Here is a 72089-nt window from a genome sequence, read left to right on the forward strand (position 1 = left end):
CTCCCTCCTGATCTAAGCTACAACGACTAAATGGTCACTTCAGACCCACGAAAAACTACACAAAATGACCCCAAGCAACGCACTGACCCTTAGTCCATATGGTAAACCGGTAATGCGGCCTGGGAATGGACGACAGATGGCAGGCTATACTCGTGGAGGCATGCGGCCGGGTGTGCATGGGACGGGAGCGGCGGCCGAGCTCTCAGCCTGGAGCGACCCGCGAGCCGATTGCTACAAATGGGTACCCCGTAACCCCCCCCACCCCCCGGACCGGTGGGGGTGATCCTGGTCCACCACTGGGAGTACTACCAGCTATGGCAGAAACAAACATGGAACAAATCAGGGGTCAGGGAGACCCACCCAAGATGGCGGCGACCACGCGGTTTGCGAGCAGACATGGGGTACAACAAGCCCCTGTGTCCAGCCTGGAACTAATATTCACAAACTTCTGGCTTAAGCTTGAGCACAGATTGAGACAGGGGGCCCTGCTAATGCCCACCTCCAGACACCCGCCAAGCCGCCCACCGCCCGACCCGCAGCGTCAAACGGCACCCCAGGGGAGGCCCAAACCAGCGAGAAAACAACGAAGAGACAAACAAACAGCTTACCCACACAGGGTGGCGAAACTGCGAATACAAACAAGACGCAGCATGGGCAAACCTCAGGCTCCCTCTACTTTAACCCCTTAAGGACACATGACATGTGTGACATGTCATGATTCCCTTTTATTACAGAAGTTTGGTCCTTAAGGGGTTAAGGGCAACTCTACCCCAGACTACTGACTCACCCAAGCGACATCCATCACGTCCACTGACCCACTGCATTGAACTGCGACAGCATGGGCAACTGTGGCAGGGACCAGCACAGCCCCAACGAGGCATCGGCTGAAGAACCTAAAGAGCACTGCATACCTGGGTCCATGACCGAAAGGCTGGCCGCAGCATGCTACAGATGCCTCATGTGGTTCCTATCTACAAATGCTATAGTTTTTATTGTTTTTCCTGTGGTTTTTCATTTGATGTTTCCCTTATACTTTTATGAACCTGCTACAACCAACGATATGAATCTAGCCTCCTAACATAGCAAACCCTGCAGTGTTAAGCATTACCTGTATTCACTTGTTTCATGCATCTTCATGTTCACTCTGATGTTTAAGTTCTCATAAATTACAGATTTAATGCAAGGCTAATAGATGTTGCTGCCTCTGAGAATAATCACCCTTAAGCATGACAAGGTTGGCAATATCAGAAATGTGCTGTCAATCGCATGCCATGTCAAACCCAATGTTCCTAATCAACTTGCCAATGCTGTTGTGGCATCGCAAGACAAATGTTATCCGTATTTACATGCACAAGAAAAATAAAGAATTAAAAAAAAAAAAAAAGCCGAACAAACAGGAGAATGGGACAGAAAGCTTTTTAATCCAGGGATAGGGAATCTGCCACATCATCCATGCCAATTATGCTGAATAACCTATTCGACCGGACTAATAGGTGGGGAAAATGAGCCAATCACCGGTTGGCAAAATTTATACATAATATTCACATGTCAATTCTGATTGGAATTTGGTTGTCTGAATAGAATGGTATTGTATTATTCAATTTCAGCCCACAATTAGTAAATATTTTTTAACAATTCAGATAATATTGAGCCTACAATTGTATATTTTAAGACTTCAGTCTCGCTGATCCCTGATTTATTTATTGTTTATTTATTTATTTGATTTTTTTTCCTTCCTTTTATTTAGTGGCTATCCCCTAACCACCATACTTTTTTTTTCGTCATCACACAAAACACTGAACACCAAATCATTAAGAAACAAAATCTATTCGCCCGTTGTCAATGTAAATTTTCATTATATGTTCACATGGCGCTCTGGAGTTATGGAATTTGGATGACCCACCAATCTTGCAAAATTTGGATAATTTGCATTTGTTTAAAATCAAATGCACAAGTAGTATTTAATCAAGAGTATTGTATGCATAACATGTATAACAATTAATATGTAATACTGGGTTGAAGCTATAACTAGGTTTCAGAAATCCAGTTTGTAGATAGACATGTCATTCAGCTTCCTGTAGGTTATCTCAGCCAACAAAAGACCATGTTAAAAATACGAGCAAAGCACTTATTTATTCACTCTAAGTCCATTTTCAAAACCTTTCAATTTCTTTTCCACAACCATGAAAGTTTCCTCTCTCAGGAAAAAATTCTGAGCCACAATCTCCTCTTTAGGCAAGTGATTAAATCTTGCGTATCTGTGTGATATCTTTCAGAGAAATAACACAAAGGAGGGAATTGCCGCAGGGAAAATCCTTTCTAAAGTCAGATCTAAAGAACATATTCCCAGAATTAAATATTAAAGAAGTTAAATATATCCTTCTGCTCCAGCACTGAGGGTTGATAACACTTTCAGCAGGATTAAAGTTAACATTATGTTGAGCAGATGTCAACGTTCTGTGGTTGCAATAGGATGTAGTGTGTACATGAGTGAGTGCATGCATTTGTGTGTGTGTACTCATGAAACCACTTAAGAAATTGTGATGGAGAGAACATGATGTTTTAAAAAACAAACGTTTTTATTTTATTTTTTTATTTTTTTTTAACCTCTACACTACGTGACATGCGCTTAAGGACACATGACATGTGTGACATGTCATGATTCCCTTTTATTCCAGAAGTTTGGTCCTTAAGGGGTTAAAGATCCTACAGAAAATGTCCACCATAATCAGATTATTTTTTTTTATTGATTTTGTTTAAGTATTCTTTAATGTGCTAATTCAAATTTTCATATCAGCATACATATAATCAACATGTTTTAAGGATAAAATTATGTTATTTAAAAAAAGATTTTGCATGTTAATCATTTTTGTATACATGGTGTTGAATTTGATGATACTACTACTACTACTACTAACAGTAATAATAATAATAATAATAATAATAATAATAATAATAATAATAATAATGACAAATGTCAGATGTAATGTTCCTGAACAATTTTTTGCAGTGTGGCAGGGTGCATTATCCTGCTGAAAGAGGCCACTACCATCAAGGAACACCATTGCCATGTACGGGTGTACGTGGTCTGCAGTAATCTCTAGGTAGGAGGTACATGTCAAGGTAACATCCACATGAATGCCAGGACCCAAGGTTTCCCAGAAGAACATTGCCCAGAACACTGCCTCCGTTGGCCTGCCTACTTTCTACAGTGCATCATGCTGCCATCTCTTCCCCAGGTCCCCTGGCCATCTTTTGCACACACACCCGGCCATCCACCTGATCTAAAAGAAAATATTATTCCTCAGACTAGGGAACTATCTTCCATTGGCCCATGGTCCAGTTCTGATGCTCATGACCCAATTGAAGGTGCTTAGAGCAGTGGAGAGGGGTCATCATGGGCACTCAGACCGTTCTGCGGCAATCACATATGTGACAAACTGCAATGCACTGTGTGCTCTGACACCTTTCTATCATGTCCAGCATTACTTTTTCAGCAATTTGAGCTACAATAGTTGTTCTGTGTGATTAGACTAGACTGTCTAGCCTTCACTTCTCACGTGCATCAATGAGACTTGGGCACCCATGACCCTGATGCAGTTTCACTAGTTGTTCTTCCATGCAGAGCTGCCATCAGGGTGTGATAACTGGGACAATTGTTTTGGGCCCAGCTGTCCTCTAGGTCAGAAACTGCTCAGGGAGACAAAGTCTCCATCTGATCTTGTAATTCAGCGCCTCCACCAGCAAAAACAAAGTCTTTGACAGGGCACTGTGGGCCCCCGAGCCACTGAGAATAGGGGGCCCAACACACGTGATCTTCAGCTTCTGTTAACTCCTCTCTCCAACTCTTGCAAGTCCCTGGGTCAGAGCATGTTACAGCAACACTCTACAAGATATGAGAGCTGGGCTCAGGAGAGAAGGAGCAAGGAGGAGCTGGAAGCTGAAGATAACTTGCTGGGTCCCTGCAGTTTGCAGCTTGCACATTGCCACTGGACCACACGTGACTCAAATGTCCCCACTCCCTGGCCACAGATAAGAAGCAGGGAAGGAAAAATAAAATGTCATTTTTTTTAATTAAAAAAAAAAAAAGCTTTTTACCCACAGAATGCAGCCCCTAGGCTACCCTATCCCACATATTTATACACACATATTTATACACACCTCACAAACATACACTTCACCCACTACACACACGCTGCATCCACTACACAAAAACAAACACTGCATCCACTAGATGCATACACTGCATCCCATCCATTATAGATATACTGCATTCACTACACACACTCTGCATCCACTATACACACATACTCTAAATCTACTATAAACACATTGCATTTACTAAACATACACTCTCTGCACCCACTATGCACAGACTGCATTCACTAAACATACACTCTCTGCATCTACTATACACACACTGCATTTACTAAACATACACTCTCTGCATCCAATATACACACACTGCATTCAATATACATACACTCTCTGCATCCACTAGACACACACTGCATTCAATAAACATACACTCTCTGCATCCACTATACACACACTGCATTCACCAAACATACACTCTCTGCGTCCACTATAGATGCACTCTACATTAACTATAAACACACTGCATCCACTACACATGCTCTTAGCATCCACTCTGCACACACTACATCCACTCTACACACACACTGCATCCTTGTTGGCAGGCTCAACGGGGAGCCCTGCAAACCAAACCATCAGGCTGTGCAACTTGCCCCAACATTTCTGATGGCAGCCCCCGCTTTCTTGCACCACATTTGGTAGTTACTAACCACTGCACACTGGGTGCACCTCACAAGACCTAATGTTTTGGGAATGCTCTGACCCAGTTGTCTAGACATCACTATTTGGCCCTTTTTCAAGTCATTCAAGAACTGACTGTTCACTTGTTGCCTTATATATCCCAAAACTTGTGATGCATGGCTTGGACTCATACTAGTTAATCTTTTGCAGTCTCCAGTTTCATGGTGCTCATCTACTGGTCAACTATTTGTGAGATCCCAGCATATATTGCTTACTTTCCTACAAAAACAGTTACTTTCCTACAAATTTAAATGGTAAAATTTCAGACATTGTATGGATTTTTTTTCTTAGAAATACAATTCAGTACCCAACAACATTCTATTTTTTTTTTTTTTTTTACAACTTTAAATCCAAAGAAAATATATTGGAACAATGCTGCAACCTTTCACAAACCCTTTTCTTAGTGTGGAAAAAGAAGTGTACAGCTTCACTTGTAGCATTTAGCTTTCCTCCTGACATATCGACATGATAACAACAAAATCTCTATAGCAAACTTGCTGACGCATTTCACCTTCTTCCAAGCTACCTCAAGGCATTCATGAGGAACTTTCCATGAGACTCAGACTTTGCCGGGGAGATGAGGCAGCACATTTTGTTATGAAGTGCTATGTACAAGCTTTCAAATCATATTGGTTTCTATCACCCAGAACTCTAAGCATGTTCTTTTACTTGTTGAGCACTGATTTTAATAAATGTTGCTTTATTTAATTCTGCTTTATATTTTTTTTTCCTCTAAAAAAATGCACATATAAATGATGATGTCTATAATAGTGCTAATTCCATGTCAGTCAAGAGGTCTTTAAATAATATACATATTTGCATCACCAGGACTAGAGTGCAATAATTCATTTTGTTTTTATTGTAAGCATTGAAGTTGTTATATTATAATTCTGGCATTAGTTTGGAGGACTGTCAGAAATAAATTGGATGCTTTTACAGATTATGTAAAATAGAGCACTTTGGTCGATATATTCTTGGAGATATGAGCAGAATTGTTTTTTATTCTGATGGCATCAACTGTTTTGCTTCCTCTGGTCCTGGTGCCCCAATTGAGATTGATAACATACGGTATTAGACCAGGGCCCAGGGGATCAGTAGATTTTAGGGAAAGTCTGTTTTTTCATCTGCCATAAAATGTAAACTTCTCTATGAATTAATCTTCAGGCAAAACAATGACCACAAGAAAACATCAAAAGCAACAAAGATATTATTAAATTACCATAAGGTAATAATTGTCATCCTAATGTGGTCATGGCCCACGGGAGTCATACATGTGTTATAAAGTTCTAGTACCACTTGTTAAGACTTTTGTGAACCATGACCAGACCACACAGAAGATAATTAATTTACTGGCAAGCATACATTTAGCTTTTCATATGAATGTGGTCATGGTCCATGGATAAGACCCTCACGCCACATATTATGGCTCATATGAACCATGGCAAGACAGATTTATTGGTAAGTATACATTTTGTTTCAACATTTGATTTGAATATGACTACCAATTAGAGAAGACTTAAAACATTGATGATGTAATATGATTCAATGTGGAAGAGCCATTTTAAAGTGTTTTCTAAATTCATAAACAATATCTAAAACCACATTATCTTCATTGATCTAAAAATTATGGATTGGTTGAATTTGTATCTTACTAAACTGGCTCATATATGGGTTTACTCATTTATCTATCTATAACTGGATGGTTTATTTATTTACATGTCTCTGTGAATTTTGTCATTATTGCAAACCTTCCCCTCACCCCCCCCCCTCCACCCCACCCAAAGGTGGCATGTCCTGTTAGGGTCCAGTGGAAGACAGGTATATGATGCTGTCCCTCAAGGTCATTGTCATATTCTTCTGGGGTACCCTCCTCAGCTCCTGGCACTTCATCTGCCAGTAGCCATGTCGGTGCTGTACAAGAGTCCAACACTGAGGTCTATACAGGATTCAAAGATACTTCAAGAGCCTCCATAGATCACGTCTCACCATAAGCAAGATGATGCCTAAATCCCACATCCATCACTCGTGCAGTTACTGGGACTGAACAAAGTTTGATAGGGGAGCTCTACCTTTTGTGAATTCTAGTCCACCTCAGGCTTTACCATTAGAAACAGTAGTCCCTACTTTACCTATTGCATGGTGTTGGAATTTCAATAAAATTCCAACTCAGTCAGCATAAGAGATTTGTAAAGATTATATCTTTTACGAAATACTCAGAAGTGACAGAGCTGCTTTACCTTTGCTGTGGTAAAAAGCACAAATTATTTAAGAAATTCAAGGAAGCAGATAATATTGACAGATTTTTTTTTTAGAGTAATTTATTCTAGATAGCTGATTTAGAAAATTTTAAAATTTTTACTAATTTGGATATTTTTACCTTGAATTTTAAATCAACTTTGAATTTTCACATTTGTGCATAACCCTGATAATGTTGAATGAGACTCTTGGATAATACATTACAAGAGATATAAAATGTGTTTGAAATGGAGAATGTGTGTGTGTGTGTGTGTGTGTGTGTGTGTGTGTGTGTGTGTGTGTGTGTGTGTGTGTGTGTGTGTGTGTGTGTGTGTGTGTGTGTGTGTGTGTGTGTGTGTGTGTGTGTGTGTGTGTGTGTGTGTGTGTGTGTATATATATTTTTTTTTTTCGTTTTTTTTTTTTATTTAATTTTTTTAAACCATCAAAAAATATATAAGCCTAGTACATTATGCAAACCAATATTGGCAGGAAAATATAGTATAACTAATCTAATAATGTACATTGAATATTAACTCATACTTGTTGCTCAAACATGCAGGGTTAATTAATGAGCAAACGTGTTAACATTCTGAGCTGCTCCACTGGAATTTTTCGGGATGGATAAAATCTATTTTGTGTCTTAAAGTCTTTCATGTTCACAGTATTTAAAAGCATCCTCTTTCTTTCCCGTAGAAAAGTGCTTGATTTTTGCTGAATGTGAAGATCATTCATTGGAAAGGGATCAATGCTGCTTTTAGACATCAGGAATTAGCCATCCTCTGGTTGACTGGAGGTTAGTTATAATCACATGACCTCTTTCGCCAGCTTTGTGGGTGGCAGAGCTGTGTTATACTGATGAGAGAGAAAAAAAAGGAGGCAAGTTGAAAGAAATGAATGAAGTTCTATTAACCTTTTGAAGAGCCAATAATATACTGTTGGTATACTTAAACCATGTATATGATTAGCAGAATACATTGGATAAAACAAGCAGACAAAAAGACCAGCAAACTATGACCAAGAATGTTTTCTTTTCCCTTCAGCTGGGTTTAAAATAAAATAATAAAGGAAAAAAACATGAAAAACACAAAATAATACACTTTAAATTTCTCAATAATTAAATAAAGGACTCCATTAAAAAAAAAAAAAAATACTTGTCAAATTTAAAATTTAACTATTTTACCGAATTTGGTAAATATGTAGACAGCAGGTCTATTTTTAAAATGTTTTAATTTTTACAGAAAATAGAACTTTAAAAAAAATAAAAAACTTTTCTGGAAAACGTGGGGGGGGGGGTGGGGGGTGGGGGTGGGGGGAAATATATGGAAATCGGATTAAAAACCTTAGAGGGGTTTCAGATCTTCTTGGGAGAATTCTTTGAATGTTTAACTAGAGTTAAAAGTGACGCAGCCTCTCATAAAATCAAACACAAAGGCCTATTCTGGGTGGCTCTGCATAGACGTTGATTCCGTTTTGACAATGTTGTTTAGCTATCATTTGCCATTTTAAATGAATTGGAGCAATCCCCCTTTTTACAACATTTGTTTTCTATTATGGAGAGGTGCAGCACTTTAGGGCAGACATGTGAAAGTGGCTGTTTGGTTCTCTTTTTCATCCACCTGACCCTGCCATTGTCCCATGTCACCCTGGGAATGTCACGCCTCACTACTTCACTTTGAGATGCTCTATAAAGTGGCTTTATCATTCCTTTTTTTTTTTTTAGACACACACAAAATTGTTCTCATTCCCCCTGCTGTAAAAGATACTTCAAATTGGGACTCAGTTCACAAGTGCAATGCAATTTGGCTAAGCTCAACCTTTGTTCGGCTTGTACAAATGGCTAAACAGTGCACACATTATACAGTTGATCTACTGCTGCCTTAACACTGGAGTTAGGGCTGGGAGGAAGCTAATCCCCTCCACTACCAAGCTGGCATCTTCTGCGTCTGAATATTTCCAACAGGGAAAAATGTGGAAACTTGTATTTGATGGTCTTCAAGAAGGATCAGCTTCCCACTGTTCATAATCCTACATCAGTTGGCCCTTTATATACAACTCTTAATTGTTCGATATTATTGTCTATAACATAAAACAGACAGTTGAAATTTTCATTGAAGACACAAGGACAATATTTTTCATAGTAAATGTTGAGTGGAGTCATTTACGAATATGAAACGTGCATTACGTCTCCGCGATCATCCCACCCTGCACAGATATAAAGTACCAATCAGCAGGATAATAACTTCGATACCCAAGGACATATTTAAGTATTAGTGAATGATGAATACACCTTTCCTGATTCATTATTATATTAAGAGCAGAACTTAACTACGCAAAAATCATTTTTATTGCATTCACTATTAAATCAATGCAAGTTTTTTGCAAGTTTTTATAGCAATTCCTATTTCCATGGGCTGATATTTTCTGATTATTATTGTGAAAATGGAACGCTTGGAATACTACGAAGGGTTAATACATAGTTTCCATTTGCATATTATGACATCGTTATTCTAACAGCCAAATTACATCACAAAACTTTTTAATCAAGAGTATTCACCCAGCAATACCTTTGCTAGATATTTTAGGAATACACTTTTTTTATAGTTAACTTTTTGAAAACTGTGGACGGGACGTGTGCTAAATCAATCATAAAGTGGGAGATTAAACAATTAAGCAATGTACTTCCAGTCCATAACTTTTAAAAACCTTGACAAGATTTCAAATCAACAGCAAAAAAATAAGCAGCAATGAAATGTTTTCTATTTGATAGCGATTTTTCCACTCCAGATTATAAATGAAATCCACCAAGTGCATGTTTAATGTGCTTTATAGTGTCTAATAAAGTATAGATAAAGACATTCCATTAAATAAAAAGTATTCGAATATTTACTTTTGAAACTGTACTAGTTTTGGTGTTTGACATTCCTCTTCATTTCTGTTAAATGCCTGTTAATTGCCTTCTTGTTGATTCAATTTGTTTGTGGTCTCTTTGAACTCATGCTTTGTTCACTTTTTTTCACGCACTGGTTTCACCTAAGTTTCTGTGAGTTTTAGCAAGTACAATTTAATGGGGAGAAAGAGTGTATTGAGCAGCTTAGGACATATACGCAAGGGAACAGCTGCTCTGCTTCTATGTAACATCGTCACCATCGTCACACTGACAGTAAATTGGTTTGTATGTAGTAACAGGTCTCTGGACAAACAGCTCTGCTTAATTCCTGTCAATAGTCAATAATCTCTGTTTGCTAGGGAGGTGACAGCAGTCATACAATCAAAGAACTCCCGTGTCTCATCCAGCAGGGAAGAAAGGATTTGTTTTTGTACATCCTCTTTGTGTAAAAACTATAAACAATATATACGTAGTTTCAACAACTTATCCGATGACAAAGATCCACGTGATCATTTTAGCCACTCTGCAACATGCTATTAAAAACAAAATAAAGTCTTATGGCAAGCAAACACTGCACTCAAGGAACATTCTAAGCACCATAACCACAACAGCTCACTATAGTGGTCATGATGCAAAGGGAGCCCTGGTGTCCCCTCCACCATTTTGAGTAGTCAAACCATTCTTGAATGGATGTACTTCTTACCTGGGGTCCGCTGGGTACTGCTCTCCATGAGGAGCGCAAGTTGTTGATCTATCAGCTGTGGCTCTGTAGATAATAAGATCAGCCAATTAGATAAGCCCTGCACTGCAGTATTCCTTTAACAGTAGCATATGTGTTTTGCAGTACCCGCTAATTACCACCAGGGGTGATATTAGGTTTTGAAAAAAGTCTGGATCCTTGAGCCCAAAACAAAATTTGGTAACACCTATGGCCTCTAGGAGTCTTTAAAAGACAGCCCAGGCTGGAGTTGTCTGTATAGATAATGCATTCAAGTGAAATAACCCAAAGAAAAGATACTCACCTTTGAAGTTCCTTTGTTGGCTACAACAAATACTGCAGTGAACTCTCCACACACTAGGACATTGCTGAAGTACTCCAAACATTCTTGATGTTCTGAAAACTCTTTATGAAAGTATTGTGTGCATCCCTTAAATCTCTGTACAGCGACTTACTTAGTGCATACAGCATTTTAGTACAGCTGTCATCATCTTACTATAAGCTGTATAGATCACAATTAGCTTAATTTATTAAATAAATGAATACTTTAAAAAAAAAATGTAGTGCTGAATCTTGATCTTTGACACCATTGCTCCTTTCATAAAATAGCACAACTAATTGCCAGCAATGGAACACTCCAAGCACCATAACCACTACAGTTTGCACTAAGCAGCATCATTCATGGAAATGCAATGGGTCATCTGAATTTACGTTCCTCTAATATGACATTAACACAGCTGGAAAACCTGGTGCCTAAATACGTCTTTAAGAATATACCTCCTAAAAAAACATTTCCATCTAGGAAAAGAGGTTGATCTAATTGGTTATGAGAATAGGACAGGAGATGTTTGTATAAGAGACATAAAAATGTTGTAGTACTAGGATAATATGAAAAGAAAAGCAAAATATCACCAAGACTCTGCCCAATGGATGAGGGATACAAAAAAGACCATGAAGTTGAACTAACTACCTAATAATCATCCATAAGTGGTAATTCTGTGCAGTAGTGGTAGTGAAAAATTTAAAATAAATAAACACCCCATGCAAAGTGAAACACATTCATTAGAGCTAAGTCCTGTACCAGCTCTAGTGCAGGTTGGGCCCTTTTTATGAGAGTCACCCATCTTTGAGTGGTACCTATCTGTGTGTCCTGCAAATAATGAAAAGTGGCATTAATAAACAGACTAAAAAGAATTTGACCCAGGATAGTATCCTGATGAACTCCACGTACAACTTATATCCAATGTGGGAATTTTATGTTAACATTATTACTTTTTCTAAAGGAACTCTGTAGCGTTAGGAATAAATATCTGTATTTCTTATCCTGCAGCCTTGATGCCACTTGCCAGTTAGCCTACTCCAACTGTATAAAAATAAGAATATGATTTATTTAAAATAAACTAATTACCCACCTTTTCTCCAGCTCCAAGTCTCCCTCGGTCACTTCCTCCTCAGGTTACATAATCCTGGAGGTGTGTCTTCAGGATGATGCACCAATCCAATGTTCCTCGTAGAGAAGTTTGAAAACGTAGACGCATGCTCGGTGCTCACCTTGATGCACCTACAATTCCTCCATAGAGAATCAATTATTCTTTATGGCCAATGGTGATGTCACTACATACCATTCCTCTGGCAGTATGTCAGAAAGGTGAAACATAAATATTTTGGCTATAACTAGAATAAGTTCCCTAAGTGTATACAGTGTGGGTCTGGGACTTTATCTATTATAAATTTAGCAGTATTATCACGTTGTCCAGTCTAAATCTATTACATATTTTCAGTAAAGCTTCCTGTGATTTTTTTCAACATTAAAGACACACCAGCAACTTTCAGTTCTTTTTTAGTCCTTAAATTTCAGGTACATCAGTCACAAAACCTGCAAACCATTTTAAAGCCATTATCTATAATTCAGTTTCCCATAGCCTTTAATTGTGTATGGATAAAATATTAAATAAATGGCCATATAAAAGGTTAAAGCAAATACATAAAATGTAATAAAACAATTGCTCACAATAGTTCCATGGTAATACAGACTGAACAAAGACTCAAATCTACTACATTCATAATTTCACATATCTTCATGTTTCTGCCATTGATCCAAAAGAATGAGAGAAAATCATTTCAAAATTATTTCCAATTTTGTCGAAAAAAATCCTTCTTGTCTCCAAACTGGCACTCAGATTTCTTTTTGGAACAACAATGGACAGAGGCTCATGGGTTAAGAAAAACAATAATTCATAGAGTAGAATGTGAGACATTGAATTGATGGAGCCTTTTCCTGGTCATGGAGGAGTCCACTTTCGACATCATGTACACGTGCAAGGGCTGCAATATGATAAACTTCAGAGGTGAGAAGATGTTGACAAGACACATACTTGAAGAGTTAACTTTTAACTTTTAAAGGATATTAGATTATTTCTGGTGTCATCATCTCAATACATCTTACTATAGCTGATTATTCTCCCACTGATAAATAAAGCAAAGTGTAATATATAGTTATATAAATGGTCTGGTTCACACATTGGTGTGCCTATTTCTACCAGTGCATGCCTCTGATATTAGTCCTGGGCAGACTAGATGGGCCGAATGGTTCTTATCTGCCATCACAACCTATGTTTCTGAACCCACAACAGCAGGTCCCATTGGCATATACACAAAATATTTAGCATTAACCATATTAAAACACAAGGAGAAAAAAAGAGGAAACAAGGGGACTAGCAAAGGTCAGAAGAACACAACAAGTAGGGCAAAGTAGTGCAAATTAAATCATTTGTAAAAAAAATACAAAAATACAATACAATACAAAAAAAATTGTATTCTACATCTTCATTAAGACTGTGAGAAGAGAAGGAACATTCTGAATAAATTCCTATAATTTCTGTGTTGCGTTTATTTTCCTTTATGGTTCCAGCTCTTAAATGTAGCAGAGGTTTTTCAATTCACAAAAGAATCCAGAAAACATTCTGGAGTCAATCAAGACTTGCATTAGAAAAATAGGTATATAACACAGAAGCAACCAAAAGTATTTTTTTATAGAGAAATATGTACAGAATCCAATCAGCAGACAGTGGAGCCCAACGTCCAAGGCAGGGGCGGTCGATCACAGCACAAGTAGCAACCAGACAAAGTTCGTAGATATGTCAGCTAACACTTACAACCATATATAAAGTAGATACAAGCCATGTTGGAGTAAAAAGTATATTTTATTGAGATGGTTTAAAAACAAAGAAGAAAAGCAATTGTTAAGTATTGTTAAGAGCTATGCCCTCTTATTGTCTATTTGCCTTTTTGTTTTTAAACCATCTCAATATAAGAAATGTTTTACTCCAACATGGATTGTATCTACTTTATATATGGTTGTAAGTGTTAGCTGGCATATCTACAAATGTTGTCTGTTTGCTACCTGTGCTTTGATCGACTGCCCCTGCCTTGGATGCTGGGCTTCACTGTCTGCTGATTGGATTCTATACATATTTCTCTATGAAAGAAAATGCTTTTGGTTGTTTTATGTTTTACTTCAACATTAATTTTATCTACTTTATATATGGTTCTCAGTGTTAGCTGGTTTATCTACATATTATGTATGGAAGTTTTTTAATTCCCCACAATGGTAGTCCTTCAAATTTAAGGAGTGTCAAGTTCCCTAGCTTCAAGAATTAAAACGAGGCAGTGATTATATTTGATCATGCTCAAGACCCATTCTGAATACATCCCTTATTGTAAAATATATACAAACCTGTAGTGTATCAAGTTAGCTGGCCTCTGATTTGTACTACACTTGTGCTTGCTTTCAAATGATTTGCGATTCATCTGAATTTTTTGTTTCATGATTCAGAGTGCAGATTGTTAACACGTTTCATAACAACATATAGCAACATATAACTAGTACTACCAAAGTGTGGAGGTGCCATTGATTTCGACTAACTCTCTAAGCATCAGCTACAGGCAGCAGATGTGTGTTTATCTTCTACTGCTTGGAAAAAAACATGTTTTAGAAGCATTTATATTTTAGCTAGTATATACCTACATCTCAAGAGTCATAAGAAGCCTATGGAAATGTCAGTTAGCAGTTAGAGAAGTAATTTTTCTTGATCCACGTTGACTGTGCTGGTATCCAGAGAACGCAATCAAAGATCTCCCTCACCGGCCCAAAGGCCCTTCGTTAGTGAGAGGTAGGACCTGGGAGGCAGTTTTTCCCATGAGCATGCTGTGTTAGAGCGTTGCCACGGCAATGCTGTGATACAGAATTATCCTTGCGTTAGGAGTGAAGATGCAGCTCCTCTGGCTGCAGGCTGTCTTTACTCCTCCAGCGAGCAGAATGCTGGGTTAGAGCAGAAAAAAATTGCCTCCCAGGTCCTACCTCTCACTAACGAAGGGTCTGCTAATCACTACTTACCACCGGAGTCCCCCCCTCCTTCACCAAAGGTAAGGAGAAGGGTGCTGGGGGGGGTTGGGGGCATGAGGCTTTTTAAAAAATGTATTTTAAATAAAAATACAAATGCGCCCCCTCACAAATGCACAGCACCGCTCAAACACACACACAGCACCCCTCAAACACACACACAGCACACCTCATACACACAGCACACCTCTCACACACACACTGCATCCCGCCACACACACACCACCCCTCACACACACAGCACCCCTCACACACTCCCATAGCACCCCTTACACACACACACACACAGCACCCCTCACACACACAACACCCTTTACATACACACATTGCACCCTTCATACACACACATAGAGCACCTCTCATACAATAGACACACACACCACCCGTCACATACACATAGCACCCTTCACACACACACAGCACCCCTCACACATACACACACTGCACCCCTCACATACACACAGAACCCCTCACATACACACCTCAACCTTCACACACACACACACAATCCCTCACATACACACACTCAGCCCTTCATATACACACAGAGCCCCCCTCACACACACTGCACCACTTACACGCAGCATCCCTCACACACACTGTACTCCTCACATACACACTGCACCACTCACACACACACAGCACCCCTCAGACACACACATATGGCACCCCTCACATACTGCACCCCTCACACACTGCATCCCTCACATACATGCAGCACCACGTGCACACACACTGCACCCCTCACACATAGACACACACCGCACCCCTTACACACACACACTGCACCCCTCACACACAAACACTGCCCTCCTCACACACATACAAACACTGCACCCCTCATACACACAGACACTGCACCCCTCACTGCTGTCTGTCTGTGTGTATTCAGCAGTCAGTCTGTGTGTTTATGTATTCTGCAGTCTGTGTGTGTGTGTTCTGCAGTCTGCATGTGTGTATTCAGCAGTATTTGTTTGTATTCAGCATTCTGTGTGTATGTATACAGTAGTCTGTATTTGTGTATTAAGCAGTCTGTGTGTGTACTCAGGCAGTATGTATGTATTCAGTTATCTCTGTGTATGCATTCAGCAGTCTGTGTGTGTGGACTCAGCAATCTGTGTGTGTATTCAGCAGTCTGTGTGTTTTCTGCATTCTGTGTGTGTATTCAGCAGTTTGTGTGTGTGTATTCAGCAGCCTGTGTATGTATTCAGCAGCCTGTGTGTATACAGCAGCCTGTATGTATTCTGCATTCTGTGTGTGCGTTAACCAGACGGTGTGTGTGTATTCAGCAGTCTGTGTTTGTGTATTCAGCAGTCCGTGTGTGTGTATTCAGCAGTCTGTGTGTTTGTATTGTATGAATGTATTGCGTTTGTTGGAGGTACCAATAAATATAAGCTAAATTTTATCGATAATTTACATTTTTATTCCTGTGAGTGGTTGTGTAGGCAGGGCCCAACTGCACTGCTTTGCCCAGGGGCCCGCAATGTTTGCCTATTTGTCCATGAATGGTTTATTTGTAAGGATTCATGTTGATACTTATGAATTCAAACTTTCCAAAATCTACATATTCTGTTGATACATAATATTTGTGCTTTATCGATTTTTCGTGTAAAAATAAATATCATGTATTTAGGATCAGTGGATTTAATTGTTGTTGTAGAGTCACTTGAAGACCGGATGTCTGAGGATGTAGAAAACGTATGACTCTAGCAGCAGACAAACGTTATCACAATCTCTGAAGTGGTGGTGTAATTCTAAAGTACATCATTTGCCTCCAGGACTTTTTAACCCTCAAGAAACATGTCTCCTAAAAAATGTTCTAGATAAAGAAAATTGTTTCTTTATTATTAAAAATTAGACTTGTGCAACTTTTGAAAACAAAATTGGTTCAGCCAAATCGACTCATCTGAAAAATGTTTGGGTTGTCTGAAATTCGTCCTAGTGACTTTTCAGTTCAAACTAATTTCAACCATGCAAAATATATATATTATATAAATGATGTATATATTTTGATGTTTACCAATAGGTGCATTTTCCTGTCATTTAGCTCACAGATCACGTGAAAAGAAATATCCAATACAAGCAAAACAGGAGTAGAAGCAGAAAATCTAAAGATAGATTTTATATATAGATGTATAATATACATATCTATACAAGTATAGATTTTTTTAACAGCTTTTTCCACCTCTATGAGTTACTTCCTACTTAATCTGTGAATAAAATCCACCTTTAGTGAATGTCCTTTAACAATAAATCATCTTTTTTTCCAATCAATCATCTCTTTTTGGCTAAACAGGCAGAACTCAGAATCATGAATGGAATGAAATGAACATGTTCATTCATTGTGTGAGTTGTTTGTTTGGGTATACATCCATATGTCACTTTGGAGTTACAGAATTTGGATGAACTGCCCAAAATTCAGTTCAATCGCAGTGTGACACTGAATGCATAAGTCTATGAAAAATAATGTTCTAGAACTGAAATGGGAGTATATACTCAAAAATCTTTAAAATTTAAAAGGGTAACACATTAAACAAGTTGTCTCATCTCAGTTGAATACAGTTGCCTTGTGTCAGCCCGTTTGCCATATTTGTTCAATGTAAAGGAAGACAGAAAAAAAGACTTCAGCAGATATGCAAAATGTTGACTTAACCCATCTCGAACTAACACAGAGAACCATCTTGTCAAGAAGCACCCAGGCAGGTAATAAAAGGCCAATCAATGACTTGCCTTCAGGCAAAGAAGGTTAAGAATGAATGAAAGAAAGAGTGATCCCCAGACCATCTACTAACAAAGATTTTAATTTGCTTAAAATCATGTAAAATAGACATCTTGGAGAAAAATCCCTTGAGAAAGTCCCGTAGTGGGACGAAACTCATGGACTTCAAGTCCGTGAGGTTTCTACAGGAGCTGTCCTTTAAATTTCACTGTGGCCTTTTTTGAAGCTTCCGGATATGGTATTGGTAGTGTGGAGAGTTTACGGGTACATAGATTGGTGTGCTCCCCCAACCCGGTGAGGTCACATAAAGGCCAGGTAGACTGCCGGAGCCGGTGGCCTTCCTTTTATAGTTGGTGTGGTTTCAGCAGATCCCCTGGCAGTTCGCTCTCAGGAATTGGAGGTTTGAGCTCTCTGTCCCCATATCCTCACCCTACCTTTGGCGTGAATTATTCAGGACTCGTGGATGGCATGAACGGGACTTACCACGACTCTGGAGTTTCATCTGTGTGAGGGGCCCCCTACGGAGAGTGTTGTGAGTACACAATACCCGTGGCTTGCTGTTCCGAGGCAGTTTTTCTTATTGATTGTAAGTTTTTTGATTGTGTTAGTATTCTATTATTTTTGTTTGATACTTTGTTATATTGATTTGTATCTATGCACTATTGATACACTCTTAGTGTTACACTGTGTCTTTAGTATCACCGTGTATAGGTGATTCGCCACTTACTTTGGATTTATTCCTACAGGCTATTCTCAGGTTTAAAGACCATGTAAGATTGCTGCTCCTGTTGAATTTGTGATTACATTTTATCTTTCTTATTTTGGTGCGCTGACTAGTATTTATTTGTTATCTTGGAGAAAAATCACTAAAACAACAATTCACTGTAAATATGTTGATTCCAAATTCTAATATTCAACTCATTGAAGTGGTCTGGATGCAGTGTCCCTGTCCTCCTTAGTCCTGCAATGTACTGCAGTTTTTGGTAGCTAACCAACTTTTGTTTGACTAACTTTGGTCGTCCTCATGCCCAGCATGAGGACATCCAGTGTCAGTTAAACCCCCATAGGAAAGCGCTAAAGCATGTACATCCTGTCGAATGACATCGCAGGGGGCAGAGTGCCGACCCAGCGCCTATAGAATTGCTTTAATGTTAATATAAGTCAGTGCATAGCAGACCAGATTTATCGTACTCTACTTGAACCAATAAGGCAAATTGACCCAGTATTACTGAATAGGCAGTTTAAAAATTGTTATGTAAGTCACCTACAATCCTGATTCTAGACACATTGGTGCCCTGCCAGTTCCTATATATATATAAATACAATACAAATGCAAAGACGGAATGGGCACTCGTAGGACTTTTAGTTATAAAAAAGTACAAAATATTTTAATTGTGCAACGTCAACATTTCGGACCCACTGGTAGTCCTTTTCTCAAGGTTTTGAGAAAGGACCACGAGTGGGTCCAAAACTTTGACGCTGCACAATTAAAATATTTTTTACTTTTTTATAAAGTGAAATTCCTACGAGTGCCCATTCCTTCTTTGCATTTAAATTGTGTTTATGTTCCTTTATAACCAAACTATTTACTTCTTCAATACGATAGATAGATAGATAGATAGATAGATAGATAGATAGATAGATAGATAGATAGATAGATAGAGAAGCAACATTTATTTTAACACACATAAAGAATAACACATATAGTTGTCAATTTTGTTTTTTTTTTCTATAAAATCTGAAAATAACTTGCATCTTTCCTGATTTAACCCACTGACTGTACATAAAGGGAATAAATAGAGATGAATTATTTCTCTGTTGTGTATGAACAGCCTGCTCAATAATTGACTGTAGAACATTTTATGTGCATAATTGTATGCAAATAGCAAAAATGTATTATACATAAGTGATCACTTTAGTAAATAAGAGTATGCACAAGTGCAAATAATGATTAATATGTAAATTGAGTAATTAAAAATGTTTAGTAAATATTTCCCATTAAGCCGCTACTTAATAATATGTATTATTAATGTAGGGTTTGCTCGAAAGATGTAATATCCAGAAAACTGTGTTATTATTTAAACTTATTCTATCAAAGCAAATATATATATAGAATATTGCACGTATCAATATAAACAAAGTATGACTACGATCAGTTTCCAATTAAGATGAAAGTTCTTAAGATGGATACAGTTGTTTTAGCAATTAAATCAAATGAATCTACATGATCAAAATAATGAGTGATTTTATCCAGAGGCACCTACATTTTGATAGTTTACCTGAAAAATCAAAAAAAAAATCAAAAACACTGAGAGTTCTGTTCAATAGAAAATTAAATAACCTGACGACTTGTTTAAATCTGGTCAAAATAGTAAAATTCAAACAATTTCCCAATTTCTGAAGATCCGAGGATAGCCCGGGTTGTTCACCAACGTGGAATTTTAAGTTGAACTTCAAATTTAAGGCCAGAGTAGTTGACGCAAAAGCAGAGCTGACTTTTTCCAGTTCACGTATTTTGACCTTAAATTTAAAATTCACTTTGAATTAATTTTGAATTCTCACTTTAGTTAGTAACCCTGTTTCTAGAATTTCTTCTTTATTTACATTTTGTTTAGGTCAAGTGTCAACTCACCATAACTCAGTGTTTGTAAAAAAAAAAAAAGGGGAAAAAATAAACTTATACAGTGCAACCTGTATAGCACAACATCCATGGGTAGTAACATCCTCATTATCCAACACCCTCCATTAAAAAAAAATAATAGAATATTAATACATTCAATAATAATTTGACTTGTGTAATTGTTTTTGGATGTATTGCAATCCATTTGAATTTAGGACGATTGGTGGGTTGTCCAAATTCCATAACTCTAAAGCGCCATATGGATGCGTAACCGAACAAATGGCTCTAGCAATTGACGAGCATTTTCATATGATTCATACTTCAGCGTTCCATCCGTGGAGTAAAAAAAAAATGATTGATGGAAAAAAAAAAATGAATCATTAGGAAGTAGCCACTAAGTTTTGATTTTAGTCACAGCTCATGTGAGAAGTGACCAATAAACCGAAAAAAAGAGGTGCAGTAAAAAAATAATAAACATATATATGCTTCAAAACCAGCTCACAGAGGTAGAAAAGTGGATAGCGGATAACAAACTCTTCCTAAACACTGACAAAACAGTTACAATGATCTATGGAACTGTACCTAAATTACGTAAACTACAAGATCAACAACTGTTTATCAGAGCAAATTCAAATAGCACACTGACAGAGGCTGCTCTTTCAATTATCTAGGTATGCTGCTAGACCCCAATCTATCATTTGTCCTTCACATTGAAAAAAATCTCTTCTAAACTCTATCCAAAACTTCTTGCCTGCCCGGTACAGAAATAAATCCTGCCTAAGCCCGACACTAAGGAAACAGATAGTGCAACAAATGCTAATGCCGGTCATTGATTATGTGGATGTAGTGTGTGCACCTGCATTGCAAAACCACCTTCATAAACTTAATACGTTATATAATTAGTTCTGCAGCTTTGTACTAGAATGTAATTACTTTACCCACCATTGTGATATGTTAACAGAGCTGAACTGGCTATTGCTGGAATCCCGACACACTCTTCATCTTTCCAGCCTTGTGCATAAGCGCTTTTCTCAAAAGATCCCACCCTACCTGAGTAGAATGCTCTCCCCAGCTGTTCCCACCTCCTATAACATCCAATCCAGTACAAGCACTTTATTTTGCATACCGCAATACAAAAATAAAGTGGCTTGATCCTCATTTTTACTACAGTGCACTGCAATTATGGAATCAGGGCCGGCCTTAGGCTATTAGGCGACCTGTGCGAAAAAATTTAACAGCGCCTCTCCTCCCCCCCCCCCCCCTCCGATCATACCTCTTCATTATGTGTAGCATGTGTGTAGGGGTGTAGTGTTTCTATTTGGGATATATTAAATTAATTATTATTTCAAAACAAATATTAATTCCCCCATTCCTGATGGAACCCTGCAGATAGTGAGGCATGCTGATCTCTGCTCCTCCAGTGTGCTGGGAATCTGTCACACACACACAGTTACAGGCAGACAGTCACACAAATACAGTCATATGCAGACATCTACACATACACAGTTGCAGGCAGTCACACACACACACACACAGTTAGAGACAGACAGTCACATGCACACATTTACAGACAGTCACACACACACACACTGTTACAGGCAGACAGTCACACACACATACACACAGTTAGACAGTCACACACACAGTTACAGACAGACACACAAACACAGTTACAGGCACAAAGATACACACACACACACAGCTTCAGTCACACACACACACACTGCTACAGGTAGACAAATACACTTACACAGTTGCAGACAGTCACACACACATACACACAGTTAGTCACACACAGACCGTTACAGGCAGACAGTCACACACACACACAGTTAGACAGTCACACACACCGTAACAGGCAGACAGTCACACACACGCACACACTGTTACAAGCAGACATATACACATGCACAGTTGCAGGCAGTCACACACACACAGTTAGAGACAGACAGTCACACACACACATACACACAGTTAGACAGTCACACACAAACCGTTACAGGCAGACAGTCACACACACATACACACAGTTAGACAATCACACACACACAGTTAGATAGTCACACACACACCGCTACAAGCAGACAGTCACACACACATACACACAGTTAGATAGTCACACACACAGTTACAGGCACACAGACATACAGTTACAGGCACAGAAATACACACACACATACACACAGTTAGTCACACACACAGTTACAGGCAGACACACAGTTACAGGCAGACAGTGACACACTGTTACAGGCAGTTACCCACAATATTACATCCAGTCACACACACTTACAGGCAGTTACACACACACACACACACACATACACAGTTGCAGACTGTCACACACACAGGCACACACACAGTTACAGGCAGTCTTACAATGCTACAGTCACACACACATAGTTACAGGCAGTCACACACATGTACACACTTACCTCTTGCCATTATGGACTGGAGTGAGGAGTGGAGGCACTGCAGTTCCTGGTACTTGGTAGTTCTTCTGCAGAGGTTAAGGGTAGCGGGTGCTTTTAGCTCCGCCCCACCACCCTTTTAGCTCTGGTTCCATACCTCATTAAGCTACACCCCCACTGCCTTCTTAGGTTTTTTGTTTGTTTTTTTTATAGTCCAGGGTGAAGAATAATGAACTTCACCACCCAGGTGGGCAGACCTGCAGAATAGGGGTGCTCTGTGCACCCTGTCACCTGGGGCATGTCCGAGCTATGTCGGCAGCATGGTGCCCCCTGCTAGCATGGCACCCTGTGCTGCCGCACAGCTAGCACACTCCTAAGGGCAGCCCTGTATGGAATAACCTCAGGGACACAGTCAAATCTTCATTCAATCTAAAATATTTTAAGAGATCTATGGCAGCATACCTCAACACTGAATGCACCTGTCATGGTTGACTATATTTATTACCTATTATGTGTTAAATGTATATATGTGTGTATGTATATGTATATATATATAGATTGTATTTTTTTTTTTTAATATTGAACCCTATTGTAACAATGCCATGTTTTGTGGACCCAGACATACTTAAAAATGAAAGAAATCTCAATGTATCCTTCCTGGTAAAATATTTTATAAATAAATAATAATAATAATAATAATAATATATATATAAAAATAGATTGATTTATTTTTACTGCTCCTCCTTTTCCCCCTTCTCTTGGTTACTTTATGTCACTTGATCTGTGAACCAAATGTCAGGAACATGCACAATATTTGTATTATGTATATATTTTTAAGTACACCGATAGGACCATTTTTGCACCCTTTTAGTTCATCTTAACTGTTTTTCCCAAATATTTTGTGCTGACAATATTTGAAGCGCTGAACCGCCACGTGGACAATTAGCAGACTCCCAAACAAAATTTTCTTTTCAGACACAGTGATTCCACCATACACTAGTCTAATAATAACTATAGAAGTAGCCTACAGTTATACAAAGTTTAAAACACAAAAAACAGTAATGAAGTGCTGCGCCAAATATGATAATAATATAATATATTTAAAATATTTCAAATGTATGTGTAATTTGTACTTCTTCTGTTCCCAAGACGCACAATTCTCCCCTATATTTAGTCACCTGTTTACTATTTTGCCCTACTTATAGTTTATTTTCTATTATGTTTCATTTCTTTTTGCCATCTAATGAAACTACAATCCCCATGATGCAGTTCGCATCAACTTTCTATCATTCCTGTGTAATTCTGCCTGATACTATTTCCTCTGTTCTTCCATTATCGCACTACTCCACCCCATTTTCTGCTTAGCCACCAAGTTATACACTATACTACAGTCCCCATGATGCACCTCACATCCACTACCGCGAGACGCATCGCTCGCTCACTAGGTTTACACTACATCTCCCAGCATACTATGTGCACTGTCACCAATGATCTCAATATCGCTTTTCTTAGGTAATCTAAAGTATTCTAACCTCGTTTTCAAGCGATTTTAACTAAAACAGACACAGTTCAGTATAATCTTGAATATAAGCTTTTTTATTTATATTTACTAATATGTTATATAAGTTTTTATTCTATTGGCTGCCGAATAGTGATGTAATTTTGGCGCCAATTTTTTAATTACTATGTACCTATATAAACCCCTACTAGCCAGGTTGTTAATTTTATCCTATTTTAAAAAGTCCTAGTGGTGAAACGCGTAATGGTAATATTGTTTGTGTATTTTATCTAATTAAAAGTTTTTTTGGTTACTACCCTGTGCCAATTATTTTTTTTATACACAATTTCATGTATTTTATATTTTTATCGTGTGACTACAAGTTTATCCGAGGTGTGGATCATACCACCAACGCTGATATCATACTTGTACGTACATTTTTATTTACGTTCACACTGAGGGCACTATCAGTTGTTTTTCTATATACCCTTCTCCTGAGTGTTGGACATCACCCCTTCCAGAAGACCACCACCACATATCCTATAAGTGGGGATTATACAACTGTACGCCCTTCACACCTGAGCTGGCTATAGCTCTTTTAAATGTGAGTTGACTCAATAAACCCTTCTCTAACAAACTACTTAATTCCCCTACTTTAACCCGTTTGTGTCACTATACCCCACTCCCTCTAGCATGTAAGCTCATTGTGCAGGGCCCTCAACCCCCTCTGTTCCTGTACGTCCAGTGGTCTGATTATGTGTCTGTTAGTCCACCCATTGTACAGCGCTACGGAATTTGTTGGCGCTATATAAATAATAAAATAATAATAATAATAATAATAATATATATATTTCTTTCTCTTCACATATATTGGTCCATAAATTCTATACGATTGGTCTCCTTCACTTTTTGTCTTTCATACAAGGGGAATAATTGGACTACTACAAGCACTGTAGGATATCACATCTCCAAAAGCATCCTAAAAGACATTTATCTCTAGAGTGCAATTCTGAACCATTTGGACTATTTAAGTGTACAATCAAGTGTACAACTAGTATCCTAATTATAACTCCTTATATTTCACTTAATTTATATACGTTTTAATCTCTCTGCTGTTATAAAATATGTTATAGGATATCAGCTGATACATTTTTAAATATTTTAAATATATTATATTATTATCATATTTGGTGCAGCCCTTCATTACTGTTTTTTGTGTTTTTCCTTCTAGAGGATTAGAGGGTTACCCTCTATTGGGCCGCTGACTATACACTTTTCTTTTATTTTTAACGCTGACGTCTCATCTTTTTACAGTTATGTAAAGTTTACCTATATTTACAAGGTGACATGTCCCGTTGTAAGGTGGCAATCTTCATCCATGGACCTGCCATTCTCTATTTTCAATTTTCTTCAGATGCTGGTGGTTTCCTCTGCGAGGAGCTACGTCAAGCATATGAGAGTACAAAATGAAAAATTTTGGAAATTCCAGTGAAGTCAACAAAATGATTGGAATGTTTTAAGAGCAGTATATCTTAAGCTTAAAGTGCGATGATGAATTTCAGTCTTTACGCAGAACAACTTTTAAACTAGGGCTGACCCTTGAACTAAGGCTGGGGATTTTAAATAAATTAATACTTGATATATTTAAAAAAAAAAAGAAAGGCCATAAAATAACTAATTGAATTACCAGTTTGGCAATGAGTGGAAATGATTTTTTATAAGGGAACTGTTACCTCAAAGTTTTTTTTCCATGTTATGTTTACTTACTCCTATATGTACCAAATATGTTTCTGTGAGGTGTAAAAAATAAAATTAAACATAGGGATCCTTTATTCTGAAACTGGACATCTCCATCGTAGCTTCCTGTCAATCATTTTTATAAGCTCTTTCCTTCGCACCTGGCATTCACCATAGATAAAGCATAAAGAGAGGACGATACATTAAACAAGGTTTCTATTTTTTCTATCTTTGCCTTGTTTGAACTGAATTGTGATGGCATTTGCTAAATCTTTGATATAGATTTTAAAGAAAATGGAGCCTAACATTAAAAAAAAGTTTAACATAAGTTACAGGTGATTTTTTATGTTTTATTCAATGGCGTGACTTCCAGAGATGTGGCGTTTCCTCTTTTAATTAGATGATGTTATCTTTTATTTATGTACCGAAGACAATTTACCTACATCCAGAAAATATAATATTCTGCAATCCTTGCAGTTCATTCAGTAAACACCAAATTGCAGTGTACTGAAAACTAGATTACAATATTTAACCAAAAATAGATTTTTTTTTTTATAGAACATCCCCAGCTCAGCTTTAGTGACAGTGTAAATAATTTAGCTAAATATAGTTGCACTATTATTTTTAAATCAACGCTATTTTGCGTTTAAGGAAGAAGGCCGTTATTTGATCTGTACAACAACACAAACACACAGAATGCAACCTGATATGAAAATAATAAGGAAAAAACATGATGATAATGAATAAAAATATTTTTCTGTATATGACATTTTTTAAGTCTAATAATGCATGTTTCACGGGCAGCGTAATGCCAAAAATAAAGATTAATGTGAATAAATACAAAACACTGGATGTTTATTGGGGGTTCTTACATTTCAATTCTTGTGATACTGAAGGCTGAAAAAATTGACATGCCACTCTTCCATGTAAGAAAAAAGGGAAAAGCAATTATGATCTTAATATAAGGAAGTACAACTAGTTTTTGTTTGCATTGATGTTAATGTTACACAATTGTCTGAATGTATCCCAAACTACCTCATTTGGAAAATTAGATATATTGTTTATATCAACTAAACAGTGAGTTGTTATAAAGTCCAAATATCTTTAAAAAAAAAAAAAAAAGGCCAAAACATCATTCATTAAAAAATAAAATTGTCCATCTTAGATAATTTAACAATTTTTTTCAATCGAACACATAGTTCGACAGACACTTCTCTGTCATACTGTTATAATAGCTTTCTGTGTTGTTAAATATGGTAACGCATTTATTAAACATCAATTATTCTTTAAAATATATTTCAGAATTGCTCTTTTTTTATTACTGAAATTGCTATTTCGTCCTAATGTATTCTCAGAATTTCTACATAAAATAATTCAAAAATAAATACCAATACATTCCATCTAATATCAACATAAACAGAATAAGAATTTCTGAACTGCATTAAATATGTGTAATAAACTATAAGAGTGCAATGTAATTGGTCCTTAGTTTTGCTGAGACAGAAAGCAATCTGAGTCAGTGGATGTGAGAGAAAATAATCCCACTAAAATAATTTGGTAAAATTGTTGGAAACAAAAGGACTCCCTTTACTGCCTTAAATTCCCATAGGGAGAAAAACTATCAGCAAAACAAAGAAAACTCAGTCTCAAACTTCATTCTATCAGCTCCCTCTTCACTGCCAATAAGTAAACAGAGGGGCAGCCAGTAAGTCCATCAAATATAATCTAGGACTTAAATCCAAATGAAAAAGAACTATTTGAAAGTTGAGAAATCTGGTTTTGATCTATGCATTGTTAGGTGCCTAAAAGACACTAAAAATAAATCTGCTTAACTCATCTGCATTCCTATATAGTAAATATTAACATATGTGATAAAGAGGATTATTTATTTTTTTTTTTATTTTTTTTTTACTTGGCACTATGGATTAAATCCTAAAACCTTTCTACAACATCACACCTGCACTCACACCATAAGGAATGAAAACCAATATTGTGTTAGGGCTATTGTGTTTTGCTTTCTCTTGCCTATCTGAGCAGTCTGTATGCTACTGAAACGAATTGTGGATTTATGTGAGGGAAATTAGCATAAATTATTACCAAATCTGTAAACGTGTGGGGTCCTGCTTTTTTTTTTTTTCTTTTTTTCTTTTTTTTTTTTTAAAAGGGGTCTATTGCTATCCTTTCATGCAGAAAGCAGAGCTTTACTGATGGTGAGCAAAGAGCTGAATACATCCTTGGTGCAAAGAGATCCCCATTTGCTTTTTTGCACATTGGTATAATTGACTTATGTGTATTTATGCCTATTTTCCCAACAACTGTTGAAGCCTCTTATTTAAATGAGTCTCCCAAAAAAGGGGGCCTTTTTTTCCTTTTTTCTTTCTTTTTCTTTAAATTCTTTTGCATTTCTTTACAAATGGGTGCATTCACTCTTAAAACCCCTTATACACTCATTTGACATGCACTTCATTTCAATGATTAACAGCAGACCCAAACAAACACACTAAATAAATAAATGATGCACATTTACATTGCTTTTGTGGGTGCCTCAAGCAAGCACAGAAAATCAACCGTTTAGCTTATTACTCAACGGTTGTATGTATTAGTGGATAAATATGTCTGAATGGGTAAGGTTATGGAAAATTAAAAATATATATATGTACATTTAATATATAAAAAAATATAATATATATATATATATATATATTGTCTAACATTCTAACGAACACACAGACACACTGACATACACACAGACAGAAAGACGCAGACACACAAAGCTGTGTCCAAATAACTGAGGTCGCTTTTTTAAAATTGCTGTTTTATTTCAGAGAATTGGACAATTTGTATGCAATTACCAGAGTTAAATGTATCTAACATAACAGAGTCTATACAATTATGCAAAAAATCAGACACCTATTACTCTAATAATGTGTGTGTGTAGTGTTTTTAGAAAGTACAGTAGATTGTTTTTTTTTTTATTGTGTTATAACTTAACCTTGCAATATCACGATATCATGTAAAAAAATAAAATAAATAATATACAAATAAATAAATATTTTTAAACAAAATATAAAGCCAGCCATGTCAGATTCTTGTAATTAATTAATATCTAAAAATTTAACAAATCCTACTTTTTTTATACTTTAACTTTAGATTTCAGCCAAACCTTGTGTACGAATACCTCACACAAGAGAAAAGGGGGCAAGCAATTTATTATCTACTTAAAATAATAATGCTACTAATATTTTTTTTTTTGTATTTGTAATATTATAATTAAATTAAAGCATTCAATTAAACTATCACTCCTGCAATTGATGATGGCTTGCTTTTAATTCTGCTGTTTTATGCATAGTTAATTCACTCTAATCCTTAATCAAATCCCTATTGCTATATTCGGAGTTATATTTATGACAGACATTTGTTAAGGTGCAAGTCAGATTAACCCTTCATCTGACAAAGTAGAACAATTCAGAGTCATATGGGCACGTTTGAGGGTTGCAGATAAAATTCTCAGGCATAGAACGAGTGATAAACAGATCGAATTTATCTGCATTTGCATTTTTCGTTTATATTTTTTATTGTATTTTATATTTTTATACCTGAATTTAGAAGGTCATATTATGTTAGTGCTCAAGTGCTTCTGTTAATATTGAAAAACGTGATTCTGCATTTCAAGCAACTAATCTGGATCCTGGTAGCTATTTCAATATTAATGAAATTGTTTAATCTCCTAAATTCATCGTGTTTAAGTAACGATTTGGTGATTTATTGACCAGCAAAAATAACTGTCATTAATGATATGATTGTCCCAACACATCTTTCGCTGGATTTCATTTAATTGTGTGGAACCCCCTCAGGGCTTAAAATACTGAATTTAAAGAATTAACTGTCTCCCTCCAGTTTCATGTGTTTCTTAGTATTAGAACGGTTGCAAAAGTGTATTTTATGTCTGTGAAATAATATTCAGGTTCATGTAAAAAAAAAAATCTATAAGATAGAATTCACTTTTTCAGCACAGTTGGAAAAAATATTAATTACAGGAATATTTTTTGATATCATTGACATATATATATATATATATATATATATATATATATATATATATATATATATATATATATATATATATATATATATATATATATTACTTCATTTTAATATTACACATTTTTGTCAATTAAAAATGATTTATTTTAAATTGATTTTTGTCTTTATTTCTGGTTCTAACAAATAAAAAAATGTCCATACAGTTATTTGAAACGCTGAGGTTAAATATGTCTAGCAGGAAATTTGTATTTAATTTTTTTAATGTATTTTTTTTAGGATAACCTGTATATGATTTACTATGTATTTTTTAATTTCTACAGAGAGGGACATTTTTTTTTTGTTACACTCTGATGGTATTTCCTCAAACAAAGAACAGTGCAAAAAAAAAAAATTATGGTAAAATGAATATACAATAAATCATATACATAAAAAATTATCTCTAGATTCAGTGCAAGGTGCAGGTCACTATACCGGTAATTTAAATGACCTCACTAGCTAATACTAAATTAGGGATGCTTTTTTTATGATACACCTGTTCTGGCAGACTGTTCAAATGGAAGTGAATTGTAATATTCAGTCAACATGAAGTATATTTATAAAGCCAGTACCTGCAGTCTGACCTCTATGAAATTCTTATTGGGGATTAGATATATTAGGACAATTAACTCCATAGTCTAATTTGATAGATAGATAGATAGATAGATAGATAGATAGATAGATAGATAGATAGATAGACAGAGAGACAGATAGGTAGATAGATAGATAGATAGATAGATAGATAGATAGATAGATAGATAATAGATAGAATTGTACATGAATTGTGTTTTTTTTTGGTTATAGTGAATGTCTATACAGCAGATTTGTATCAATGTGCATCAATTAATAATTATTAATTCATTTTTTTCTCCTTTAAATAACTGATATACATTTGTAATACAGTAAAATAAATACAATATGTTGTGGTCTTTGTATGAGTGTGTGTGTGTGTGTGTGTGTGTGTTTTTCTTACATTAATCACAGCATGCCCTGCAATGATTAATGGTCAGGTTGCCTTTTGCTGGTAGATGCTGTATGATAAAACACGTGAATAGATAGGATTTGCTCTAGCACTGATTGTGTCCTTTATAACCAGTCGGCTGTTTGAGTCTTTTCAAGCCTGCACATCTGGCTCACACAGCAGCTGTCTAAGTACTGTACATATGTTGCTGCTATGAGCTGGAATGATTGGGGATTATCAGAGACACCCCAGGGGAGTTAAAATGGGATTTCATTTTACTCCAATGCAGACCCCACACAACCCCAGCATTCATTCTATTAAAGCACTGCATGTGTCGGTAACGTGTCAGTGTGTGTGTCTGTCTATGTGTGTGTCTGTCATACAAACACCTTGCACCTCAGAACTATGATTTATTGCATTTTATTTTCATTGGATTAAAAGTGAATTACAAATCACTACTGCTTCTTCGAATAAATCTCAAGCCAGGCACTTTCATACCAAGCTAGGAGAATTAAAATTGATATTCTTTGCTATCAATAATTACAGAACTCTTATGTCCTCAGTGTCCAAAAAAAAATCATTTTTATATTGAATGTATATTGGTGTGTGTGTGTGTGTGTGTGTATGTGTATATATAGACTGTTTCTGGATATATAGAGACTCTTTATATCATAGTCTCTGAAAAACTTAAAAACTTGACACTTGTTGAAAGTGAAAGGAATTCCATGATTATCTGTTCACTGATCAACACATTGTGAAATGTTAAACAACAGCCATTAACAAACCGAGCTCCAGGTAATTATTACAATTAAAAACTGCTAAAGGGTTATTGGAGATAACTAACGCTGGCTTCCCAGCCAAAGTAATACATATATATATATATATATATATATATATATATATATATATATATATATATATATATATATATATATATATATATATATATATATATATATATATATATATATATATATATTACAATACTGTCTATGTGTCTGTCATGTCAGTCTATCTCTCGTGTATACCTCCTACTCCTCACTTAGATTATGTATTGTACAGTGCAGGGACTTCCTCTCCTAAACTTTACATTAGCATTGCCCCCCTTATTCTAGTGTCTGTCTAAGCAGCACCGCTCGTACTGCCCCTCCTCCTGATTAATGGAACCAGCAAACTGTTAACACACCTGTTAGCGCTACAGAAGTAAAATAGATACATTAATAACGCATATATGTGTAATTTATATACAACAACAAAAACAAAAAACAAACAGAAAAAACAAACACAAAGCATCAAAATGCACATAAACACATTACTAACATATTATTTAAAAAAAATCTCATGTTTACCATGGAGTTTATCTACAAATTATTTAAATATCAGTTCTAATAAAGAAATATTTTCAGTGAAATAAAAGTTATAAAGTTTTCACACCTAAAAGAACTGATTCGTATAAAATATAATCTAAATACAATGTTTCACTTGAAATAGTAGCAGTCATTTCTAAGTTCACAAAAAAAACAATCGTGACACAAAAGTAGAGTTAATTTTAATGAGGTATTATGTAATTATTTACACGATACAAGCACACAGCTATGACACACACACACACAAACAAACAAACACAAACACAAGCACACACACACACACACACACACACAAACAAACACACACACACACACACACACACCGAGAGGAGCTATGTTAAAGATTCGTGTACAATTACTTTAGATGGGCTGAGAAATAAGAACATGCTCCCCCCCCCCCCCCCCCCTTCACCTCTTGTTAAAAAAAGTAAAAGCAATGCTTGGTTCACAATACAAATCAGATAACAATATAGAACAAACAGAATGCCACAGCCGAGCAATTGCCATGTCAAACATCCCACTGCTCAGTAGCTCCATTTGTAAGTGTGAATTACAGACTAAACTCCCTGCAAAGCACACAGAAAGATTGGTGCATACCTTCACACACAGTTACTGGGTGCCATCACACTTCAATTCCGGTTTGTGAGCCTTTTCACCCATTGCCTTGTCTTCAAATGGAAATGATTTCTATTGGCCCAAGGTGTCCATGTAAATAGGTGTAAATGAAACCAGATTATGCCTCTCTCTCCCCCTCCCCCTCCTCTTTTCCCCTGCTCCCTCCCATCTCCTCTCTGGGCGATTGTCATATGATAGCATAGAAGTGGCACATTAATGAGGCGTCTCTGCAGGGGACTTTTCTGTTCATGTCACCACATAAAACTATCAGATGCTTCGAGGAAGGACATGGAGACAACTACTTAGCTTATCTCCAACCCAGCAGAGCAGGCACATCTTTTACCAGCTCCCCTCATTCAATTGCTGGCCAGAGAAATAACACAGGAGCTTATCCCTGATGCTGGAGTGAAGATTAGAGTCGGACCCAGAACAAGGGACCAGGCTAGATCTGGATCTGAATTAAGAGCTGAAGTATCTGAATCAAAGATCTGTATCCAGGCTGATCTCCGAATGCAGAGTGTCAACTTGTGAGAACTTCCAAGGTATGTGTATGTGATACTCTGAATACAGCACCAGGGTCTATATTTTAAACTGTCAGGATTATGTACTTAACTGAGAATTCAAAGTGCCTTTCAAATTGAAGGCCAGAGTAAGTGAATGCATAGATGGGTCATTTTTTTTGTTTTCGCCTTAAATTCGAAAGTCATCTTGAATTCTTACTTTATTGAATTACCCTGTGTGTTCGATCTGAAGAATTGACAAGCATGGATTAGCTTAGAACATCAAGAGCTGGTTTTCTGTTGTTGTTGTTGTTGCTGTTGTAATAGTGAATATGTAGATGTAGGACATGAAGCCTATTATGAAAGTGAGGTTTGAATCTAGTTTTCCCAGCTGATGCAGATATCTTTGAGCAGTTAATTGTCAATGCATTGTTTTATTGTAAAGTCCGTTAATGAGTTAGATTAGCAGAACTGATGTGTTCCCCTCCATCTCACGCAGATCTCCCTTCTGACTGCTGTGAGAAGATGCCTCGCCCTGGGAGGAATACATACAGTGACCAAAAGCCCCCCTACTCCTATATCTCTCTCACAGCCATGGCTATCCAGAGCTCCCAGGAGAAGATGCTCCCTCTCAGTGAGATCTACAAATTCATCATGGACAGGTTCCCCTACTACAGAGAAAACACACAGAGGTGGCAGAACTCTCTGAGACATAACTTATCGTTCAATGACTGCTTCATCAAGATACCCAGGAGACCAGACCAGCCTGGCAAGGGCAGTTTCTGGGCACTTCACCCAAGCTGTGGCGATATGTTTGAGAATGGAAGTTTCTTGAGGAGAAGGAAGAGGTTCAAAGTGATGAAATCGGACCACCTTGCCCCCAACAAGCCATCAGATGCCGCCCAGTATCTCCAGCAGCAAGCCAAGCTCAGATTAAGTGCCCTGGCTGCTTCAGGCACCCACCTGCCACAGATGTCCACCTATAACCTTGGGGTCTCTCAGACATCCACTTTTAAACACCCCTTTGCCATTGAGAACATCATTGCCAGAGAATATAAAATGCCAGGAGGGCTTGCCTTTTCCACAATGCAGCCAATGTCAGCTGCCTACCCACTCCATAACCAGTTGACTACAGTTGGCAGCCACATAGGCACAGGGTGGCCTCACATGTACGGTTCCAGCATGATAGACACAACTACACCAATATCAATGGCCAACAGCGATTACAGTGTAAGTGCTTATGGAATGCCCATTAAACCTCTGTGCCATGGGGGACAAACTTTACCAGCCATCCCAGTTCCCATTAAAGCAACTCCAACTGCTGTGCCAGGTCTGCCAGAGCTCCCTACACATATCCCAGCCATCCTATCAAACTCTTCTCGATCCATGAGTCCAACATCTCCTCAGACAGCAACAAGCCAAAGCAGTCCTGCTACTCCCAGTGAGACTCTGACAAACACACCAACTGCCCTGCTCTCCGTGGCTGTGCATTAATATAGCCTGGTGGACTTTACAAGGCAACTCTTTCTCCAAAGTTTACTCACAGCTTTTATTTTAAGGAGTTAAAAATTCATCTATGTCAACGTTCAAGCTCTTATCCCAACTTGACTTCTGTGGCTGTCATTTCCATATCCCTATACACTTGAAAATCTGTATTATATTCCTTTTTGTTACACGAGTGCCATTTGTCATCATGTTTTATTACAGTACATGGAAAACAAAAACAGTAACAAACTCATAACACAAAACAAAACAAACACAGAATATAATACTGGACACAATTGTAACCATCATTCTAACAGCATAATCTTTTTTTTTTTATTATTGGTAAACCATGTGTTATTTCTGTACAGAGAATGCAGAACTTAAAAATAATATAGAAATACAACTTCGATAACAAACTATAGAACAAACAAATAAACAAACACACCTGCATCCACTACCACTCAATTACTAAATTATCATTTAAGCTTACAGACTTTGCTAATGTATGGCCAGTTTATTTATACAGAAAGAAAGTGCAATTCTTTGTACTGTAAAATTGTAAATACATTTTTGTCCACAACATATATGCCTGCAATATATAAAACAGTTACTTTACATTTATAACATAAACAAACTACACAAAACAGTTGATTACAATGACATTGGAAAAACATTCTTTGGAAAAAGCAAAATATAAATTCTCAGCATACACAATACTGAAACATTCTGTTTACAGAAAACAAAACACAAACTCTCTAATGTATATAAGTAACCTGTTGTTCTGAAGATTGTTTGTCAGTGTCACTGTTCATTTATAGCACTGTCTGCTAATCAGTCCATGTGGAAGAATATATTTATATTTTGGGAGTTTAAAATTAAGTCAAATGTGCATAGGTATGGGTTTTCAAGTCACCAGGAGGGATTTTTTTTTAAAATTCTTGCAAAACTTGAGATTATGTGGTGCAGAGTCAGTTTTCATGTGATACCATGTCAAATATTTCCATAATAATCAAAATAATGATTGATAAATATTTTATCCAGTTATTCTCTATTGGTAAAGACACCCTCCTTTCAAGATGTAGATAAGTTGTCTTCGCACCTCCCAAATTATGCAAGGGAGACATCTGTAAATGTTTGTGAATACAAGTGAAATAATACGTGTAAAATGCACTTTTATTTGGCCCTCGTTTTTCTAATTTTTAAAATTTGCTGAAGACTGGAAAAAAATAAATTAAAAAAACAAAACAAAAAACAGTTGCTTTGTAGTGAACTGCTTAAGTTAATTCAACATGTCTAATGTCACCAGAAATGTAAAGAGATGAATTGTCGAACCACTAGTTGTACAGAAGGCATGGCATTTGTTGATGTGTGTAGCTTCAGCATGTGTGTTTCCAGAAGGACATGATGAAACGTTGTCTGCGTTAAATTATGAAAACAGTAATTCAAATAATATTTTCTCATTAAAATGTTAATTCTAAATACGTGTTTGCCTTTTATTTTTTTTATAGATATATATATATATGTATATTTTTTATTTTGCAGCAAAAACGATGTTTCTTCCAATATTTATTGCATGTGGTGTGTTAACCTTTGAAAACCTTACTTGCCAGATGAGATTGGAGTTTACATGCATGTACAATGGGAGCAAAAAAACACAATTACCCACAACTTGTACTATTAACTCTTTAAAGCGATTAACTCTTTGCAAAAAGAAAAATCACCATGCTGTATCATCTTATAGAATTTTGTATTATCTATCTATCTATCTATCTATCTATCTATCTGTCTGTCTGTCTGTCTGTCTGTCTGTCTGTCTGTCTGTCTGTCTGTCTTTTTTTTTTTTCTCCATTGAAAGTAGATCAAACTGGGTAATTAGTAATCAGTTAGGTAAACCTTTATTATATTTCACTACATACTGGTTGTGAACAGGTGCCAAAACTACTTATCACTATGATTGTAAAAATAAAAAAGATATACATTATGTATATTCATTATAATAGTGATTTATTTATCTTATTTGTAGGGAATTTAAAATAATATTGCACAAGTATACATAAATGTCAATATATACATCTATATATATATATATATAAGTATACATATTTATATATAGATGTATATATCACTATATATAGACATTTATATACACATGTCAGTGATACACTCTGCATTAGGATAGATACATTATATATATTACTAACAAATCATGCTAGGCAGGTGTCATATCGCATAGGAATTAATTGATAGGTCACAGTTAGTTTGTAACAGTGAATGCAAGTTAGAATTCAGAATGTTAGGATCGATTTAATTGGTGTTCAACATGCACAGTCCAAAAAGCACGCAAGCACAGGTTAAAATGGCCAATGTTTACCTATGCACCAAAGTCTCAATTTTAAGGTTTGCAATAATTATTGTAGGTATATTAAATTAATAAAAGCTGTTATTTTTAAATCTGAAGAATATTAGCTCGGCACATTTTTAGATCCAGTTTAAGTAATTTAACATGCTTATTAAAATTCATGAAGTTGCTGAGACGTGTCACATTATAGACAAGTGATTTCATTCATCAAGTTAAAAAATGCTTATGCCAATATGATATGCCAAAAAGGATGAGATCTAGTGCGGAAGATGTAACCCCTGTAATGCTGCAACATAGTGTTCTATTCACTAAACAGCGAGTTTATAACGTATTAGCAAAACGTAGGCTAAAATGGCTTAGTTTATATAAATCATCATCTGCTAAATTTACATTTATTTTTCTTTATAGCTCAAGTTTTTAAAGTCAGCCCTAGACTTCGATCTTTGTAGGAACTACAATTAAACTTGTAGCAATGCTTAGAGCAAGATCTGCGATCTTATAGAATGGAAATCGAAGATCCAAATCATATGGGGCTTATTCACTAAACCCTTATTCGTGGGGAATTCAAAATAATATTACACAGTTTTAGCTAAAATAGCCAAGATGTGACTATAGCTGAATAAGAGATATATATTTTTCTAAATCATCCATTTTTGGCTAAATTTTGTTATTTACTTTTCAATTCACTACATTTTGGTTTAAGAGAGATACTGATTCCCATGCAGTGTTCTGCACAATGTTGCAATGAAACGCATATTAAAATAAAACAAACACTGTTTAAGAATAAAAAACATAAAAAATCACTAGAACCTTTTCTTTTAGTTGAGCATACACGAAGCAGGCCTACACATTAGCAGGTAGAGGGAGAAATGAATTAATTAGTGTTTATAAATAATGTTTTAAATCCAAAGTTAATACACATATTTATAGATAGTAAAAAAAAAAAAATACATTAAGAACATCATTTTAAACTAGTTAGTTTAGAAATTGACAGAATATACTTCATTAAACAATGTGTTTATTAAATTGGTGTATTTACAATTTTTTCAAATCTCAATTTAAAAAAAAATGTTTTTGTGGTTGATATGTGTGTTCTTAAGAAAGAAAATTAGGACTAGCAATTTAATATCAATTTTGGTTAGTAATTATAGGTATACATTTAGAAAAGGCAGGTTTTTCAAATGTTATTACTCACATGATATTCATTTCCTAACCCAGCAATTCTGATGTCAAAACTAACCTGTTTAGAGCATTTTCTTTTTAATTTATTAAACTATTCATATTCATCTGTATACAGCAGATTCTATTGAAGCATCTGGTTAAAAACAAAAAACAAATAAAAAAAACAGTACTTTTTTTTTTTTTTTTTTTTTTTTTTTTTATAAATTAGCTAATAAATTAGTTTGGCAAATACAATGTATTTCCCAGCAATAATGGAAAACATTAAACCTATAACATACACTGACAAACACACAAAGGGTCAAATATAGAAAATGTTAAAAAAAAATAAAAAATTCAAGTGTGTTTTTTTTTTTATTTGTATTCATTTCAGCTAGTAACAAATTATCTAATTAATATGTTTCAATTAAAGCCTGGAGAATAAACCTCGTAGATCTCCTGCAGTGCCCCCTACAATAGTCTCAGACCTCACTAATGGAATTCACAATTACATCGCATCTGTTTCATTATTTCTCCCTTTTGATTCCCAAAACCGCCTTTTAACCCCTACACCACCAGAGTGTGGCTTGCAAAACATTGCTCTGCAAACAACTTTTTAGATGCCCCTGGTACCCAATGGGTTACACTGCTGTTCCAAACAGCATCATGGTTGTACCAAATAGGTTCCTCTGCTAAGAGAAAACAACACAACACACACACACACAAAAAAAATCTTAGCAGATCCAGGCTTTATTTGCAAGTTAGAAAGTGAAATCCCCATTCAAGAGGTTTAAACAAATATATTAGAATTCTGTCACTTTATGCAATTGAGTAGATCAAATAAAGGGTCTCAGGCCACTTCATTCACATCAATAGAAAGTCTAAAGAATAGATTTCTAGACTGGGCCACCATGTAGATTTGGCTTCTCCCCCCCCCCCCCCCCCCCCTCTTAGAGACAAAAAAGGAGTGAATTCCCACAAACGCATTACTGACTGGTGGGCTAGGAAACCAACACAGAAACCCCTTTGGAATTTAAATTCACGTTATCACTCCTCTTTTATAGTTTGTTTGCACTACAGTGCAAGTTATATTGGCATCCTCTGTTCAAAAAAAGTCTAAAGCTTTTACAGACACCATTTGCCCCTTAGATCTGAAAATCTTTAAGGCTCTTAGGGAAGAGTACAAACCTTGAAAAATGACATCATTTTTATGCTATACCACTAAAGACAGAGGACAGTGCTTCTAATTTATTGTTATTTTTAGATTTGAAGACAGAAAAAGAGAGGATAGTGCTTCTTTTTTTTTTTTCGTAAAGCTATGATCCGAGATAAAAAGTAAAAAAAATGGACTGTTTAGACAAAAGGACGACTGCTAACAAATGCTATCTGTATATATGCTACAGGTTATTTTATTAAGGATATGTTTTAACCTGTATTTATTCATCTGTAACTCGATTTGTAGAATAAACAAGAATAAACAGGTATAACAAAAAATGTAAACATATAATTCTGAAGCATCTTTATAGCAATATTAAAATTCAAGTTTGGAGAAAAAAAAAGTTATTCTATTTATTACCAGTCAATTATTTTAGTGCAGACTGTTTTTGCTGCTGTTCAAGAGGAAGGTCACAAAACCACAACTAAATAATAAAAAACATACAAAAGGTGTTTAATCACTAAAACATGCATTGTGGAGAACTGACAATGGAATTGCAAATTACGTGTCAAAATACCCCAATGGTAGACATTCCCAAACTATTTATTTCCAGAATGGCTATTTCAGTCTACAATGTGCATTTATTTTGTCCAAATACCCCAATTTAGCGAATTCTCCCCAAAAATTAGGAGTTTATTTGCGAAACTACAAACTATCTAAACTGTAGATGAGTTTGATCATTTTTCAAAATCTGTTATTGTTGCCTAAATTTTGTCATTTGTATTTCAATTTACTACGATTTGGAGTTTATTGAATAAATCTCATTAATACAGTTTAAAATTTAATCTAAAAAAAATAATGGAAAAAATACCCTGTTCGTGTCCTCATAATTCCAATATTAATTTTACTTGCAATAACAATGCACCTGTGTTTCTACTAATTTAAAGAACCGTGTATATTGCTTGATACAATCACATTTAATAACACACCATATTTATCCAACAACAGCTGGGGGAGCTAAGGTTGGATAACACGTTAGCTGTCCTATCTCAAGCTCTCATCCTATTGTATCATTTTTGTCTAAATCTTTCTGTAGAGACAAAATAACATATATTTGAATATATTTTCATACATTATTCTGCTCATTCATCTAAATTAAGGAGTTTTTCCGCTAGAGGTAGAGTTGCATTAAATTTGCAGCAGTCTTGCACAATGTGTGATAAAATATTCACCTGTAAAAAAACAAAATCTCTAATTGGAACCACGTCACACTGTCTGCGACAGTTACAGTCAGGGATGGCCTAAATCCACTATTTACTAAGAATACGATCTATGATTTGATATTGCTCTTTACTTCCTTAAATGAGCAAATATGACTTGAAAGACTGTCTGGCAGTCTCGAGCTGGAAACGGGAGACAGTCAGCTAAAATAAATAAATATATGGGCATAATATTATTATTAATAGCATTTATCCAGGACCGAAATTTTCAGCAGTGCTTTAATATAATCTACGGAGGTTATTTAACAGCAAGTAATTGAGGGATAGAAACACGGTTGACAGACATAAGAGGTGAAGAGGGCCCTGCTGAAATGAACTTACAATTATGTTTTCAAATTCTGTGTTGCCCAGTGTGAGATCACAATGCCAGGCAGTTACCTGGAGAACTGGGTCAAAAGGGGGCGCTCTGCTACCCCATGGGCCAATGGAGGTTCTCCCTGAATGTCACAGCTAGCTGCTGTGGTGGACAGTGTGGTTCATACCCGTGGCTGTGCAGATTAGTGTCAGTGCTTCATTCTGATTTGGTAATTCTTAGTGAGTCAGAATGCTGGTTCTGGGTTACCAGCCCAGCTCTCTGCTTCGTGTTGGTGCGTAGGACTGGGCAGTACCCTTAAAATTACCTCCATAGATCATACGCACAATATAAACAGCCTCTCTATCCACAACTATCAACACACATATGCAACCCCCATACTTTCACACATATAACTCCAAGCACACGAACAGAGAAAATTCTCACAGCACAAAAAATCACACATATTATTGCACAGAGGAGTTTGCTCAAACACAACTCCCATTACACACTATCAGCCGCATGAACACTTAACTCCCTGTACACACTGTCAGCCACATGCACATTTAACTCCCATTACACACTGTCAGCCGCATGCACACTTAACCCTCATCACACATGATCAGACAGAAAGCTGTGGAACAGGGACAGAGGGACATAGACTAATAAAGAGTTTTTGTGCACCTGAGATCAGAGATAAGTGTGGTGTCATACTGGTATAGAAAGAAAAAAAGACAACGAGAAAAAGGAAGGGGAAAAATAGCAGTAGGAGAAACTAGAGAGACAAAAAAAAGAAGTGGTAAAAGAGACTGAACGGAGATAAGGGATCTACGATGGGGTGGCAAACTGACTCATTGAATAAGATGGTAACAATCATTTCACTTTGCACATTCCACATCTTACAAAAAATGTGTTTTCCCTAATAATGGTGGGTCTGACAAATGTTACTCCTTATTCCGCACCCTACATGTGGAGGGTGGTGTGTAAATATTCAGCTGTAAATGCTTAGCTGACACATTGCATTTGAGCATTAATGCTGAAGAGGTTCATTTCAGGTATGGATCCTCAGCCCCAGCTAACCATCAGGGTATAATGATGGTTCCTTATTCAGGAGTTACACTTATTTTATTCGATATGTGAAACTGTGACCGGAGGATGAACTACAGATCTTATAATTACCTGAGGATTAACTGTGATGAGTAAGGTCCTGTAGGACCTTGTGGATTTTATTAGGATGGAACCCGTTATGGTCTGGAAGTTGAAGTCTCTCTGACAGCATATAGCTAGGTACAACAAGATTGCAGACACAGCAAACACAATAAAACTCTGCACAGTGCAAATAGAAAAATGACTATCACAATGCTGATGAGGCCCACAAGGTCAAAACTCAGTACATTCACAAACTACAGTCCATGGTATTTGTTCACTGGTCATTTTGGATCATAGCCCAAACTCTTTTTTAAAAAAAGCTGTTTTTAATACAGTGTCCATTGCTAAGGGTAACTGCAGGAATGCAAGGTGATGTCTGAAACGTGATGCCTGTCTGTGCTCATTTCCATGTCAAGCTGGGAACTCTGGGATAGTTGTGGAAACATGATTTCTTGACTTTAAGACCCAAATAGGACTTTTTAAAAGTCCAACTTGAGATAAACAGGTGATGCATAACATAATATAACAAAACAAATATATAAAACAAGAGGGCTGCACTCATGTTTAGGTGAGGCAGCCCTGTTGGTTCATATGTAAATGTATTTGTGAGTTCAACTCCCATGGCTTTGCAATCCTCCCTGTCACAGGTGGCTCATTCCAGGGCCTTATTTAACCTTGCACTGCAGAGAGGCCCAGCAGGATGGATTTCCTAAGTAAGAAGGTTAATCTGCTAATAGCTGGCATTAGATTGCTAGAATAGGACCTGCCAAGAAAACATTGGTGTTGTGGCAGTCTTACGCAATGTATGATCATATACTGTAAAAGAATATTGCCATTGTGAGCTTTGAAGTTGTTGTTTAGTGACTGCACTGGGTGTTGTATGTTTTAGATATATATGTTTGTGTGGTTGTGAGTAAAGATTGGACTAGTTCTATTAGTCCAGTAGACAAAATTGCACAAATTATTAAAAATACAAGCTTTTGAGAGTTATCTTCTCTTTTTCAGGTCTGATGCAATATTAATCAAAATGGCAGAGTTCAACACTTAAAAAAAACTGATGTTTTTAGAGATTGTGAGCGGATGAGTGGCGTGTTGTAAATAGCAGGAGATGGGGCTGAGAGTGAAAAGTGCAGAGTGGTTGAGAATGGTTAAGAATGACCAGAACAAGAAAATAAACAGAGGAGAGACAATAAAAGCATTAAACAGCAGAGAATGGTATAAAATATACAGCTGCATAATATATGCATATACAAATTACTCAAATAATAAGTTTAGTAGGTGGAGTAAATTAAAAAATACATTAGACACGAAGATGCGTGTTCTTATAAAGTTTGGATATTGTGTCAGAAAACCCAAATTTACATTACGTCCCTCATTTATGGTGTTAATATATTATACTTTTTACATTTTCATTGCAAATGTTGAGAGTCTTTAAAATTCCCTATCATTATCGTAATCTTACGGTCCCGGATGGATTGATCATTCTGGGTGAAATGGTGTCCATGAGGGATACAGCATTTGATTTCCTTGTGTTTTTTGATTATTTGATTATTCCCTCTAGAATGTAAGCTCATTGAGCAAGGACCTCCACCTCTCTGTTCCTGTACGTCCAATTTTCTGGTTAATATTACATGTCTGTTAGTCCACCCATTGTACAGCGCTACGGAATGTGATGGCGCTATATAAATAATAAAATAATAACAATAATTTGTCTATCTGTGCTGGTTCATCCTGAAATGCAGCTTAAAGAAACGCTATAGTGTTAGGAATACAAATAGGTATCCCTAATGCTATATATGCCGTAGTCACTATTTAGGTAACCAGGCCACTGCTTCCAGGGTTAAAAGATGAGTTTTTCTGTAAAACTCCCTTCTATTTCTTTCCTTCATTTGCAATGTGTGCCCTGGCTATGCCTTGCCTGAACAGGATTATGAAATAATTAGCATAAAGCAGTAATTCAATTAGATATTTAAAATAAAGTGGATCATGTCATGAAATAAAATGAGGTTAATACAAGTTATAGGTGTGTTTAAATGTTTTATTCACTTGCCATTGTAACATTTACCTATTTATAACAGAAGATATGATACAAAACACAGGTTTGTCACATGGAAAGCAATTCTTAAATTTCATTACAGTGGTACCTCGGTTTACAAACGACTCGGTTAACATAATTTTCGGTTTACAAATGAAAATCCATTGAAAATAATGCCTCGGTTTACACATTTTTTTCACAATACAAAGCATGTTTCCCCAGGATGCATTGCACCTGGGAGGTTTATAGCACTGCCCCCTGCATGCTGGAGCCTGTGGGTAGCATGTGGCGTTGAGTGAGGAGGTGTTGGAGCGGCTTTTGCATCGAGTTTTGGAGCCATTCTGGAAATTGTTTGCAGTTGTTTTGGGACTTTTTGGTGCATTTCTCAAGCGGTGGAAAGTGTAGCGGTACTTACCTTATCCGGGGGCCGGACGCGGTCCTCTCTTCAAGCCGCGCGCGGTCCTGCGGCTGCACGAGCCGCGCGCGGCTCGTCCGACTGTTCTGACAGGAAGGCGGGCAGTGACCGCGAGAAGCGGTCACGTGTCCCGCCTGCAACTAAGAGCGCGCCGCGAATCTCGGGCGCGCTCTTAAAGAGACAGTGGGAGCCTAAATTGCAAAAAGGCTCCCATTGGCTCCTGTCATGCCAATCACCCCATACACTTACCTGTTGGGGGAGTGGAAGTGACAGGAGCCAATCACATTAGTTTGAAGGCTACTTATACTTACCCTTTTCCCTTAGTTCCTTGCCCTATCGTGGTTTCTGCTACAGTTCCCTTTAGTGCTTGTTGTGTTCAGTTGTGTTTCTCCGTATTTGACCTTGGCTTTGTATTCTGACTTCGTTTTCGCTTTATCCTATTCTGTACTGTTTGCCGGCTTGCTGATTCCTGTGTACCAGTCCCCGGCTAGTTTTCGTTTACGCTGTCTCTTTGTGCCCTTGACCTCGGATCGTTCCTGACTCTGTCTTATCCTATTACGTCGAGTCCGGCCACTCTAAGGTCCGGTAGACGTATCTCTCCTCTGTACTGTCATCTGTTAGGGCTGGATCCTGCGTGTAGGGGTATATACTCGTTACATTACGATAGGGCCATGGACCCCGCAGATTTAGCTCAACAGATGGCGACCCATGAGGCTAGATTTGTAGAGCAGGATCACCGTATGGATCAAATAGCTCAGGCTCTCCAGACGCTCTTAGCTAGAACCATTCCAGCAACCGCACCTAACCCTCCTGCACCCCTGCTTCCTGAAGTATCGACTATGCCTAACGCTACAGCACATTTAACGCCTCCTCCTAGGTATGGAGGGGATTCTAAGACATGCAGAGGGTTCATTAACCAAATAGAGTTTCATTTTGAAATGTATCCACGTTCATTTCCCACAGAGAGGTCTAAAGTTGGGTTCTTTATGCACCAACTTACCGACAAAGCACTTGAATGGGCAAACCCTATTTGGGAGGCTAATGGACCTATGGTGCATAACTTTCACAGTTTCCTAACAGCTTTTCGCAGAACTTTTGATACTATGAAAAGGTCTAAGAATGCCGCTAGAGCATTAATGAGGGTTAAACAGGGTTCTAGGTCTGTGGCTGATTACGCTATACAGTTTCGTACCCTTGCCTCACAGGTCGATTGGACCAATAATGGGTTAACTACGGCCTTCATGGAAGGTTTATCAGACTCTATATTGGATGAGGTAGCAGCTAAGGAGCTTCCTATTGCCTTAGAGGACCTTATTGACTACCTCATCGATATAGATAATAGGATTCGTGACAGGCTCTATACTAAGAACAGGAATAGACGTTTTGTTACACCTATTCAACCCAGAGTTAATATACCGGAGAGTGTTAAAGTACCTGAAGAGGAACCTATGCAATTAGGGGTTGCCAAACTCTCAGATACTGAGAAATTACATAGGAGAAGGGAGGGACTCTGCCTATATTGTGGTAAGAGAGACCATATGGTAAAGGAGTGTCCTCTGCTCCCGGAAAACTCTCGCACCTAAGACCTTATAGGGGACTGGCCTTGGGTGTGATTTCTAAGTCTCCTACATTGCCTCCTAACCGACTGCTTCTCCCTGTTTCTTTACATATGGGAGAGAGTTGTATAGTTGAAAACATAGACGCCCTGGTTGATTCTGGGGCAGCCGAGAACTTTATAGACTCTGGTTTTGTAAAGAGAAACAATATTCCCATCAGAGAGAAGGAGATACCCTTGGCCGTTGAGGCCATAGATGGTAGACCATTGATATCTCCTGTTGTTACTCACGAGACTGCACCGCTACACATGTACACAGGGGTTCTACACTATGAAACCATTCGGTTCCAGGTCATCACCTCTCCCTCTTCACAGTTGGTGTTAGGGTATCCATGGTTACGTGCCCACAATCCCATTTTTGACTGGGAGACAGGGCAGATAAAATCATGGAGTGAAGCCTGCCATGAGTCATGTACTATTGAAGTCACGCCTGTGAATTCTATTAACGTTCCTACTGTTCCTCCTTTATCTACGACTATACCCTCTCAGTATTTAACTTTAAAGACTGTCTTTGATAAAAGAGAGGCTGACAAATTACCGCCTCACAGACCCTACGATTGTGCTATTGATTTGTTGCCTGGTACTATACCTCCTAAGGGCAGGGTGTACCCCCTATCGGTTCAAGAAAACCGTGTCATGGAGGAGTACATTAAAGAGTCATTAGACAAGGGATTTATTAGAAGATCCTCTTCTCCGGCTGGAGCGGGGTTCTTCTTTGTATCAAAGAAAGAAGGTGATTTAAGACCTTGCATTGATTATAGAGGTCTTAACAAGATCACCATCAAAAATGCTTACCCTATACCTCTAATAACAGAATTGTTTGACAGGCTCAAACATGCTACGGTATTCACCAAATTAGATCTTAGAGGAGCATACAATTTGATACGTATTAAAAAGGACCACGAATGGAAGACAGCCTTTAACACTCGGTCAGGTCATTATGAGTATACCGTCATGCCATTTGGGCTTTGCAATGCCCCAGCAGTGTTCCAAGAATTTATTAATGATGTCTTAAGGGATTTTATTCACTCATTTGTTATTGTGTACTTGGATGACATTTTAATATATTCTACAGACATTCACGCTCATCACAGACATGTTACAACAGTTCTGAAGACCCTTCTTGCTAATGGTCTTTATTGCAAATTAGAAAAATGTCTGTTCGACCAGTCCGAGGTCCAGTTTTTAGGGTATTTGATTTCCGCCGAGGGTTTTCGGATGGATCCCCAGAAGCTCGCTGCAGTCATAGAATGGCCTCTGCCGCAAGGTCTGAAAGCCATCCAGCGTTTTCTGGGGTTCTCTAATTATTATAGACGTTTTATCAAAGGTTTTTCGTCTATAGTAGCACCTATAACTCGTATGACTAAAAAGGATGGCAATACACGTGTCTGGTCTACTGAGGCACTTCAGGCTTTTGACTTTCTTAAAACTACGTTCGCCTCTGCCCCTATTTTACAGCATCCTGTCCCCTCATTGCCATATATACTTGAGGTTGATGCTTCCGATATAGGGGTAGGTGCTGTCTTATCCCAAAGAGAGTCTCCTGACAAGCCATTGCATCCTTGTGGCTTCTTTTCTAAACAAATGTCCAAGGCAGAGAGGAATTATGATGTGGGTAATCGCGAACTCCTTGCTATCATTTTAGCACTCAAAGAATGGAGACATTTGCTAGAAGGAACTAAGGATCCTATTCTCATATTTACAGATCATAAGAACCTATCCTACCTTAGCGAAGCTAAAAGATTGTCTTCAAGGCAGGCTAGGTGGTCACTGTTCTTGTCTCATTTTAATTATATAATCACCTATAGGCCAGGTGACCGGAACACTAAAGCGGACGCTCTGTCCAGACAATTCGAGACTATTGACAAACAGGAGATTGATGTCACTCCTGTCATTCCCCCAGACAGGATAATAGCAACTACTATATTGTCTATTTCCTCGTCCCTCTTGCAGGCCATACAAGCGAAACAAGGCATGGCACCCAGCGAGAGGCCTAATGATAAATTGTTCGTTGACATTCCCGAGAGACGGGATATTCTGTCACTTTATCACGATACTAAGACTGCTGGACATCCTGGTATTTCCAAAACAGTGTCAGCCGTTTCTCGGTATTTCTGGTGGGATACCTTACGTAAGGATGTTACTGACTATATAAGTGCTTGTACTACTTGTGCATGTATGAAAACCTCTCGTAGAGTTCCTTGTGGGCTGTTGCATCCGTTGCCCGTTCCCGAGAGACCTTGGTCTAATCTATCAATGGATTTTATTGTTGAATTACCCCCTTCGAATGGTAACACAGTCATCCTAATGATAGTAGATCGGTTTTCCAAAATGGCTCACTTTGTGTCTCTTCGCAAGTTGCCCACTTCCAAGGAATTGGCTCTTATCTTCGCTAGAGAAGTGTTTCGATTACATGGTATTCCCTTATCTATTGTATCCGATAGGGGTAGCCAATTTATTTCCAGGTTCTGGAAAGCCTTTTGTTCGGAGATGGGTATTTCCCTCTCGTTTTCTTCCGCTTACCATCCCCAGTCTAATGGAGCTGCTGAACGTGCCAACCAGTCTCTAGAGCAGTACCTCCGTTGTTTTGTGTCTCACCATCAGGACAATTGGTCTGACCTGCTTCCTTGGGCTGAATTTGCTCGGAATAATGCCACTCATGATTCTTCCGGCAAAAGCCCTTTTTACGTTGTCTATGGCCAGCATCCCGTTGTTCTTCCGGCTGCATTCTCCTCTCAGGGCATGCCAGTTCTGGATGAGCATTTGGCTGGTTTGCGTAATACTTGGGAGCAGGTTCAGCGTTCTTTGGTGGACTCTGCTGCCCGCCAGAAGGCTCAGGCTGACAAGCATCGCAGAGCGGCTCCTTCCTATGTTGTGGGGGACAGGGTTTTGCTTTCCACACGGAATATTCGCCTCCGGGTGCCTTCTATGAAATTGGCTCCCCGCTTCATTGGTCCTTATCGCATTATACATAAGGTTAATCCCGTTTCTTATGCCTTGGGTCTGCCTAAGAATCTGCGTATACCCAATGTATTTCACACCTCTTTGTTGAAGCCTTACGTACACAACCGCTATACCCGGCATACTCCCCCTCCCCCTCCTGTCTCTGTGGAGGGTCATGAGGAGTTCGAAGTATCTGCTGTTATTGACTCTCGTTTTCTTAGGGGTCGGCTTCAGTACTTGGTACATTGGAAGGGTTATGGGCCTGAGGAGCGCAGTTGGATTTCTGCGGACGCTGTTCATGCTCCCCGCCTTGTACGTTCTTTCCATTCGCGTTTTCCTGCCAGGCCTGGTCCTGCCCGCCCGGAGGGCGTGTCCTCAGGGGGGGGTACTGTAGCGGTACTTACCTTATCCGGGGGCCGGACGCGGTCCTCTCTTCAAGCCGCGCGCGGTCCTGCGGCTGCACGAGCCGCGCGCGGCTCGTCCGACTGTTCTGACAGGAAGGCGGGCAGTGACCGCGAGAAGCGGTCACGTGTCCCGCCTGCAACTAAGAGCGCGCCGCGAATCTCGGGCGCGCTCTTAAAGAGACAGTGGGAGCCTAAATTGCAAAAAGGCTCCCATTGGCTCCTGTCATGCCAATCACCCCATACACTTACCTGTTGGGGGAGTGGAAGTGACAGGAGCCAATCACATTAGTTTGAAGGCTACTTATACTTACCCTTTTCCCTTAGTTCCTTGCCCTATCGTGGTTTCTGCTACAGTTCCCTTTAGTGCTTGTTGTGTTCAGTTGTGTTTCTCCGTATTTGACCTTGGCTTTGTATTCTGACTTCGTTTTCGCTTTATCCTATTCTGTACTGTTTGCCGGCTTGCTGATTCCTGTGTACCAGTCCCCGGCTAGTTTTCGTTTACGCTGTCTCTTTGTGCCCTTGACCTCGGATCGTTCCTGACTCTGTCTTATCCTATTACGTCGAGTCCGGCCACTCTAAGGTCCGGTAGACGTATCTCTCCTCTGTACTGTCATCTGTTAGGGCTGGATCCTGCGTGTAGGGGTATATACTCGTTACAGAAAGGTAGGGAGCTGAGCTTCGTCGTTTTCATGCCTTTTATTGTGTGTTCTGCGTTGTGGGTTGGTTTCCATGCTAGCTCATTTTGACTTTTTTCTGACCTCCAGAATGGATTAATTGGTTTTCAATGCATTTCTACGGGAAACTGCGTTTCGGTTTACAAATTTTTCGCCATAAGAAACGTTCCGGAGAACGCATTAAATTCGTAAACCGAGGTCCTACTGTATTTTACTTGTATCTCATTTGCCAGTAAGTAATCAGACATAGTTTATTATTACATATGTAAACAGGACTATTTATTTCAGGCAGTGTGCTTTATTTATAATAATCAGAGCTATGTACATAATTTTTTTTCTAGTCACACCGAGGGCAATACACTGAAGGCTGCCCCAGTTCCCTGACAACATTTTAGTCATTATATTTATTGTGTTTACCATATTCTTAATCCATAACCTGATGCATTTTCATTAAGCATTTCATGAATCTTCTCTACAAATATGCCAACAAGCAAATCACTGACTTGTAATTAGACCCGTATACTTATTTATATTGGCATTATGACTCGACAGGTTCCCGTGCTGCAAAACTCACTTTTTAATAGGGTCACATATCAAGTCTAAATATCGCCGCCAGAGAGTTGCAGAACTGGAAGAGAAAATGTTTTGTTCAAGAATAAGAAAAAAAAAGTTTTGTTATGGGGGATTTCTTTTTTTACATGTACTTTTTTCACCATGTCATCCCATCTTGAACCTGCATTGAAAAGCCTCAGTAGCAATTTAACTGGTTGTCCCACTACCACGTAGATTGTGCAGTATCTGAGTACACTTTGTCATAGAGTGGTCACATGTTATATCAGTTTGTTAGTGTCTAAGACAGGAATAGGCAACCTTCGGCCCTCCAGATGTTGTGGACTACATCCCCCATAATGCTCTTACACCCATAAAACTGGCAAAGCATCAAGCGAGGTGTAGTCCAAAATATCTGGAGTCCCGAAGGTTGCCTATGTCTGGTCCAGGAGGTGAATTTCTATTGCTTCTTGCAGATGTACAGTTAAATTCACTATTTAGAGTGAGTAACAAAGTGCTAGTGTTTTCTATTGACAGCAATGGGTCTCTTCTTTAGTAGCTGTTAGACTCAAAGATATATCGATAGATATGATTTCAAATCTATATATATGAGTTTGGAAATGTGTGTAATAATACTTTTGATATTTTGAGATTGGTTGGTCTATTAGGACTGTCATCAGGACTGGAGCAATATTACTACATTTGTATTAGAATAGTGAAAATAACACACTCCTATCTTTTGCAGATATGTTTTGTTAGATTTAGCACTTTACAATATTATCAAAGGGGGAGATTTAACAATAAATGATACAATTACAAAAATTTACAGGAATACTAGGTTGAAGAAGCCCTGCTCAAATGAGCTTACAGTCTATAGGAGGTGGGGCATAAAACACAACAGGACAGGAGGTAGCAATCAAACAATCAAAAGGTGGAGTGAAGCAGAGCTGGAGGAGAGAGAGATAGAGTGCTGCTCTTTAGGAGAGAGCAAGGAACAGGTACGTGAGGTAGAGATTACTCTGGGAGGCCATAAACTTTCCTAAAGAGATGGGTTTTGAGGCAGGCTATTCCAAAGGAAGGGAGCCACCCGCGAGAAGTCCTGCAAGCGTGAGTTGGCCGTACGAGTGTGAGGAGCGGACAGGAAAAGGGGCAGAACGGAGAGACCGAGAAGGGGCATACCTGCGGATCAGTGAAGAGATATAGCAGGGGCTAGAATTGGTCAGTGCATTATAGGTGTGGATTAGTACTTTGAATTAAATACTATAGGATACAGGAAGCCAATGTCAGAGCGAAGAGGTGTGAGAGGAGCGACAAGAGAGGAAAATCAGTCTAGCTGCAACATTCATTACAGACTGTAGCAGGGCAATACAACTTGTGGGAAGACCTATTAGGTCCTAAGTAGCATCTAATGTAAGAAAGGGGTGGATGCGGGCTAAGTTTTTTAAGGTGGAATCTACAGGATTTTGTAACAGACTGGATGTGAGGCTTAAATGTGAGGCCAGAATCAAGTATAACGCTAAGACAGCGCACTTGCAAGGATGGACTGATGTGGGTACCACTAACCTGAAGGGAGAGTGAAGAGGAGGATCAATATTAGGTCATTTGTGAATAATTTAGTGCATTGGTCATTTGTGAATCATTTAGTGGCCATTTGTCATCTTTTTTCCCATCAATTATCTCTTTTTTGATGCTATGAGTAGTGATGTCCCGAACGGTTCGCTGGTGAATAGTTCCTGGCGAACATAGCGTGTTTGCGCTCGCCACGGACGGCGAACATATGCAATGTTCGGTCCGCCCCCAGGGGTGGGGGCTGGGGGGATGACATTAGTTCCCCCCTATTGGTATTTAGGGCCCCCACCCGCCGCTCAGGGGTGGGGGCCGGGGGGAGGACAATAGGTCCCCCCTATTGGTATTTAGGGCCCCCACCCGCCGCTCAGGGGTGGGGGCTGGGGGGAGGACAATAGGTCCCCCCCAATTGGTATTTAGGGCCCCCACCCGCCGCTCAGGGGTGGGGGCCGGGGGGGAGGACAATAGGTCCCCCCTACTGGTATTTAGGGCCCCCACCCGCCGCTCATGGGTGGGGGCCAGGGGGGAGGACATTAGGTTCCCCCCCTATTGGTATTTAGGGCCCCCACCCGCCGCTCAGGGGTGGGGGCCGGGGTGGAGGGCAATAGGTCCCCCCCATTGGTATTTAGGGCCCCCACCCGCCGCTCATGGGTGGGGGCCGGGGGGAGGACATTAGGTCCCCCCTATTGGTATTTAGGGCCCCCACCCACCGCTCATGGCTGGGGGCCGGAGGGAAGGACAATAGGTCCCCCCCTTATTGGTATATAGGGCCCCCACCCGCCGCTCAGGGGTGGGGGCCGGGGGGAGGACAATAGGTCCCCCCTATTGGTATTTATGGCCCCCACCCGCCGCTCAGGGGTGGGGGCCGGGGGGAGGACAATAGGTCCCCCTATTAGTATTTAGGGCCCCCACCCACCGCTGAGGGGTGGGGGCCGGGGGGAGGACATAAGGTCGTCCCCCCTATTGGTATTTAGGGCCCCCACCCACCGCTCAGGTGAGGGGAAGGCAGTGATTGGGAGATGCTAGGTAATGTAGACATCTAAACTGAAAGAATAAAACATTCATTTCAAAATGCAGGTAGGTATCATGTGATATTTCCTGGTTACATTTAGCTGTTTGGGGATTATGGAGGTAAAATGTAGATTTCTAATGCCGCTGTTAGGTGCTACTTTTCAAGGCAGTTTGAAGGGTGAATGAACATAGACTTTGATTAGGACAGGAAACAAGATCAAACTAGAAAGGAGTGATTAGAGATCTGCATCGAATTGTGGCAGATCTAAACATCATTTTACTGAAGTCTTGCTCCTACTACACAATTGTCATGAGATGGATCATCTAAACTTCAGCGTCTACTAATGCTAGGGGGAAGCACAGGTGGTTAAAGCCCAGATGTGGGGATTTAAAATTGTTAAAGGGGGCAGGAGGATAATAGTATTTTTCTATTATTTAAATTGTACATCACTAGTATAGTTCCCTGCCAGGTTAGGGAGAGGGGGTGGTGCCACCATGGTGTACAGAAGGTTCTAAGGTGGTGAAAGGACTTTTTTTCACACTCCTTTTTCGTTGCGTAGTGTGCAGAATGTGCTTGTTTCTGATAGGTTCTTAATAAGCACTTTCTGCATGTTGTTCAAGGGTAGAGAGGACGAGACATAAATGTGGGGAAAAGTCTTCATGTATCCCCACTCTCTGTTATCGTAGTGGTCATTAAGCTTTCCTTAGGGCTCAAGTCCCAGGTGTTTCTGGAACCTTGCAACACTCTGCTTAGAGGGAAATGCACCAAAAAATTATGAATGGTGAAAACTCAAATCCAGTGACATTAAATCCTTTATTTCAATACTTTAATTATATACATCACTCTTCTAAGTACATACCTTATAATATATATGGCTAATGCAAATTCCATGTTAGTATATTTACATATGTAACAAGATCCCCTGTTATAATCTAGCACACTTTGAGTGCAAGTAATCACTGTTAAGGCACAGGTTGATTTCCCTTAGTATGGCTATTATAATATGATGACTTATGCAAATCCAGTCATTTAACTTCTAATATTGTTTAAATCGAAATTGTGGTTTCCTGTGTTACTACGGTACATAGATAAGGTAACCATGTCCTAATGTGCTTACAAACCCTCCCTACTAAAACACCAGAACTCTGCTGTGGCAATAAGCAAGTCACAACATTCTGTAAAAAATCTTACGAACATGACTTTGCTAACATTCTTTTCCCAGCATTCTTGTTTCTTAATTCAGAATTTGCATATACATTCTGCATTTAAGAAACATTCTGCAGACCTTGTTTGTGCTTTTATCTTCGAGAAATAATAATCCATAGAGGATGAATCTGGTAGCATTTTGCAGGATTGAGGCTGTTATAAAAATGGCAGTGATAGTTAAACACTTGTTTGACAGACCATCAAATGATTATACAACATTGCAGCCCATCGGTCGGCAAAGATATTAATGAGATTTTAAACTTGAAATATATATTCGTGAACATGATATGCCATGTACAAATTAATTTTAGAGCTCAGTGATAAATATATTTTTATTTCGCACAATTTAACTTTTATTAATTACTTATCTAGGGGGATGATACCCATAAAATACTCATGCACACTGTGATGGAAGACATTTGCTGCACATATTGTGGACTGATAATGCAAATAAATAAATTGATTGGCAATTATTCTTATACAGGAGCTCAGCTTTATCTATCACATTTTTTGGAAGAAAGATTCAGTTCACGAACGTGACGTCCATCATTCTGACCATGACACCAGGTTTGTCGGTTGCATATAATCTTACCTCAAAACACCTAAAAAACAAGCTTAAATGGCACTAAAAGATTTTTGAAAATATAATTAATATTAAATTAACAGCACCCAAAAAGTGTCTTAGCTAAAAACAACACTCAAATAATATAACCCAAGTATTACACAGCCATATTAGCATGGTGAATATTTTTTAAGGGACTAGGAGATTTCTGATGGCAGCCCTATCTGTGTCTTCATGAGTCTGTATATCTGTGTCTGTGGGCATATGTGTGGAGGGAGCTGCTTGCAGTGTGTTGTATTTGTGGTCTTGTTGTATTTACAATGGGGCTGTGTTTTGTGTGTGAGGAATGATTGCATGAGTATGAGAGCTACTGTCTGTGGGGTGGTGTCTGTGTGTTTATGAGGGTGACTACGGCAGGGTGGTTGTGTCATAGTGAGTGTAACAGGGTGACTGTAACAGAGTGAGTGTGACAGGGTGACTTTGACAATGTGACAGTGTGTGAGGGGTAAGTGTGGGGAGTGATGGTGACATGGTGACTGGGTGTGTGTTGTGTGTGTGTGTGAGCAGAGGGGGTAAAGTGACAGGATGACTATTTGTGTGTGGGGAGGTATAATATGACATGGGGGCTGTATGTGTGTGTAGGAGATGTGACAGGGTATCTGTATGTGTGTTTGGGGGAGGGGGTGATGGACAGGATGACTGTATGTGTGTGGGAGAGGGTGTGTGTGTGGTTGATGTGAACTAGTGACTGTATGTGTTTGTGGGGAAGATGGTGACGTGAAAGGGTGACTGTATGGGGGATAACATTGTATGTGGTGAGGCTGTATATCCATATTCAGCCTCCCTACATAGGACTGCTCGATTATGATTATTTTTGTATTATATACTTTTTGATAAGCCCCTCTCCTGCTTACCTTTGTGCAGTAAGAGGGACCCTGGTGGATTAGTGGACTGCCTGATGAATGAAGGTTGCCCCCTGGCTGAGAACAGACCCCTCAGAATGCCCCGTTCAGGTCTCTGACTGGGAGGGCTCATTGCAAAGAGTTGCTTTCAGCCAGAGGACAGCCTTCAAGTTAGCGGTGCAGCACTGTTCAGGGATATAGGAAACCACAACAAAAACAATTCAGGATATGGCTGTGTGAATCTACAGAGAAAGCATAAAACATAGTGTGATATTGTTACAAAATACAATATTCTGTGCGCAGCAATCTATTGCACTCACTAGATATAGGTAAGTATAAGCGCTCTTAGGGTGCCTCCCCTGGTATAATGGGGGCCCAAAACGATCCTTCTGTTCACCTCCAGATTCTTATTCCACCAAGAGACATCCACAGGTCAGGGTTAAAATTTAAGAAAATGTTATCAATAACAAAAAAATATATAAATATATATAAGGAGTCACCAATTCAGCATAGGATATGGATTGCAGAAAAAGTAGTCCTACGCATTTCGTTCATTATGAACTTCCTCAGGGACCGCAATAAAATAATTACCATGTATCAATACAAAGTACAAAATAAACACATCCTAAAACAACCCCACTCCCTGTGTCCTTAAATAGGGCTAGTCCCTATTCCCTAGGGCCTAGTCCCTATTTTGTAATATATCATAACAAAAATAAAGAATATTTAAGAAACAAAAATTTAAACTTGCGTGAGTCCATGATATATTTCTGGACTCTTCCTATAACCCTGGTCCGGTGTCTCCCCATCTTCTCACATATCTCTACCTATTTGTTTCTCTCCCTCATTACTCCACACTCATATCTCTCTCCATTTCCCTACACTAATGTCTTTTCCCCACATCTCTCCTGTCAATTCCCATATTTGTCTCTCCCCCATTACTCCCCACACATGTCTCCCCATTTCCCCTCCACTTCTGCCTCTCCTCTCCCTTTCCCACGCGTCCCTCTCGAACATCACTCCCTCAACTCACAAAAACACTTTCTCTACTGGTGTCTCTCATCCATATTTTTCCAGAACTGTTTGTCTCGCTCATTCTATTTACATCTCCCTATTTGGTTTTCTTCTGCATTTCTTCCATAGACCAGTAGTTGTCCTTCTGTCCACTTCTACTGTGTAAGAACTATATGTTTTTTTCTGGTATTTTACGTATTTTTATTGTAACTGGCTTTGTTCAGTACTACCAGTCCACCACATATTAAAGTAACCATTCACCCATGCAGTACCGAGGTGTTGCCTGCCATCATCATCGACTGCCATCCTTAAACTACGTACACACTATGATCTTACTTAACATCTAAAAACCAATTCCTGCTTTCCATTGAAATGCTTTCAACATCCTTGTTCAGTCCACGCCAAGCTACAGAAGTAAATCTATTCACAGTAAAAAAAAAAACTGACACGGGTTTATTGGTGTATCTTTCTTTCCTTTTGCATTCAACCAATCAAAATGATAATGTAGACAAACTGAACGGCAAAGTGCATTATCCTGCAATTTTTCATTGTTATGCAAAAAAGTCTTATATTCACCGCTACTGTCTCAGCTATTTATTGTACAGTTAGTCAAGTGGAAATTTTAATACTTACTTCAGGGGCTGGTCTGGCAATAAAATAAAATCGATCTATTTATCAAACCTTTAACATCTAACTATCATTGTGTGCCATAATACAGATGGAGTGGCAATCAGCTGTGTTGACTGTGTGTTTTTATGCTCTTTTTCGAGTTTGCTTATGGAATTGAAATACGTATCATCTCTGTCTCTCTCCGAATATTAATTGTTGGGGAATATGATGGCACTATAAATAAAATAAAAAAAATGTAATTTGTAATTATCGCTAATTTATTTGAGAAGCACCAGCACATTCCACTGTAAACTGATTAAATGGTTTCTCTTACACAAGGGTTGACAAATGGCAATTTTTTTTTTTTTTTAATCAGAATGCCAGTAAATATTTATCTAAGAGACAATGATTATGTTATTGAAGTAGCAAAATAGTCATCTTGTTTTCCAGAAATGTTGGCAACCTTTGAAGCCTCCATGCACCCAGGAGAACCCATGTAATATAGCATTATGCAGATTATACTAGCTGATTGCTAATAATCTCCATGATACTCTGTTACATGGTTGCACCACTGACTCGTTAAAGTAAATATTGATGACTATTGGTGAGTGATTGCAGAAGCAATTTGACTTGGGCATCATGAGATCTGCTACTGTTGGCACCAATGCCAACAGTAGCAAATTTATACATAGAACCTACAGCTGATTTATACATAGAACCTACACAACAAAAGTAATAAGTATTACCGTACAGGAAATCATAGCATTTGTAGCTGATATCTAGAATAACATTTAACAAACTTTGGACTTGGTTCTACTTCTACACTTGTCTTTAACCAGCAACCAGTATTGTCTAAATGGCATTTGAATTTCACCACTAGTGATTGTAATTTCACATTTGGTTTTAACTAACCTTGTGTACAAACTGTTTAGAGATGCTACAAAAAACATCATATTCCTTTCGCCTGAGAATCACCTGTGGAAAATTATGTAAAAGACATAGATTTAAAGGAATTTGATTAGTCCGTACCACCTGCAATAAAATTGTGCACAAGTCCAGTTTTAACACCTCCCAAAGATTATAATAGGAGAGGAAACATTTTAAGTAACACTATGTTTCCATTCTAGGTGGAAACAATTATTTAGGCTGATAAAGTTAAGTTGTAATTCAGATATGTGAGTCTAAATTATGCAATTTGGTTTACAATTGACTACAATTGTCTGAAGATGATGTGTACTTGATGAACCTTTATTGTGTCCTGTAGTTGATTCGCCACACCACTGACAAAATACAAAATAAATAAAAATCACTGCTTAGCAGATATACCCCAAATGAAAACGTACATGCATTTAATTATGCATTTTTTTTATATTTATAATCTTTATTGATTTCTTCATTTTTTTTTTCCACAATAGACAAAAGACGATCTTAGAACATGTATAAAAGAGACTAAAACAAACGAAATAATACATGAACGCAGGAAGTATAGATATTACATCAAAAAATTACATGTAGTTTGTATATGGATCCTGTATATAAAAAACAAATAAACAAAAAAAACACACAGACAAATGGAGGAGCACATCGAGAGACTATCCACCACTGATTGAGTTTAATATTGCAATATGTCTTATTTGGTATGTATCCTGTAATAGGGATCAAATAGGTTGTATCAATATGAAAGTAGAAGACATTAAGTAATATGAAACAGACTTCTTTTACTCTCTCCTGTCTTCCAACCTCTCCACTAACACTTAACCGGATCAAAGAACTTAGCCCTCAAGAAAACCTTGTGCATGTCTAATCCCTGAGGGAGGTTTAAACCCTAGTATTCTCCAACTTGGAGACCCAATTTTCCCATTGTTCTATTCGTGGACTGAAATTTTTTTCCTGCCTCAAGATCCCTATCTCTCTTCTACAATGATTCTGAACTTGAGATTTTATCATCTATTATGCATTTTATTCATTGGAGTTATATCTAAAGACAGCTCCAGTTCTCATGTCTGGTGCCTTTGCAAGCCTTCCTCTTCTAACTGGGCCCAGTCTTTCTCCCGCTGTCCAATCACAGAATTACCAATGAAGCTCAATGAGAAGTCTTTGCAAGGCAGGTGCTCTGAGCAATTGCTGCCTCTTGAGTTCAGTGCAAATGAGCTAACCAAACCAGGAAGTAACAGGAACTGTTTGCTTAAAATCCTCGGGGAGTGTAACAGTATAATATAAAAGTGTAAATTTCTCTTGAAATCTGCACTATTTCCAAAATTAAAAAAGAGGACACCCTCTTCTCACATAAAGATTTTCTGCAAGCTAAAGTGCTTTAGGGGTCTGGAATGTCCATTTAAATGAAAAAAAGTAGCTTTATTTCAAACATAAAACTATCACTGATGTAATAATTGCTCACTGTAAACTCAGAATAAAACATATTGATAGACACACCATTATAAAAATATAGAGAATTTTGCCCAAAGTACTTGTAGATTTTTTTTTTCTCCAAAGTGCTTATCGGGATAGCCCATGAATTTATAATCTGATAGAAATAATAAAGGCTGAGAGAAAAGGCAGAGGGGAGAAAATAAAATTGATGGTTGTTGCAATGTTGAAATACTATTTAGGTTATGAACAATTAAGTAATTAGTGAGATGATTAAGAGGCAATTACAGAGGATTTCATACTGAATACTAATCAAGGCCTGCAAGATAATGTTGGGTGAGATGGTTAGTAGTTGTTTGGAAATTAGGTGAAAAATAAAATTTGGGGTTTACGGAACAACTTAATAAAAATACACTACAAGGATATTTTACAGAAAATTGTTTAAAGTTCTGTAAGAGAAGGGTTAGACTTTTTTTGTTACGAGTAGCAAAGGAGAAAACAGGGTTGGGGCAGTAATTAGAAAATGAAAGTAATTCAATTTAAGTAATTCAAATCAAGCCATTTGATGAAGATAATTGAAACCTTTGAAAATATTTCCAGCATTGAAAATATGAATTTATATATTTATATTGTATTATGAATTATATACCGTAATGCCATCCAGGAATAATTATTTCCATTGTAAATTCAAATAACGTGTACAATAAAATCATTTTTTTTTTCTTCTTTTTATAGACACCTTTAAGCAAAGGTGGCTGATATAGCTCTTTGGAGGTCCAATATTGTTTGAGATCTAGGTTCCTTTGGTTTATATTTCTAGGGCATTAGTCAAAGAGCAAAACAAAGATCATTTTAACCCAAAACACTTTTCGCACATGGCAAAAGATATTTGCTAGATTCCTTGACAGCTCAATGCATGTATGGCAAGAAAACAACCTCAACAGTTTAGGAATGAGCCATGTTTCTTGGGTAGCATACATCTGACAGTTGCTTTATCTATTATGGGTCAGCTGGGAATACAAGCCAGATTGTGCGTCAAAAAAAAACATATGTCGCTTTAAATAAGGCTTCAAGGCACTCTCAGCTTTTTCCCAATAGCAAAGTGTCATGCTACAGGCTAGTCTCTGTTTAGAGGATGAGCCAAACAGGAGCTCGGCAATTTCCCTTGCTATTTATTTATACTGCAGCATGGCACCTCTTTCATTGCCATTGATCAGTAAGATTATTGTGCTGACTTTCAATTTAGGAACAAGAAGTTAAAAAAAAGGATAACTGGAAAACCAAACAAAAAAAAAAACACAAACACATATGGTTTATTCTTTTTTTTAAAGGGAGACTATATATTATCAGTCAGATCTAGAATTTGTAGTAAAACCAATTGATTATGGAGGGAGTACACAAAAGTTTAGGAACTGTGTTTTGCTCGGTAAATGGTATATACAGTCATTCTGTTTTTCCGTGATGTGGAATATCTGTCAAAAGTAAAGCTGATTTCTTTTTCTGCATACTTTACAAATTTTGCAAAATGAATTGACATTGCCCATGTTCTTTTCCTGGTGGCTAAATGCATCCTCTAGACCAGTGGTTCCCAACTTTTTCTTCACTTGTGTACACCTTAGCAACAATTATCATAAATTGTATTTAGCGTATTAGCAAAATGTTTGTAAATACTATAGTTGCTGTTATTTCAAATTTATACCCTGCCCTAGACTCCCTTGCTTCTCGTCTGCCCCAGTTATATGTCTCTGTACATGTATATTATATAATCTAGTTTATACAGTGCAGATACACACTGACACACTAGCAGATACGCAGATACAAATACTAACATACATACAGATGTGCAGACACACAGATACAAACACTGCCACACATGCAAATACACATATACAAGCAATGACACTAACGGATACAAACATACAGATACATAGACACACAGACACACATGTAGATACACAGATATGAACACGGACACAGATTTACAGACACACAGATACAAACACTGACAAACATACAGTTATTCAGACACACAGATACACATATTAACACACATGCAGATGCACAGACACATATATACAAATGCTGAAACACATTCAAACACTGAAACATATACACTTACACAGACATTACACTGACACACATGCAGATACAATTACTGTAAGTTTGAGCAGGGTCCTCATCAACCTATTGTTCCTGTAACATTTTGTAATTGTATAATTTATTGTTTTCTCCTCTTATAATATAGTAAAGCACTGTGAAATGATAATAATAATAATACAAAAGTTAAGTAAAGCCTATTGCAAGCACCTGCAGCTCCGGGCTGTTGGATAAGTAAAGGAATGTTTTAAGTGCTTTAAATATGCCATGGCTTACAAATCATAGCTATGTATTCATTTTGGTGCCCTACTCTATGTAGCTTTACTCTTTGACTGCTTTGTCTGCCAGAGAACCTACTGTGCCAAGCAAATGTGCCCAGTAAGTGTGGCATATAAAACGCACAGCTACATGTTTATTCTCACCTGTCTACAGTAAGCAGTCTTGCATTTAATTATCTGTTTTCTAGAGAACTTGCTGTGCCCAACAACTGTACTATTGGCCAATGTGCCCAGCAAGTGATCTTGAGCAACCATGTCTTACAATAACATTGCAACAGTGCTATTGGCTGCTGTGAGCAAATTTGATGCATTTCTTTTTAAATTCGCTATTTACTCATGAGCAGGCATATGTACAGATAAGGTGTGCTAATGAAAATGTCGTGCAGCATCAAGACATAAGTATATGGTGTGTACAATTGTGATAGAAGTATGCCTGCCATTAACACATCTTTTTACATTTTACAAAAAAAAGAATGTGTCATTCAGTGAAAATAAAAAATAACTAAAAATAAAAGAGGTGGACATGAAGGGAGGGAAAAAAGGGGGTCCACGGCAAGCATGATCACACATAGAAAAGCATAGAAAATTGTCTTTGGTGCAAATGTCAAAGTATACAGTGCGAACACACATCAAAAGTAATGTGACACAAATATTACCTTAAAAGGCTTTAGAATTTCTGATATGATTACATATAGGCAAGTTCAAGACTGCCAATTTAAGTTCAAATATATTTAGTCCAGATATCCCAAACTTTATATTAGACATAGATAGTTTTATCAACCATATCGTTCAATTTAACCATTTATTTATTATCTTTGATTTTTGCTATGACTATGGGAGAAGGAGGTTTAAAAGCCAGACAGCCGCCCAAGCCCTGCATTCTGAAGGGAAAATCTATTAAAAAGATTTTGCTTCGTAGTAGTGAGTCTTTCCATGAGTCCGGACATCAGGAACGTTCCCATGGTCCATGTCAATAGTTCTATGAAATACAGATAGTAGGCCCTTTACTTCCTTCCAGTAGGGAATATTCAGGTAAATTTGACATAAATATCTTAAACAAGCGCCTCCATTGAAACGTTGAGGACTTTATATGGTAAAAAGGCTGTTCAAGAACTTAAACCCCTAAATTGCATATAAAGTAGAGAACATAACCACCAACTCTAAATCACATGTAAAGTCAGCCCTAAAAATGTAAAACTATACTGATGAAGCACATGTCATGCTTTTAACAGACTGTTTAAATAAATTATTTGGCATATTGAAAGGATAGGATTGAACCTTTATGTTAGGACAAATGGTGACCTGAGACCATCAAAGGCCAGCTGTTTAGTAGGAAGCACATTAAAGGGTGGATGGAAAGTACAGCCATAATAAGTTGACAGTAGTAACTGACAAAGAACAACAGGATTTGGGATAAAATTAAACTTCATAGCAGTTTCAAATCAGATCCTATCTTGGTCTTCTTTGCACACCATGAGACAATATGGAAGTACAGAAAATCTTTTTAACTGTCATAAAATATGTGGCAAAACAAGCTCTGCCACTTTTAATTATGTTCATGTTTGTGTAACGTTGAAGTACTGCGCTCCCAACACAGTTCATCTGTCGTCTTTGTACTGAATCTTGTTACATAGCTCAGTTTTATAAAATTTGCATTTATGCCACTTATATCTATTTATGTAATTCTTTTTTTTGTTGTTGTATGTTTGTTCCTTTACAATTTCTGCTATGGGGTTCTATTTAGATATTCATATTTCTCTGTAACTGCACTGAAATATATTGAATTACCATTTACCACTCATATTTTTTTTTAAATTACATTATGATTCCTGACTTAACTTGTTTACCTTGACCTGTGGGCCTCCTTTCTGAGCTTATACCGTTCTCCTTAGAAGGTCCCTGCCCATAACCAGATTTACTCTCATTTTGTGCTTTGTTGTTATTAAATGCTTTCGTATCAGTATCGCCATAAGTCTAGATGTCAATTTGGGGGGACTTTTTAAAATAACATTCTTGATTAATTGAAAAATCACTCTCTATGTTACAGGACATTTTAGCAAATAAACTTAAAATATAAACACTCAGAACTCCCTAAATAAACAGCTCCTGTAGTTGGGCTATTATAGTGCAAATTACACATAGCAATGTTTACTTTTATTAGTATCACAATGTACTTAATGCAGTTCCTTACTAATTGGTATACCCTATAAAGATTCAACCTAATAGTTGTCCCATACGCTGGGACCCATTGGTGTCCATCTAAATTATGGTCAGAAGTTCCACTTCCAATACTTTACATTAATGTCACATTAGTAACCAGTACTAAATTAAACATAAATATAATTTTTCACATTTAGTAGGAATATTATTAAAACTTGTTATATAGAATAGAGTTCCTTATAGATTTGAACAAAAAATAGTTACTCGGAAGTCTGACATCTTGTAAGGTCATGTAACTGTGAAAACTGTACTTCAATTATGCTGCTGTTAAGGTACCAAATGTTTCCTTTTAATTATCTAGATCAGGGGTCAGCAACCTATGGCTACAGAGGTACCATTTCACGGCACTCCAGGATGCAAGAACCAAATAGGCTCTGACCTATTAGAAGTCTCAGTGGGACATTATTAGATACCTGCTAGTACAACCCAAGCAGTGATTGCAGGTGGTGAGGGACAATCCACAATTTACGCATTGCAGCACTTAGAGGGAGTGAAATCAAATCACTTCCTCGCAGCACTTGTGACCTAGAGTAAAGCAGCCCACAGCAGCTATCACAGCTTCTGCCATTAACTCCCCCACTGTATCGAAGGGAAGCCAACCATGCTGCTAGATATACACAGAGCTGCAGAAGAAGCCTCCCCCTCATATAAATAATACAAACAGCCCCCACACAAAAACACACAGTTGGGGGCAGGGCCTAGCCACCGAACAGGCTGGTCGCACTAAACGTGAGCTCCATGCAAGAACCTGCTATAAAGCTACCAATTTATGGTATAATACACGAAAATTACGATCTCGGTGCAGAAGAGTATCGGTGTTACCCCGAGTCTCGACCTGGGGGATTTTCATGCTCGGTGATGCAACCTGAACCCGACAATGAATTGTGACCTACCAGCGGATGCGAGAGTGAGAGAGGAAGCCGATCTCCCTGATGGCTGTCCTGCTTGAAAACGCTGAAGCAATTGGGACCGCTGTTTCCTCCCTGCCATAAGGGTTATCCCAGCACAACAACTATACAGGCTCTACTTCAAGGCAGCAAGTGGAATCAGGTAACTTACCTGCTCCAGGTACGTCGCACTGTAGCGCAGCCAGAACTAAGATGGCAACTGTGGTGCAGGCACAACGACACAAGGCCTTCTGGAGACTTTTGAACAGCGGCTGGATGCACTCTTCAATGACTTCTGGCAGAAGCTGTGTAATAGAGGGGCACAGACCAAGGGAGAGCAGCAGAAGACTGACAAGCAGTGGAACTCACCTCCCGGCTTTCCGTACCACAAGGCTGGCAAGTCTCGGAGACTACTACCAGCTCCCAGACTTGAGAAGCCGACAAAGAAGAAGGCTCGCCTGAAAGCCACATCCTGTCCCAAGTCTTCTAACGCCGCTATTGCCTTCCCGGGCCTAGAGCCTGAAGAGGGAAAACCCTGGTGCCTGACCCACATCCTCAGAAGGAGCAACCTTGATCTCAAGCGGTGACTACACCTTACCGAGACATTACTCATGGTGGCGTGGGAAACCGGAGCAGTGGGACCTGCACAGAAGCTCTTAAGGCAGCCTGGGGCCAGCGGAGTGGCCTATCTTGGATTACCTGGGAACTGTTTCCATACTTGACTCTGATAGTCAGCATGGGTATTGGGTGAATGCTCGCTGGCGGTGTGAGAGGAGCAAGCCAAAGATCAAGCAAACTAGAGCTGCATGTCACCTTATTTCTCTGAGATGCGTCACCTTGGTTCCCCAAAATCATAGATTTTAAACATTTCGTTAAAGCCTGTTTTTTGTTTTCAGTTAAGTTTAGCATGTTCATTTCATATAGACAAGCATATTGGCAACTCACATTATGTCAGCCTACATACCCTTACATTCATAAAAAGAAGCATCCACTCAGAAAGTATCCTTGACATTCTTGACATTGTACACAGCTCATATGTCTTGTTTTGGCTGATGTATCTCTTCTTCTTTCTGTACTGTACTTACCCTGTTTCAATAAAACAAAGAATGACAAAAAACACACACAGTTCCCACAAATATAACACCACTGACAATCCACATACACACATACAACCCAACAATCAGCCTCTCACATTCAATACCACAAGCAGCACCACACATACACACACACACAACCAAACACACAAAATGACATATCATCCAGAGACACAATTCCATAAGCAGCCCCCATACACAGCCAACATTCATAGGTATCATACACAATATTACAAACTACCCATGACATATATAATATAAAAAGTCCACATATATACACATACAATGTTACAAAGCAAAGGCAGCATCCATAAATAACGCAATCAACATACACACCAACATTTTAAAATATTGCACTGGCACGCCAACGGAACTTCAAGATCTCGTTTTGGCTCAGTACTACTAATATATTTCCTACCCTTGATCTAGAACATGGATAAAGAAATATGGCGGAAAACCTGAACAAATAAAAAAAAAAAGGTCTCCCACTGCTAGGTTCTGTTTCAGAATATTACGTGATATCACTATACCTGATAACCAGGTATCATCAAAGTTTACTTTCTCAGAATTGTACAATGCCAGTTTCAAACAATGAAGAGATCTTGCAACACATTGCAGGGCAGCTTAAAGAGGGTTAATGAAGCCATCCGCAAGCCTTCTTCAATATGTGTGTGATATGCTCAGACAAAGATGAAGGTTAACACAGTTTAAAGATGAAATATAGACCTTCACGCACAAATCCACTGTGTTGCAGTTTAATTAAAAGAATTAATTAAATAGCTGCCCCATCCAACGTAATTAGTATGCATAATTTATGCTTTTCTTAATACACAAGGGCAGTAGCCTGAATAATAAACTCAAGTTAACCTTAAGTGGTGAAGATTGAATGGTCACATGTTTATTTAGCTTAGGTTTGCTGCGGAGCTAAGGGTAAAGAGGTGAAAATCTATCCTTGTTCATTAATTAATTTTCCCGAAAGAGCATCTGTCTGTAGAGGACAATGCATTTCACAAGCATCCACAAACATAGTCTATATGTAGTTATACTGTTTCCCTAAATTCAGATGGATGACCCTTTATTAAGATGACCCTTTATTAATTTTATGAAATTTTGCAATAAACAAGTTAAAATGTAAACAATTGTGATATATCACCGAATACACCAAAATAGAAGATTGAAACATGTTGCAAGGAGTTCATGGCTTTTTCTGAATGTCCGGTATTGTAGCTTTGTAATGATCCCTAGAAAGGAGAGAGAATGGCTCAGTAAAGACATTGGCTATTTGTTTAGTTATTTGGTTATGTTAAAAGTGAGGAAGTAATTTTTACTTAAGATTTTTTGTCTTATATGCTAATTTCAATTTCTTGTTAGTAGAAGTGTGAAAATGTATTAGATTTGAGTGTTTGACACTTCAATCCTGACACCCATCACATATTTTTCTTTCATTTAATATAATTAAAGGTTAGATAAATAATTTTTATGAAAAAAAAGGTAATGATCTTTTTTAACCGAAAAAAAGAAAGGTTCTTTATTTAAATAATAAACCCACGTCTAAATATTTAGTAGCCTAAAGCTTGACAAAGGCCCTAAGGGGTCGAAATGTTGCTGTTTTGTTCCTTGTTCCAATAAAGATTGCCTATATTTAGGAATTCGTTGGAGTGCCTTTATTATTTTCTATATTCAAATGCTACAATCTGTCCTCTTTTGGTACTGGGACTTATCCATTAGAGCACGCTGAATTCCAGACGAAGGATTGAGTGCACTTCCATCACCTATATATCCTAATTAAAAATTAAGGACCTAACCCTTTACTACTTCTGATCACAAACAGCTAGAGCTGACGTGCCCTCTTAACTTCATAGAATTTTGATTTTAATGACCTTGAATGCAGAAGGCATTTTTTGTACCTTAACTCACACAGTGCTGTCTAATTTCCTCCTATCTAAAGAACTATGTGAAAGTATCAAAAGATTCCCTGAACCCCACATCCTACTCCACCTAGAGAGGTAAGAGACTCATTTTCTGAAAAAAAATATATTTACCTTTTCAAGCAAAGGGTCTCTTGTTCCCCAAGATTACAGTAGATTGCAATGAAAACATATAACACTTGTAAAACTTCAAAATCAATTTTGGCTCTTAGGGTGGGGGCTCTAGCAAAGTATTGCTCTTCCATTTAACCTAAAGGAACAAGGTAAACTTTATATAAGAGGATTTAATCTATCCTAGGATATAGGCAATTAGTTAGAATTAAAAATTGTGATCACCAACTTTTACTGTTAGGTCATCACTACATATACATATGGCACATCAGCGTAGGGACCAGAGACAATCTGGGTGTGTGGGGGGGAGGGGATGGGGGGCAGCAAGCCTTTAATTTATAATAATCACAACCCCACTTAGGGAGCACACATTAAACAATGCAGGTTTCTATAGGAAAAAAATCATATGTTATCACTAGGGAGTTTAGTCTACATACCCCATCTCCTTAGATACTATCCCAATGATACGGTGCTATTAAGTGATAGCCTGATAACTACATGGGCAAAAGTGTCAAAAATCTAAGTTAAAAAATAAGAAGTGCAAAGCATTGCCCACTCTGTCCTTTGTGAACACAAACAAATGATCCTATATTAAAGCAAATGATCCAATATAAACAGATGATTCGATAGAGGTTCTTAAAGAGCCATTATCCCACTCTATAAATACTGTACTCTGTAAACACTCTGTGCTGTCCTCATAGACATAACATTTTTTTTTCAATATTTTCAGTTGAGATCATATTAAAATAATAATACTACTAATAAACATTTTTGTTTTCTATGTTACTTTTTACTTCTGTAGGCCCAAATATAAATACATTACAAATGCAGCCATCCCAAGTTGGTGCATGCATATTAAAAAGCATTCACCTTTGAAAGCATGGAGGGAACTGTAATATAATTAAAGATATTTATTTATATGTTTCTTGCCAATTCAATCCCTAATTTAATAACTTAAGCTCATATCGTAAGCTTTACAAAGGATTTAATATCTTTGGATACATTTTGAAAATTATTTAATATTTTAAAAATTATTGTATTATTTAATATTTTTTGATATATTGATATATATATATTATGGTAGTTTATCCAAAAATATTTTATATTTTAAAAAGCTTATCTAAAAAATATTAAATTGAGGCCTTTGTTAGTTATTTCATCCGAAGCAGAAAGGTTGTATAAATACAAAGAATTCAGAAAGCACAAGTACTTATTGAAGTACCCCTGTCAACAACTGTTTTTTTTTTTGTAAAATATGATTATTTCATAAAGATATTATATTGGTGGGGCCACTTTAAGGCACTTGCTTTATAATCATTGCTAAGCATAAATAGTAGAATACATAAAACTCAATGGCCCATGTCCAATAATATAATCTAGTTACAAAAATAATTAACTTAAACATATCCAACTGCAGCAAACTTTCTAGATCAAGGAATACACTTATCAATTTTTGTTATTATGATTTATTTGTTTAAATTCTTGTGTGCAACATATATTACATGTTTGTTTACAGCCTCCTGCTCACCTCCTCCCGTCTCTTCAAAGACTAAATTGACCTTTTAGGTGAATCTACATTTATCGTTACTGTGTTTTCCCTGTCAGTGTCACGTTTTCACACGTGTGTATAACATTTTTTCCCAGGAGGACAGAATGGACTATGCGTTGTACTTTGGTTGAACTTTGGTTCTTGACACTGTTAATTTGTAGCACCTTGTTAAAACCATTGTCCTAACAATTATCCTGTATTAAGCACACCTTCCCTCAGGTACAGGTGGGTGCAATTTTGTCTCGGTTGTTGCTTTGGGTTATATCATAAAAACAAAACCTTTTATTAGTGCTTATTTGATGTTTTTGTCTGTATGTCATATAATTGACAAGCCTACCTGTACACGTTGTCATCTCATTGTCCTAGAGCTCATTGATATATCATTTTAATTTACAATATATCTAATGAGTATTTTGGCAGGACGCACATAATTCTGAATAGAGTTGGAAAGAGCTATTTATATTGTTACTATTTAAACTTTCACACAGCCCTACAAAGGACACCACAATTTTGTTTTCTATTTAAATGCAATGTTAAAAGTGCTTTTGGGCAAATGAGCTTTCCATCTGGCCTATGGCACATCTAAGTGATGGATGGAGTTATATTTAAAAAGTACCTATGCTGAAAAGTTATGCGAGCAAGGATAAGTTGCACTGTCTCCAATGTAGTATGCCTGCTGGTACCACTGGTTTTCATGTGGACTGCCCCACTTTTTGTACTTTAGATTACTTTTCAGAACACAGCACTTTTTATATACACTCTCACTGTTCCATAAAGGGACACTATAGGCACCACAACGACTTTGGCATAATGAAGCAGTTTTGGTGTTCAGATCATGCCCCTGGAGTCTCATTGCTAAATTATCTGCCATTTAGGAGTTTAATCACTTTGTTTATACAGCCTTAGTCACACCTCCCTGCATGTTACTTACACAGCCTTCCTAAACACTTCCTGTAAAGAGTCATCTTATGTTTACACTTTTGTTTACAATTCTATAAAAAATTCTGTTAAATCTAGAAATTCTTATCACCTGCTCTAATAATAGTCTACTGGAGTCTGCAGAAGCCTTTTGTGTGCAATTAAAATTCAATTTACAGAGCAATAGATAAAAACTTCTAAAGCAAGTTAACATCTGATTGAAAATGAAGCCTTTTTTCATTCCGGCTCTGTGAGTCACAGCCAGGGGAGGTGTGGCTAGGGCTGCATAAACAGGAACAAAAATGATTTAAAGAACAACTGTCACTTCAATACTAATTTTTAATATAATGATCCTTTCATCAAGTTTCAACAAGAGTAAAATAGATTATTTGTTAAATTAAGTATATGTAAAAAGTTATAAAAACTCACCCCTACCTTTAGTATATGACAGAATCCTTCAGCCATATCCACACATCTTGGGTCAGACAGTGGTTAAAAACCTCTATATAGTCTCTCTGGTCTTCCCTGACTCACTCCCCGCACAGAAGCTTGGAAAACCATAGAGACTAACAGTTCGTTTTCAAACACTGTCTGACCCACTGTGTATGTATATGGCTGACGGATCCTGTCATATACTAAAGGTAGAGGTGAGTTTTTATCATTTTCTTTTTA

At 37.8% G+C, this 72089-nt stretch overlaps 1 protein-coding gene and 1 long non-coding RNA gene across 2 annotated transcripts; one reads left to right on the forward strand and one right to left on the reverse strand.

Annotated features, from left to right (window-relative positions):
* Window positions 1–7565: 7565 nt before the first annotated feature.
* On the reverse strand, window positions 7566–33162 carry LOC134601249 (uncharacterized). Its single transcript, XR_010090407.1, has 3 exons — window positions 33066–33162; window positions 10662–10724; window positions 7566–7923 (listed from the first exon to the last, which is right to left on the reverse strand). It is a non-coding gene; the product is annotated as an uncharacterized LOC134601249 (long non-coding RNA).
* Window positions 33163–33353: 191 nt separating this feature from the next.
* FOXB1 (forkhead box B1) lies at window positions 33354–35513 on the forward strand. The gene is made up of 2 exons (XM_063445716.1): window positions 33354–33625; window positions 34083–35513. The coding sequence occupies exon 2, from the start codon at window positions 34109–34111 to the stop codon at window positions 35075–35077; it is 969 nt and encodes a 322-aa protein (XP_063301786.1). The 5' UTR covers window positions 33354–33625; window positions 34083–34108; the 3' UTR covers window positions 35078–35513.
* Window positions 35514–72089: the final 36576 nt, after the last annotated feature.

This window comes from Pelobates fuscus, chromosome 3 (genome assembly GCF_036172605.1).
Source record: "Pelobates fuscus isolate aPelFus1 chromosome 3, aPelFus1.pri, whole genome shotgun sequence".
Classification (NCBI taxonomy): domain Eukaryota; kingdom Metazoa; phylum Chordata; class Amphibia; order Anura; family Pelobatidae; genus Pelobates; species Pelobates fuscus.

Coding starts and splice junctions, on each gene's coding strand:
- FOXB1 (XM_063445716.1), top strand. CDS start 34,109: ATGCCTCGCCCTGGGAGGAATACATACAGTGACCAAAAGCCCCCCTAC.